Here is a 72089-nt window from a genome sequence, read left to right on the forward strand (position 1 = left end):
CAGTGTAAAGGAGTCAGTCCAGTGGGTTGGGGAAAGGGATGGGCAAGATGCCCAGTGGGAAATACTGGGAGAGGCCTAAGGGAAAGGCATGAGGACTGGGGTGAGGAGAGCCAGGCCCGGCCAGAGGGAAGCTGGCAGTCTTCCCAGGGGAGGCGGTATTTGGGGTTTGTCTAAAGGTGGATGGTCAGGAAACTGCAGATGGGAGCAGAGTGCTGCTAGGCAGTGAGAGAGTGCCACCTGCCTGCACTGCTCAGGTGACAGCATCTGTGTGGGTGTCACTCTGGTTTCCTTCCCACTGCATCCACCAAAGGGTGGTGGCCCAGTCAGCTGGTAGGAGGCTGGGCCCTGCAGGCAGGCAGACGTCCTCCAGCCCCTGAGCTGGCCGAGGAGATGGAGCCGTGGAGTTGGCTGCCTCTGCTCCTGCAGTTGGGCCTGATGTGGCCCCCGCAGGCTCAGCCTGAGCCCGAACTAAGGATATTTGTGGTTCCCCACAGCCACATGGATGTGGGCTGGCTGCACACTGTACAGGTAGGTGCCCCGAGTGACCCCTGCACACCTCTTGAAGCTGCGGTCCTTTTTCCATCTGGACTCCAGAGTGGGTTTGTGTCCTGGGTCTCTGCCATCAGGGAACTTGGCCTTGGGCCCACCTGTACTTGGCTATGGACTGGATGTCGGCTGCCCTGGTGGCTAAAATAGTAAAGAATCTGGCTTCAGTGCAGGAGACCCAGGTTAAATCCCTGGGTCAGGAAGATCCCCTGGAGAAGGAAATGGTAACCCACATCAGTATTCTTGCCTGGAGAATCCCAAGGACAGAGGAGTGTGGTGGGCTATAGTCCACGGGGTCACAAAGATTCGGACACGACAGAGCGACTAAGGTAGACTGGCTGTGGGCAGGGGTGAGAATGTGTCCCCAGCCGCAATGTGTGGAAGGTGTTCTTCGAAATTCCATTGAGTGAATGAATGAACCAGGGCAGAGAAAAACAGGGAAAGACTGATTTCCATAAGTTTCTGGTGCAGGTAACTGAAATGATTACCCAGGCCTGCACAAGCTCTTTCTGGAAGGAGGAAGGAAATAAATGAACAGGACCACTCTATGATCGTGGATACAATACTTTCCATGAGATGTTAATAAGTGAGTCGCTCATTTTAAAGGGAGTCGGGCAGCAAGAGGCCCTGAGGCTGAGTGTTGAGTCTGGTCCTAGCTCACTGGGCAGCCTCTGTGGGTGGTCACTCGCCTGCGTGTGGAACTGCTGACATGTGGGGAGGCATGCTCGTCACCCCAGTTTAGAGAAGGGACACTGAGGCCCAGGGTGGGGTGCTGCCCAAGTCAGCAGACATTGCCGTCTTGCCAGCTAACCCCCTCCCAGGGCTCCTTGCATTCCTTTATCAGTATCTCTGGGCACCATGGTGAGCCAGCCTGACCCAGATGGGAGCATGCTCAGCTCCATCCTGGGGGCTCCCAGCCCCTGGGGAGAAGATAGATCCAGAGAGATGACTCACGGGGTCAGCTTCTCTCAACCTCAGCCGTTGACACACACTTCCCCACCATTTCATCCCAAGAAGGCCCATCAGGGTCCCTGGATCTCACTCCTTGGGCCCAGTTGTCAATTGGTCTGTGATCTAAGGCAGGAGTGGTTAGCACACCCCACTGGGCTGGCCCGGGCCTTGGCTGGGCTGGCACATCCCTCTGTCACGTAGAGTGTCTGTCTCCTCACGACTCTCCTCAGGGACAGGCTCTCATCTAAGGGGGTCCTCCCGGGTCCTTCTCTCAGTGCAGGGCTCACTGTGTGTCCATCACAGAGTGGATGCTGGGATCCCTTGTTTGAGGATCAGGGAGAGCCGACTGCAGGGCCTGGACAGGCTTGGGGGGGAGCGCCAGTGGCCCCCGGACACGGTGTCTCCCTGGACGTTCCTCCTCAGTTCCTGGTCCACGCTCTCTGGTTTCCCCCACGGGTCTGGAGTGACGGTCTCTCCCCCTCCCCACCCCAGGAGAACATGCAGGCTTATGTCACCAACGTCTACAACTCCGTGGTGGAGGAGCTGACCCTTGAGAAGAAGCGCAGGTTCATTGCTGTGGAGCAGGAATATTTCCGGCTGTGGTGGGATGGCGTTGCCTCGGACGAGCAGAAAGGCCAGGTAATGGTGCCCTCAGGGTGTCCTTACCAGGCAGCTGAGAGCAGATGCCCTGGGGGTCCAGGGGACGACCCTTCAGGAAGCTCCTGGGTTATGCTCTGTGTGACCAGGTCAGGGCTGCATAGACCAGGAGGCCCCAACTGCACTGAGCTGTGCCCAGGGTCCATTTAGTACAGGTTTGTGGTCAGCCCCACACCCAGGGGACAGGTTTGTGTTTGATCCTGCCTTTCTGGTTCCTCCTGAAAAGTTGCAGCTCTGGCAGCCCAGCTGGGCACTCAGCTGGTGTGAATGGGGTCACCTTTGACCCTGGCCACATCAGGGTGAGCCTGGGTCCACACCCTCTGACTTCACTTATGAATCTGCCTGGCTCCCACGGACACTGGAGCCAGTGACCATCCAGGGGTGCAGGAGTCCCTGTGGATTTACTTTTGATTAACACTGTATCACAGGGGGTCAGAGGCCATGGTCCTTGGAGGGGCAGTCTGGGGCCAGGTCCTCTCCCCATCTCCATGTCATCACAGGATGGGGCTGGCCTCTTCAGCTGCATGTGAATTCATTGGTAGCATGATTAATGTTAAATTCCCCATTTAGTTAGTTATATAAGAGCTTCTTGCTCAACACTTAGTGAACTATGGGGAGGGACGTGGGAGGGGGGTTCAGGATTGGGAACACGTGTACACCCGTGGTGGATGCATGTTAATGTATGGCAAAACCAATACAGTATTGTAAAGTAAAAAAAAAAAAAAATACATGAAGCTGCTAATGTTTATTTTCAATTGGTTTAAGTAAACCATATCTTGGATTAAAATAAATAAATAGTGTTAAGGAAATGGGTAAATAATATTAACAGAGGGATAATTGGGGGAAGCTGAAACTCTAGTTCTTTGGCTACCTGATAAGAAGAGCCAACTCATTGGAAAAGACCTTCATGCGGGGTAAGATTGAAGGCAGGAGGAGAAGGGGATGACAGAGGATAAGGAGCTTAGATGGCATCACCAACTCAGCAGCATCCAATTGAGCCAACTCTGGGAGATAGTGAATGACAGGAAAGCCTGGAGTGCTTCAGTCCATGGGGTTACAAAGGGTCAGAGATGACTGATCAACTGAAAAACAACAATCGGTGGAAAGATTTATGGGAGGGGAGAATTTTTTACAATCCTTGCAATGCTTTCATAACTTTGAAATTATTTCAAAACAAAAGTTGTGAACATATGTACCTGTATATATGCCTGATGAAGCATTAGCCATGGCCAGGTGCTGTTCTGATAGCTGGACACAGGTAGCTGACCACGACAGACAGTGTCCTGATATTTGCAGAAGAAGTGAGGCTGAGGAGCCTGAAGGAAGGACCTTCATCCTTCAGGAGTCTGAAGGATGCAGTAGACATGAGACCAGCAAACAAAAACGGTTCAGCCTGGGAGGTGTAACCTGGCGTTTCTCTCTGCCCACCACGCCAAGGTCCGCCAGCTTGTGGCTGAAGGTCGCCTGGAGTTTGTCCTCGGAGGCCAGGTCATGCACGACGAGGCCGTGACCCACATTGATGACCAGATCCTCCAGCTCACAGGTTTGATTATTCTTCCCCAGACCAGAGTCCCTGTGACCTCCTGCAGGGCTGGGACTGGGTGTCTGAGCCCTCGTCCTGAGCTCTGTCTTCCCCTTTCAGGAGGAGACTGTGCCCAGTCAACACTGATCACTGGCACCGTGTCCATGCGTGTCTGAGTACAGGGGATAAGGATGTGGATTCTAGATGGGCCAGCCTGGCTGGTTCCTGACTCTGCTAACCCCCAGCCCTGTGACCCTGGGCAAGTGATGCAGCCTCAATAAGCCTCAGTTGCCTCCTGTATAAAAATATTTGATAATGATGTATGATGTATCTCAAAGGGGTGTTATAAACTTTAAATAGAAATAATTCAAATAGATCACATTGAGTACAGCACGTGGGTCTGTAGTCCATGATCAATAAGGGTCAGATGCCATCTCTGCCATCGCGTCACCCACCAACTGTTCAACCAATAGCAACACCTCCAGCACCACCACCACCACCACCGTTACCACTGCAGCTTCAACACCCGCACCTGTGCCTCCTCCAACAGCACCACCCGCAAGTCTGTTGTGAATGCCCAGCACCACCGTCACCCCTACTAACACCTCAGCCCATCACGGCATCACTTCTAACACCAGCGTCTCCAACACCAGCACCACCGTCACCCCACTAACGCCTCAGCCCATCACGGCATCACTTCTAACACCAGCGCCTCCAACCAACACCAAAATCACCACCATTGCCACAACCTGCCATCATGCACCTCTTCCAAGCCACCACACTCCCCACCACGATTCGCATTCCAACCACCATCAAAATTAACAGTGTACTGATTATTTTAAACACCGTTCTTGTAGAGAAGGGGACAAAAGGAAGCAAAGGTCGAAAACTATGGGAAACCTATTGAAAATGTATTCATTTCCCATTTCCCCATTTCTCATTTCACCTCCAACTTCAATACCCCTTCTAACAGCAGTGCATACAGCCACTCTCTCAACTGTTACATCCACACCATCACAACACCAACACCTCTACTACCATCCAAATCTCATCACCTTCGCCACCCCAAAAACCAACAGCACCTCGTCTACTGCTAACATTACCCCTCTGCCACCAGCAACGCTCTCTCCCCCACCAGCACCACCTGAATCACCGGCACTCTCACCTTCATGGTGACCTCCAACACTCCAGCTGCTTCCCGCACCACCACTTCCAGCACCAGCACCAAAACCTCCAGGGCTAACCCTACCACCTACTGCACAACCGCCATCATGCATGCCGACAGCCTAACAGGAAACTGGCAAACGCTGCCACCGCCCCTGCCGTCCTCACTACCACCATCGTCACCAGCACCTCCGTTCGCATCAGCATTATCCCTGTCCACACCACAACCACCGTCCTCACAGCCGCACTCCAGCACAGCCTTCTTCAACACCACCACTAGCACCGTCGCCGCCTCTTCCTGTGCATTACGAACACCACCACTGTCCCAGCATCACCTTCACAACCTCCGGCACCACACACACTGCCACGAAGGGCACATTCTCCTCTACTTAACAGCGGTTTTTCACAGGCATCACTTCACCCACCCTGGAAGGCAGGGTGTCCAGAGGGCATCAGGCCCGCAGTCTCTTTCACAGAAGAGACACTAAGACTGAAGCTACAGAAGGGCAGAGTGTCCGTGAGAGAGCCAGGTTGACTGCAGTGTGGGCTGGGCACTAGCCCATTGTCACTCCACTAAAGTCGGACCCTGTGCGGGACATCACGATGGCACTGGGCTCCCTCTTTGGATTTTCTTACCCCATCTCTCCTTTCAACTCTTTAATCGGTGCTTCCTTCCTTCTGAGTTTCTACTGCCTTATTTCTAGATGTAAGTGATAAGGTCATGGGCATCTTTATGTTTTACCATAGAAACTCCCCTGTCTGCAAAATGCAGCCTGAGGCCTCACCTCCTGCTTTCCTCCTGTTCCTTCTGCTTCCTGCTTCCCAGATCTGCCCCTAAGACAGGGCCTCCTGTGGTTCAGAACAAGGTTTCCTGTTGTTTCTAGTCAGACTCACCTAAGGAGTATCATGTCCAGGAACCTTCCACTGGGGCCACAGTGCTCGAGCACCTCCCCTTTTCCCCGTGAGCTACAGTTTGCTTCTGGCAGTGACCAGTGTCTGATTCTTATCTGGGTCCCCAGGGCTCAGTCCAGCATTTGAGCAGACCAGGGCTGGTGGGCATGGAGGGAGGGAAAAGGCACTGAGCTGTCTTCCTCCGGGTACCTCCAGAATCATCATTCCTCATCTCCAGTCTCAGACCACCACGCTCACCTTCTTAAACACTGCACAGCTGACCTTGAAAGGCAGACCAGAGGGGCCAGAATCTAAGCTAAGACGATCCTGTCACTGGGGCAGGAAGGGCTGTGGACCTCTTGATCCTCCCCAGAATATTCTCAGAAGCTCCATTTCCAACACTGTCAGGCTCCTGGGACCCTCAGAGGATGGGGCCCTGACTTCATCTCATGATGACCTCCTGATCTAAGAACAAGGCATACACTTCCTTCCTTCAGTCCTGGTCGTGGTCCTGGAGATGGGGAGACTTACAAAACCCCATTCCTGGAGGTTGAATATGAGGCAAAAATGCTGCTGAAACTTACATGAATCACGCTGCCAGCAGGTGATGATCGCGTTCTTTTTTAAAGTTACTCACTTTTTCCTATTATATGTATTATCGAGGCATGGTTGACTTGCAGTGCTTTACATGCAGAGCAATGTGATGCAGGTGTACACACACACATATTATTTTTGAAATGTTTTTCTATTATAGGCTATTATGAGGCATTAAATAAAGTTCCCTGTACTGTACAGTCCACCTTTCTTGTTTGTCACATACCTGTTTTTAATTAAAAATCCAGCATTCTATTCATCCTTAGTCAAACAACTGAAATCAAAATGTCATGCATTTTTTACTTAGGCAGAAATTCATAAATATTCTAAGATATATAAGTATATGTTATGCATATTATATATATATATGCTATGCTATGCTATGCTAAGTCACTTCAGTCGTGTCCGACTCTGTGCAACCCCATAGACAGCAGCCCACCAGGCTCCCTCGTCCCTGGGATTCTCCAGGCAAGAACACTGGAGTGGGTTGCCATTTCCTTCTCCAATGCATGAAAGTGAAAAGTGAAAGTGAAGTCGCTCAGTCGAGTCCGACTCTTAGCGACCCCATGGACTGCAGCCTACCAGGCTCCTCCATCCATGGGATTTTCCAAGCAAGAGTACTGGAGTGGGGTGCCATTGTATATATATATATATATATATATATATATATATATACATATATATATATATATATATATATATATATACACACACACACACACACACACACACACACACACAAAAGCATTGCTACTACAATTGAAGAAGGGGTGAAAAAGAAGAAAAAAAGAGATGCAGAAATTGGAAAACAAAAACTAAATGAAGTGAAAGCACTGAATATTAAATAGCAAAAGTGAAACAAACTAGATAAAACTAAAAGATCACCAGTCCAGGTTCGATGCAGGATACAGGATGCTTGGGGCTGGTGCACTGGGATGACCCAGAGGGATGGTACAGGGAAGCAGGTGGGAGGGGGGTTCAGGATGGGGAGCACATGTACACCTGTGGTGGATTCATGTTGATGTGTGGCAAAACCAATACAGTATTGTAAAGTAATTAGCCTCCAATTAAAATAAATAAATTTAAATTAAAAAAATAAAAAAGATTCTGCAAAAAAATAAAAAAGATCATCATATAGTCTAGTTGTTTTTTAACTATGGTGGTTCATTAGAAACGTATCTGGAGCTCTGGAGGAAAAAAAGCAATACCTGGTCGTTTGTATTTAAAAAAAAGATTCCAGGAAAATTCTGAACATATCTGCAGTTTAAAAAGTGATTACAGGTTTTTCTATTAAATGGTAGTTTTGGTGATATAGAGTTCTATAATTTTTCTGTTGAGTAATCATGACACAATGGTATTGAGTAATAGTTACATAATCACAAAGGTAAAAGATCTTATCAGTTTTCACAATCAATAGCCAGAGAGAAAATAAAAGATAATTACAATTACAAACGATTATGGGACATGTTTAACCTAACAATATAAAATAGGAACAAATTATTTGCATGGGTTAAGCAGATTGACCTTGTAAGTGGAGGTTTTCATGCATTTACATTTGAGGTGGTTATCTATATGTTTGATCCAATTACCAATCTTAATTGTTTTGGGATTATTTTCTGTAGATCTTTTTCTTCCCTTGTGTTTCCTGGTTAGAGAAGTTCCTTTGGCATTTGCTGTAAAGCTGGTTTGGTTGAGCTCTCCAACAAATGCTAAAGGATCTTCTCTAGACAGGAAACACAGAAAGGGTGTTTTATTCAAACCCCAAACAACAAGGTAAATGGCAACGGGATCATACTTATCAATAATTACCTTAAATGTAAATGGGTTGAATGACCCAACCAAAAGACAAAGACTGGCTGAATGGATACAAAAAGAAGACCCCTATATATGTTGTCCAGAAGAGACTCACCTCAAAACAAAGGACACATACAGATGGAAAGTGAAGGGCTGAAAAAAGATATTCCACGAAAATAGAGACTAAAAGAAAGGAGGAGTAGCAATACCCATATCAGATAAAATAGACTTTAAAATAAAGGCTGTGAAAAGAGACAAAGGACACTACATAATGATCAAAGGATCAATCCAAGAAGAATTTAAAACAATTATAAATATATATGCACCCAACATAGGAGCACTGCAATATGTAAGGCAAATGCTAACAAGTATGAAAGGGGAAATTAACAATAACACAACAGGAGTGGGAGACTTTAAAACCCCACTCACGCCTATGCATAGATCAACTAAACAGAAAATTAACAAGGAAACACAACTTTAAATGATACAATGGATCAGTTAGACTTAATTGATATCTATAGGACATTTCACCCCAAAACAACAAATTTTACCTTTTTCTCAAGTGCACATGGAACCTTCTCCAGGATAGATCACATCCTGGGCCATAAATCTAGTCTTGGTAAATTCAAAAAAATTGAAATCATTCCAAGCATCTTTTCTGACCACAATGCAGTAAGATTAGATGTCAATTACAGGATAAAAACTATTAAAATTCCAACATATGGAGGCTGAACAACACGCTGCTGACTAACCAACAAATCACAGAAGAAATAAAAAAGAAATCAAAATATGCATAGAAACAAAGGAAAATGAAAACACAACAACCCAAAACCTATGGGACACTGTAAAAGCAGTGCTATGGGGAAGGTTCATAGCAATACAGGCTTACCTCAGGAAACAAGAAAAAAATCAAATAAATAACCTAAGCAAAAGTTGCTTTAGGTGTAAATAACTCTACGCCTAAAGCAACTAGAAAAGGAAGAAATGAAAAACCCCAGGGTTAGTAGAAGCAAAGAAATCTTAAAAATTAGGGCAGAAATAAATGCAAAAGAAACAAAAGAGACCATAACAAAAATTGACAAAGCCAAAAGCTGGCTTTTGAGAGGATAAATAAAATTGACAAACCATTTGCCAGACTCATCATGAAACAAAGGGAGAAGAATCAAATCAACAAAATTAGAAATGAAAATGGAGAGATCACAACAGACAACACAGAAATACAAAGGATCCTAAGAAACTACTATCAGCAACCAAATGACAATAAAATGGACAACTTCGAAGAAATGGACAAATTCTTAGAAAAGTACAACTTTCCAAAACTGAACCAGGAAGAAAGAGAAAATCTTAACAGACCCATCACAAGCATAGAAATAGAAACTGTAATCAGAAATCGTCCAGCAAACAAAAGCTCAGGACCAGACGGCTCTACAGCTGAATTCTACCAAAAATTTAGAGAAGAGCTAACACCTATCCCACTGAAACTCTTCCATAAGATTGCAGAGGAAGGTAAACTTCCAAACTCATTCTTTGAGGCCACCATCATCCTAATACCAAAACCAGACAACGATGCCACAATAAAAGAAAACTACAGGCCAATATCATCGATGAACATAGATGAAAAAATCCTAGCAAACAGAATCCAACAACACATTAAAAAGATCATACATCATGACCAAGTGAGCTTTATCCCAGGGATGCAAGGATTCCTCAATATCCACAAATCAATCAACGTAATATACCACATTAACAAATTGAAAGATAAAACCCATATGATTATCTCAATAGATGCAGAGAAAGCCTTTGACAAAATTCAACATCCACTTAAGATTAAAAACCGTCCAGAAAGCAGGAATAGAAGGAACATACCTCAACATAATAAGAGCTATATATGACAATCCCACAGCAAACATTATCCTCAATGGTGAAAAATTGAAAGCATTTCCCTTAAAGTCAGGAACAAGACAAGGGTGCCCACTCTCACCACTACTATTCAACATCGTTTTGGAAGTTTTGGCCACAGCAATCAGAGCAGACAAAGGAATAAAAAGAATCCATATTGGAAAAGAAGAAGTAAACCTCTCACTGTTTGCAGATGACATGATCCTCTACATAGAAAAGCCGAAAGACTCCACCAGAAAATTACTAGAGCTAATCAATGAATATAGTAAAGTTGCAAGATATAAAATCAACAAACAGAAATCCCTTGCATTCCTATTCACTAACAATGAGAAAACATAAAGAGAAATTAAGGAAAGTACTCCATTCACCATTGCAATGAAAAGAATAAAATACTTAGGAATATATCTACCTGAACAAACAAAAGATCTATATATAGAAAACTATAAAACACTGATGAAAGAAATCAAAATGGCACAAATAGATGGTGAAATATACCATGTTCATGGGTTGGAAGAATCAATATAGTGAAAATGAGTATACTACCCAAAGCAATCTATAGATTAAATGCAATCTCTATCAAGCTACCAATGGTATTTTTCAGAGAACTAGAACAAAAAATTTCACAATTTGCATGGAAATACAAAAAAGCTCAAATAGCCGAAGCAATCTTGAAAAAGAAGAATAGAACTGGAGGAAACAACCTGCCTGACTTCAGGCTAAACTACAAAGCTACAGTCACCAAGACAGTATGGTACTGGAACAAAGACAGAAACGTAGATAAATGGAACAAAATGGAAAGCCCAGAGATAAATCCATGCACCTATGGACACCTTATTTTCGACAAAGGAAGCAAAAATATACAATGGAGAAAAGACAATCTCTTTAACAAGTGGTGCTGGGAAAACTGGTCAACCACTTGTACAAGAAAAAAACTGGAAATACAACTGCCATACAACCCAGCAATCCCACTGCTGGGCATACACACCGAGGAAACCAGAATTGAAAGAGACACGTGTACCCCAATGTTCATCGCAGCATTGTTTATAATAGCCAGGACATGGAAGCAACCTAGATGTCCATCGGCAGCGAATGGATAAGAAAGCTGTGGTACATATACACAATGGAATATTACTCAGCCATTAAAAAGAATACATTTGAATCAGTTCTAATGAGGTGGATGAAACTGGAGCCGATTATACAGAGTGAAGTAAGCCAGAAAGAAAAACCCCAATACAGTATACTAATGCATATATATGGAATTTAGAAATATGGTAACGATAACCCTGTATGCGAGACAGCAAAAGAGACACATGTTTAGAACAGTCTTTTGGACTCTGTGGGGGGTGGGGGGGATGATTTGGGAGAATGGCATTGAAACATGTATAATATCATATAAGAAACGAATCACCAGTCCAGGTTCGATGCAGGATACAGGATGCTTGTGGCTGGTGCACTGGGATGACCCAGAGGGATGGTATGGGGAGGGAGGTGGGAGGGGGGTTCAGGATTGGGAACACGTGTACACCCATGGCAGGTTCATGTTGATGTATGGCAAAAACCAATAAAATATTGTAAAGTAATTAGCCTCTAATTAAAATAATAAATTTAAGTTAAAAAAAAAGAGAATGAAACTAGAACACTTTCTAACACCATACACAAAAATAAACTGAAAATGGATTAAAGATCTAAACGTGAGACCAGAAACAAATTCCTAGAGGAAAACATAGGCAAAACACTCTCTGACATAAATCACAGCAGGATCCTCTATGACCCATCTCCCAGAGTAGTGGAAATAAAAGCAAAAATAAACAAATGGGACCTAATTAAACTTAAAAGCTTTTGCACAGCCCAGGAAACTATAAGCAAGGTGAAAAGACAGCCTTCAGAATGGGAGAAAATAATAGCAAATGAAGCAACTGACAAAGAACTAATTTCAAAAATATACAAGGAACTCCTGCAGCTTAATTCTAGGAAAATAAACGACCCAATCAAGAAATGGGCCAAAGAACTAAACAGACATTTCTCCAAAGAAGGCATACAGATGGCTAACAAACACAGGAAAAGATGCTCAACATTACTCATTATAAGAGAAATGCAAATCAAAACCACAATGAAGTACCATTTCACTCCAGTCAGAATGGCTGCTATCCACAAGTCTACAAATGATAAATGCCAGAGAGGGTATGGAGAAAAGGGAACCCTCATACACTGTTGGTGGGAATGCAAACTAGTACAGCCACTAGGGAGAACAGTGTGGAGATTCCTTAAAAAACTGGAAATAGAACTGCCATACTACCCAGCAATCCCACTGCTGGGCATATACACTGAGGAAACCAGAATGGAAAGAGACACGTGTACCCCAATGTTCATCGCAGCATTGTTTATAATAGCCAGGACATGGAAGCAACATAGATATCCATCAGCAGACAGATGGATAAGAAAGCTGTGGTACATATACACAATGGAGTAGTACTTAGCCATTATAAAGAATACATTTGAATCAGTTCTAATGAGGTGGATGAAACGAGCCTATTATACAGAGTGAAGTAAGTCAGAAAGAAAAACAATAATACCGTATACTAACACATATATATGGAATTTAAAAAGATGGTAACGACAACCCTATATGCGAGACAACAAAAGAGATGCAGGTGTATAGAACACTCTTTTGGACTCTGTGGGAGAAGGCAAGGCTGGGATGATTTGAGAGAATAGCACTGAATCATGTATATTATCATGTGTGAAACAGATCACCAGTCCAGGTTTGATGCATGAGACAGGGTGCTCAGGGCTGGTGCACCGGGATGACCCAGAGTAATGGGATGGGGAGGGAGGTAGTAGGGGGGCTCAGGATGGGGAACACATGTACACCCACGGCTGATTCATATGAATGTATGGCAAAACCACTGCAATATTGTAAAGTAATTAGCCTCCAATTAAAAAAAAAAAAAAAAACCCAGCTGGTTTGATGGTGCTGAATTCTCTTCACTTTTGCTTGTCTGGAAAGCTTTCGATTTCTCCATCAAATCTGAATGAAAGTCTTGCTGGTAGAGTATTCTTGGTTGTAGTTTCTTCCTGTTCAGCACTTTAAATGTATCTTTCCATTTCCTTCTGGCTTGCAGAGTTTCTGTTGAGAAATCAGCAGATAGCCTGATGGGAGTTCCCTGGTATGTTGTTTGTCATTTTTCCCTTGTTGCTTTTAATATTTTATCTTTGTCTTTAATTTTTGTCAGTTTGATTACTGTGTATCTTGGTGCTCCTCTTTGGGTTTATCCTTCCTGGGACTCCCTTTCGTCTCTTTCTGGGACCCCTATAATGCAAATTTTGGTGCATTTAATGATGTCCCAGAGGTGTCTTAGTTTGCCTTCATTTCTTTTCATTCATTTTTCTATATTCTGTTCTGTGGCAGTTATTTCCACCATCCCATCCTCCAGGTCATTTTTCCATTCTTCTTCCTCAGTTATTTCTGCGATTATTCTAGTGTATTATTCATTGCTGTTTGTTCTTTAGTTCTTCCAGTTCTTTGGAAAACATTTCTTGCCTCTTCTCCATTATTCCCCCAAGATCCTGCATCATCTTCACTATCATTATTCTGAATTCTTTTTCTGGAAGGATGCCTATCTCCACTTCATTTAGTTGTCTTTCTGGGGTTTTATCTTGTCCCTTATTCTGGGACATATCTTTCTGACTTTTCATCCTGATTAACTTTCTGTAATGTGGTTTTTGTTCTAGCCACTGTGGAACTGTGGCTCTTTTTGCTTTTTCTGTCTGTCCTCTGATTAAAGAGGCCAAGAGGCTTGGGTAAGGTGCCCGATGGCAGGGACTGACAATGGGGAAAACTAGATCTTGCTCCGGGGGGCAGATCCTTGCTCAGTAAAGCTTTAATACAATTATTTGCTGATGAGTGGGGTTGCACTCCCTTCCTGATAGTTGTTTGGCCTGAGGTGAACAAGCACTGTGGTCTACAGGGTCTATGGTAGGGTTAATGGCAACCTCCAAGAGCATTTACGGCAAGGGGGGCCTTCCAGGACTGTGGCTTTCAGTGCTTCTGTCTCCGAGGTGAACCCTGGCTGACCCAGGCCTCCTCAGGAGACCCTCCAACATTAGAAGGTAGTTTGGTTCAGCGTCCTGTAGGGTTACTGCTCCTTTCCTGGAGGTCTTGGTGTGTGCAAGATTTTGTTTGGGTCCTCCAAGACTGGAATATCTGTTCCCCCCATTTCTGTGGAAGTCTGATAATCAGATGCCGCTGGCCTTCATGGTCAGATTTCCTGGGGATTCCCAGGCCCTTTGTTGGTTCCCCAGGCTGAGAAGCATGACATGTGGTTGAGAACCTTCACAGAAGTGGGAGGACTACTTTGGTATTACTGTTCCCCAGTTTGTGGAGAACCTTACCCCACGGGGATGGCATTTCATTATATTGTGATTGTACCCATCCTACAGGCTCAATATATAGCATTGTACAGGTGGTAGTTACAAAAACCATCCTCAAGAAAAAGAGATGCACCACAGAAAATGGTTGCCCGAGGAGGTCTTACAAATAGATTAGGAAAGAAGAGAAGTGAAAGGCAAAGGAGAAATGGAAAAATATGCCCATCTGAATGCAGAGGTCATGGAAAGATATGTCCTTCTGAATGCAGAGTTCCAAAGTATAGCAAGGAGAGATGCAAGAAAGGTTTCTTAAGCAAAGAAATAGAGGAAAACTGCAGAATTGAAAAGACTAGAGGTCTTGTCAAGAAAATTGGAGATACCAAGGGAACATTTCATGCAAAAAGATGGGCACATAAAGGAAAGAAATGATAAGGAACTAACAGAAATATAGAGGAGATTAAAGAAGATGTGGCAAGAATACACAAAGGAACTGGAGAAAAAAAGTCTTGATGGCCTAGATAATCACGATGGTGTGGTCACTCACCTAGAGCCAGACATCCTGCATTGTGAAGTCAAATGGGCCTTAGGAAGCATAGTATAAACAAAGCTAGTAGAGGTTACGGAATTCTGGCTGATCTATTTAAAATCCTAGAAGATGATGCTGTTAAAGTGCTGACTCAATAGACCAGCACATTTGGAAAATTCAGCAATGGCCACAAAACTGGAAAGGGTCAGCTTTTATTCCAATCCCAAAGAAGGGTAATGCCAAAGAAAGTTGAAACTACCATCAGTTGCTCTAATTCCACATGCTAGCAATATAACGCTCAATATCCTTCAAGCTAGACTTCAATAGTACATGAACTGGTAACTTCCAGGTATTCAACCTGGATTTAGAAAAGGCAGAGGAACTGGAGATCAAATTGCCAACATCCATTGGATCATACAAATAGCAAGAGAATTCCAGAAAAACACCTACATCTGCCTCATGGATTATGCTAAGTCTTTTGACTGTATGGATCATAGGAAACAGAAAACTCTTCAAGAGATGGAAATACCAGACCACCTTACCTTCCTCCTGAGAAACCTGTATGTAGGTCAAGAAGCAACCGTTAGAACCAGACATGGAACAACAAACTGGTTCCAAACTGACAAAGGAGTACACCAAGGCTGTATATTGACACCCTGCTTATTTAATTCATATGCAGAATGCATCATGAAAAATACAAGACTGGATGAAGCACAGGCTGGAATCAAGATTGCAGGGAGAAATATCAGTAACCTTGATATACAGATGATACCACCCTTAGGGCAGAAAGTGAAGAGGAACTAAAGAGCCTCTTGATGAAAATGAAAGAGGAGAGTGAAAAAGCTGGCCTAAAACTCAACATACCAAAAATTAAGATCATGGCATTTAGTCCCAACACTTCATGGCAAATAGATGGGGAAACAATGGAAAAGAGTGACAGATTATTTTCTTTGGCTCCAAAATCACTGCCAAAGGTGACTGAAACCATGAAATTAAAAGACACTTGCTTCTTGGAATAAAAGCTATGACAAGTAGACAGAATATTAAGAATCAGAGACATCACATTGCCGACAAAATCCATATAGCCAAAGCTATGGTTTTCCAGTAGTCACGTATGGCTGAGGGAATTAGAGAAGGCTGAAGGCCGAAGAATTTGTGCTTTCGAACTGTGGCTTTGGAGAAGACTCTTGCGAGTCCCTTGGACAGCAAGATGAAACCAGTCAAGCCTAAAGGAAATCAACCCTGAATGTTCTTTGGGAGGACTGATGCTGAAGCTGAAACTCCAATGCTTTGGCCACCTGATGCGAAGAGCCAACTCATTGGAAAAGACCCTGGTGCTGGGAAAGATTGAGGGCAGGAGGAGAAGAGGGCAACAGAGGATGTGATGTTGGACAGCACCACCAGCTCAATGGACATGAGTTTGAGCAAACTCTGGGAGACAGCGAAAGACAGAGAAGCCCGATATGAGCAGTCCAAGGGAATGCAAAAAGTTGGATCCCCCTCAGCTTTCAGACAGTTAGAAACAAACCCCGTTTAACAGTTACAGATATAAGGCAAAATAGGCATTAAACCAAGTTAAAACATAATCAAAATGAAAAGTGACATTATGTCCACAGTTAAGGTACAATATGTTATATCAGTCCTTCTTAGAATTTTTTGATGTCATCAGATGAAGAAGAGTTGAAGAAAGTCTTTTCCTTGAAGCAGAGAAACCCACCATGGGAAGCCCTCAATTGATGAGGAGGTTGAAAAGTTGAAAGCTGAGTCACATAGTTAATTTTAAGGCTTCAGGATCTATGACAATATCTGTGTACAAAAACAATCTGTCATAGAGACAGGCCCTTCTTCTTAGGGGGAGTTCGAGCCATTGTTAAAGCTACAGGGAGAACATTAAACCAACTGTCTCATGTTTCCTGAGTTTCCTACACAGATGCCTCTTAATAATGTCACTAGCTTTTCCAACTTTTTCTGAAGACTGGGGTCTCCAGGAACAGTGTAAGTGATATTCTATTCCTGGAGCTTTTGCCACACCTTGAGTTACAGCAGCTTTAAAGACGGAGCCGTTGTCACTCTGAGTTTGAGAGTTTAAGATCCCACTTACATCATGAGACATCAGTACAGTAAGATTTTCTCTGCTAGTAAGCTTAGGAGCTTTAGGCATTTGCAAAACAATAGCGTCAATTATCCTTTAAGCAATGTAGCCATAGCCTTTTTTTCAGTAACAAACAAACTAAACTCTGATCCTGTGGGTAAGCTCAAAGCGGGAGCCTGCCAGAGAGCAGTTTAAAGAGTCCTAAAAGCCTTTTGAGTTTCTGGGGACCAAACCAGCTTGTCAGTTTGGACCTGCTGACTCTCAGTTATAAGTTAATATAAAGGCTAGTCAAGTTCTGCATAACCCAGAATCCAAATGGGGTAGTAACCTGTGATTCCTAAAAACCCTCTCTTGTCTTAAAGTCACAGATAGGGGATGATTAATATAGGTTTAACTCTAGAAAGTATCATTCAAATCAGTGACTGAAAAATATTTTCTCTTTCAGCAGTTTTAGACAATAAAGTATAAGGATTAGGCACTTATTATTTGTATATCTTGAAGAAGTCAAATAGGAAAAGGAGTACATCAAGGCTGTATATTGTCACCCTGCTTATTTAACTTCTACGCAGAGTACATCAGGAGAAATGCTGGGCTGGAGGAAGCACAAGCTGGAATCAAGATTGCCAGGAGAAATATCAATAACCTCAGATGTGCAGATGACACCACCTTTATGGCAGAAACTGAAGAAGAACTAAAGAGTCTCTTGATGAAAGTGAAAAAGGAGAGTGAAAAACTTGGCTTAAAGCTCAACATTCAGAAAACGAAGATCATGGCATTCGGTCCCATCACTTCATGGGAAATAGATGGGGAAACAGTGGAGACAGTGTCAGACTTCATTTTTGGGGGCTCCAAAATCACTGCAGATGGTGATTGCAGCCATGAAATTAAAATATGCTTACTCCTTGGAAGGAGAGTTATGACCAACCTAGACAGCATATTCAAAAGCAGAGACATTACTTTGCCAACAAAGGTCCGTCTAGTCAAGGCTATGGTTTTTCCAGTAGTCATGTATAAGGTGAGAGTTGGACTATAAAGAAAGCTGAGCATGGAAGAATTGATGCCTTTGAACTGTGGTGTTGGAGAAGAGTCTTGAGAGTCCCTTGGACTGCAAGGAGATCCAACCAGTCCATCCTAAAGGAGATCAGTCCTGGGTGTTCATTGGAAGGACTGATGCTAAAGCTGAAACTCCAATCCTTTGGCGGCCTGATGTGAAGAGCTGACTCATTTGAAAAGACCCTGATGCTGGGAAAGATTAAGGGCAGGAGGAGAAGGGGTCAACAGAGGATGAGATGGTTGGATGGCATCACCGACTTGATGGACATGGGTTTGGGTGGACTCTGCGAGTTGGTGATGGACAGGGAGGCCTGGCGTGCTGTGGTTCATGGTGTCGCAAAGAGTTGGACATGACTGAGCGACTGAATTGAACTGAAGAAGTCTCCATTTATCGTTTGAGTTTTTTACTCCTAAAATAGGAGTGTTGTATGGACTGTTACAGAGAATTAATAGTCCTTGTTCCTTTACATTTTTAATGATTGGCTTTAACCTTCCTTAAATTTGGGCTTTGGTGGGCAGTGTTTTTGATGTGGAAATGGGTGAGGGTCTTCGAGCTTGATAAAGACAGGAACAGCATTTTGTGCTCAACACAGAGTTTTTCCATCCGCCCACACTTTGAGATTTACATTTTGTTCAACCAATGGGAGAGAAAGAGAAAGCTCCATATGCATGAAAACAAAGGCCTATACATTGTTCAGTATTTCCCTCCCCAGAAGGGGTGAGGGAGACTTCAGCACGATCAGAAACTTATGAGAAAACAGCACAGAGTCCCAGTCACAGCTTAAAGGATGACTGAAATTATAGCATATGACTCGTCCTGACAGTCCCATTACAGTAGTGGACTGGGAGGAAAGCGGACCAAGGTCTTCAGTGAGCACAGAGAGATTTTTCTCAGTTTCCAAAAGAAATGGACGGATTGGCCCTTCACAGTTATTAATACCTGGAGTTCCTCAGGTGTAATTAGGAGGGGAGCTTGTGTGGGGACCCAAGGCACCTTCAGTCACGATTATCTTAAGAGTATGACCCCTGGGGCCTACAACTCAGAGGGAAGTCTCTTCTCCAGTATATTCCTTTGCAGACTAGACATGGAGCCAAAGGCAGTTTAGATGCCTGAGAACAATTCCACTTGAGATGCCTCTCCTTTCCACAGTAATAGCAAGCCTATCCCTTTTTACCTGGGTCCCTCTGGGCATTTTGCTCAGGCTGTTTCAGAGCAGGTCTAACAGCCATTGTTGGGGCATCAGTCTTCTGACTGGCTCTTTTTTCCTATTTTCCTCCTCATCTTCTCTGCCATAACATACTGCCTGAGCCAGCTGCAACAGTTTTTCTAAAGACTGATTTGGTCCAAACGCCTGTTTTAGTAACTTATGGCAGATATCTGGAGCTGATTGAGTGAAGAATCTTTTTTAAGATAATTTCTCCATCTGAACTTTCAGGGTCAACATCAATAAACGTGAAGAGAGCCTCCCTAATTACTAGGAATTTACCAGGAGTTTCCTTCTCTCCCTGTTCTATGTCAGCCAACTTACCATATTGAAAAGTCAGTGAGCACTCGCTTGAGTCCTGCAAGAATACATCCAGCAGAGGGAGTCTGTTATGGGAACTGCTTGGCTCCAAGTAGGGAGGAGGGCTATTTCATGTTCCCACTTTCTCCTTACTTAAGCCATTCTTTGCCCAAAGTACTAGCTTCCCCCAAAACTCAAGCTCTTGAGTCAGGAGTCAGTATCTGTCCCAAGACATGTACTACATCTCGCCAAATAAGGTCATAAGGTAAAGTTCGTCCCGTAAAGCCTTCCATGTACCTTTTGGATCCTCTAAATAGTCTACTGAGACTGAGGCAACCCCTCCTAGAACCCTGCCCTGATTCCCAGCCTGTTCATTTGGGAGCCTCAGATACAGAAGCAAAGTAAGAGAACAGGAGGGAGCTGTAGGTTTCACACCAAATCTGTACCCTTAGACACAAGGCTGCAATGTCTCGCAGAGAGATAAAAACGGGCACTTGTACCCGTTTCTCTTGTTTTCTTCAGAACCGGTCTACTTGTAAAACAGTATCATAGTTAAGAGACCCTTCAAATGGCCAGGATTTCCCATCTTTCACAGGATACCATGACCATTCAGTATCCCAGAAGAAGATCAGGCATGTCTTTTAACCTCTGAGGATCAAACTTCTCCCAGCATCAAAAAACAAAACAAAACATTTTAAAGGAGTCGTTCTGGAACTGCTGGCTCCCATCTGTTAGAGAGAAAAAAGCGACAACCACAACCATGGTTTTTCCACCAGATGCATCCTTCCCTGCTCTAGATGGGGCTGTACACAGACTCTCCACCAAAGCTTTCCTTCCCTGGTCAGACTTTGTCAGTCCCTTACCAACGCAGGCATCTTCCTCGTCCCTCTGGGTTCTACCACTGAGGTGGGGTGGAGATGCAGGAGGGGTAGACCTGATAGCATCCCAGGCTGATGTAGTTCCATACCACCAAAACCTGTGTTTGATGGGCCCTCTTCTCTGATGCCACCCGGGGTGGAGCAGAGTAGTTTTCCCAGAATGTTCCCCAAGCCAAGGTTCCAAGGGAGCATCCATCTTTCATGTGCCTGGGTGCATTCCAGAGCACAGTCCTGTCTGCAGTAGAAGCAGTGAGTCATAAAGGGTGAACGTCAGCCAAGATATCCCATCTGAGTGTAACCAGGCCAGTATATGTATACCCAAGAGGTGGAGGGGGGTTGGCCAGAGATTAGATTATATTGGGGGAAAACCCTTGGGGAACTGGAATCAATGGCATATCAAATATGGGACTTTCTGCAGTCACCCTGATTCCTGCTCCTATGGGGTGGCTTTTAATTATGCATTAAGATGTGAATAGACCAATGATTCTAGGAAGAAATCCTAATATTAGCATCTATTTCACAACCACTCCTTGCCTATTAGGTGGCATCCCAGCCCTGGAGAAGGGCACGGGGCCCTGAGGGAGTGCGGAAACTTATCTCTTTGCAGAAGGACATGGGTTTCTCTATGAAACATTTGGGGTCCGGCCGCAGATCTCCTGGCAGGTGGACCCATTTGGTGCATCCTCCACGACCCCCACCCTCTTTGCTCTGGCGGGCTTCAATGCCCACATCATCTCCAGGATAGACTACGACCTGAAGGAGCCCATGCAGAATAACCAGGTGAGTGGTGAGCCACATCTACTCATCTACTTTCTCACCATCAGAACTGAAAAAAGCAGCTGTACCTTTAGTGATGGTGATGAGCTCCCCGTGTCTGGGGACATTCAAGCAGAGTTACAGACAGCCTGGCTGGCAGGTCCTGGCAAAGTGTCCTGCCCTAAAGAGGGTCAGATGAAGGTGCAGACAGGCAGTGTCTGGAGGGTCGATTCCTCCACCTCTTGTGGCTTTGGGAGGTCAGGGCGAACCTTGAGGAGGGGGCAGCAGAGGGGGATCTTGACCTGAACCCCTGAGAGCTGCGGGTACAACAAGGAGATTCAGGTGGGGACTGCGGAGGGGAGCCGGCAGCCGTGTTGCCCCTGAGCCCTCACTCCGTTCCCTCCGGGTTTGCAGCAGCTGCAGTTCGTGTGGAGAGGGTCCAGATCCCTGTTGGCACAGCAGGAAATCTTCACACACGTCCTAGACCAGTTCGGCTACTGCTCGTGAGCACCTGCCTCGGGCCAGTCCCTGTCCGAGAACCCTCCCTGGACCACCTCCGCCACGCCCCTCATTGCCGGCCCTGAGGGCACGCACTGAGCACCCATCTTACAGAAAGAACAACTGAGGCCTGGACCCCCAGCCAAGGTCCGGCGGTAGCAGCTGTAGGGCAGCTGGAGTGGCTCAGGCGATTGAGTCAAGACTTCCAAGTTCTGGCACCAGCCCTCCTGTGGGTTGTCTGGAGGGGGGCCATGGGTCCAGTCCCCTCTGCCCTCTGTTCCTGGGAGGCCGTGGGTGGGGGCTGAGCCCCCATGAGTAGGGGAGGTGGGATGAAGCGGCAGCTGAGAGATGAGGGAAGGGGGACTCACTAGCAGATTCTGGGTGCTCTGTAGGATCAGGGTGAGGTGCCCAAGTGCCCACAGGGCTCACACGGGGGCATCTTTTGTCCACAAGGCTCTCATCTACCCACCACCGCACTGTGCACCCCCTGATGGGAGACAGAGGCCTCGATGCTCTGGCCTGCCTGAGCCCTGCCCACCTCCCCGACCTTGTGCTGCTGCCATTTTCAGGGCAGGGCCCCTAATGCTCCTCTCTCTCTTAGTGAGGGATTTAACTGGGATGGCGAAGCCATCTTCCCAGGTACATCCCTGGAAGACAAGTACCTCCAAATGCAAATCCCTGTCACTGAGGACAGCATCCTAAACTTTACCATTCTCCTGGTGAATAATGTGTTTACTCGAGCCACCTGGTTCCGGACACCACACGTCCTCTGGCCCTGGGTAAGTTAGGGTCCCTGGCCCTGGTTCCTCAACTCTGCACAGGTACTGCTCTCTTCGGTCTGACCCCAGCACTTGGCTCCAGCCAGGATTGTGTGTCCACCTCTAACCATTCCAGTGTCCATCCAGGCAATGGGTCACCCAGTCCTGGCTCAGTCCTCCTTCCCTGCACCCCGAGTCCTCATCCAGTCTACCAGCTTCTCCCCCTTCCCTGGATCATCCCCACAGTCTCTGCCTACAAGGCAGCCCCTCCTTTTCACAGGCTTCAGCTCCTCCCCAGCTCTCCCCTCCTTTCCCCTTCTCAATGCTGGGAGCAGAGGCCTCGGCCTGAATCCTGGCTCCCTACTCAGGGGCTGTGAGGCTTGGACCCTCTGAGCCTCACTTTCCTCTTCTGTGAAATGGGCATGATGACAGGACCTGCTCCATTGGCTGAACTTGTCTTATATGAAAGGCACCCTCATGGGACAGTGCCGGACACCAGTCAGCATTGGTGTCGCAGCTAAACTGGGCGGAGCACCTGCTGTGCTCCCAGAGGAGAGAGCTGGTGAGCCCCGCGGACGGCTTCAGTGTCCACCATGGGGAGAGCGGGGCGGTCGTGCAGATGAAGAGATGCTATCCCTGTGCAGGCTGGGCTCTGCACCCAGAAGGGCTGGCCATTGCTTCTGTCCCCTGGCTGCAGGGATGTGACAGGCAGTTCTTCAACGCCTCGCTGCAGTTCGCCAACATGGACATTTTAATGGATTACATCAATAGTCACACATTGGAGTTCAATTTATCAATGGAGTATGCCACGCTCAGCGACTACTTCTGGGCTGTGCACTCTGACCAAGTCACCTGGCAGGTCCGAGACCACCGCGACTTCCTGCCCTATTCGTCGGGTAGGAGCCTCTGGGGGTAGAGGGGGATTCGGTGCAAGAGAGATGTCACCAAAGCAGTGGCATGTGGTTTCCCAGTCTCCTCAGCTCCGCCGGTGGAGCGCACACGGCCACTGGTGCACAGAGAACCCTGCCTCCCCCACCTGCCTAGTGTGGACTGCCTAGGCTGGGGACAGAGGCGCGCTCAGCGCTGCCCACTGTTCCTTTGCTGGTTCCTTTCTTTCACAAGAGAGGCTTGAGTGATATCCAGAGGCATCCTTGATTTCTGGTGGGGCACTGGCGGGGGTTGGTCATGCCTCTTGGGGACTTCGTCATGCCATGACCTTTGTGTCCAGGGTGAGGAGAGTGGTTTCAGGGATCTCAGCTCCCAACGGCTCTGCCAGCCTGCCCCCATGGACAATCAGAGGGACCTGGTGGAAGGCATGCCTCTCCAGACCCTGAATTTCCTCAGAGGCACACAGGGGCAGCCAGCACTCCAGCCCTTCCATTCCATGTCCTGACTTCTGGGCCCTCATCCGTCTACATCCTCCTCTGAAGTCCTCCAGGGCCCCTCCACACAGGCCATCTCAGGGGCCCAGGTGCTCACTGGGATTCTTTCCTCGTCACAGTCCTTCAGCACTCGGGCCTCTCCAGTCCTGCCCCAGCTCAGCCTGCCCTGCCAGATGCCCAGGCCTTCCAGGGATCTCATACCATTGCTGATCTGGCTGGACCAGGAACCCTGAGATCACTCGCTGGCCTAGGCTGTGTCCCTGGGGACCCAGGCAGAGCCATCTCTGACCTCATCTTCCTCAGCATTTCCCAAGTGGAGTTCAGGGGCCTCTAAGGGCAGGACCTCCCACCGACTCCTGGCCTTTTTCTCCTAGACATGCATCACGCCTGGACTGGATTCTATGCCTCCCGAAGTGCGCTCAAGGCACTGGCGAGGCGAGCCAGCAGTCTGCTGTACGCCGGGGAGTCCATGTTCACACGCTACGTGCTGTTGGCTCCCCACCCATACCTGGACCCGGCCTGGGGCCTGCAGCAGCTCCAGCAGCTCCGCTGGGCCGTCTCCGAGGTAACACAATGCCTCCCAGAGACAGGACAGGATTGGCTATTCCGGGGCTGCGTGCTTCAGCCTCCCTAGGTCAGCACACCTCCCAGTCCCTAGTCACCACAGGACTCTTTTACAGATGAGAACACTGAGGTCGCCTTTGGTCACAAGACCATGCGTGATGAAGCTGCCCCAAGGCTAGGACCATGGCCTGCCAGGGTCCAGCTGTGGTTCAGTAAGATTTAAAGCCAGACTGCCCCAGAGCAGAAAGGGCAAAGTGGAGCAGCATTGGTATCCAACAATCCTGGCTGGATTCACATCTCAGCTCAGCTCTATGAGCTCAGGATTTCCCTCTCTGAGTTCGAATTTCCTCCTTGAAAAATGAGAACTGCATGCTCACTCAGGACACTAATGGGACAGTTGAATGTGATAATACACATATGCTGGTGGGCTCTGTGGCCGACACAAAGGAAGTTGTTCATAAATCTCCATCTTTCTTATTCCCCACTGTGCAGAAGGGAAACTGAGACCCAAGATCTCCTATAACTTGTCTCCTCTCCAGTCAGAAATGGGCCACACAGACCATGAGATTCATAGTCACTAAAGGGAATTGCTGGCAGGACCAGTCATTGTGTGGGGTGTGATGGGATTGACTTTAGCATCCATCAGGGTGGGCGGACACATGGCTGCACCCCACAAGGACTCAAGTTTCCCTTCTGGGAAGAGGAGACCATCCATCCTACATGGTGCAGATGAGTACCAGGCCATGTGTGGGGCTTGTCTGGAGCAGGTTATCAGCACTTATGGGATGACAGGGTAACAGAGGGTAGCTGGGCAGGGTCCTTTCCAGAAGTCTGTTTTCTGTCCAGCATCAGGGACACAGCTTGTGTTTTCCCAAGGTCAAGAACACTTGGGCAAGATCATCAGCCTCTCTGACCTCAGTTTCCTCTTCTGTAAAGAGGGAGGACAGAGAAGGCAATGGCACCCCACTCCAGTACTTTTGCCTAGATAATCCCATGGATGGAGGAGCCTGGTAGGCTGCAGCCCATGGGGTCGCTAGAGTCAGACACGACTGAGCGACTTCACTTTCACTTTTCACTTTCATGCACTGGAGAAGGAAATGGCAACCCACTCCAGTGTTCTTGCCTGGAGAATCCCAGGGATGGGGGAGTCTGGTGGGCTGCCGTTTATGGGGTCGCACAGAGTCAGACACGACTAAAGAGACGCAGCAGCAGCAAAGAGGGAGGAATCCCCAATTCTCCAGCAGCACCTGCTGAGAGGGAAGCAGAGTCAGGCCCCTGTGGGCATCAGGACAGCAGGTGCTGAGCAGAGGCTGGCCTGACCCCACTCTTGTCCTGCTCCTGTGGGGACCCAGGTCCAGCACCACGACGCCATCACTGGAACTCATGTCCCAAATGTGGGTGACATGTTTGTGGAGCACCTGAGCACCGGGATGCAAGGGGTGCACAAGCTGATGGCCTCCATCATCCAGGACATGTCTCCAGCCCACTCAGGTAAGCGAGGCCCCTGGGGGCACAGTGGGCCATGGCAGGTGTCCGCCCCAGTCTGGGAAGAGAGCCTGAGGGTCAGGGGATGGGCTAGGACACCTGAGCTTCAGACTCGAGTCCTGTTCAGGGGAGGCTCTCATTTTGGCATGAGCTGGGCAGTTGGCTTAAATCTCAACATTCAGAAAAAGAAGATCATGGCATCCAGTCCCATCACTTCATGGGAAATAGATGGGGAAACAGCGGAAACAGTATCAGATTTTATTTTTCTGGGCTCCAAAATCACGGCAGATGGTGACTGCAGCCATGAAATTAAAAGACGCTTACTCCTTGGAAGGAAAGTTATGACCAACCTAGATGGCATATTCAAAAGCAGAGACATTACTTTGCCAACAAAGGTTCGTCTAGTCAAGGCTATGGTTTTTCCTGTGGTCATGTATGGCTGTGAGAGTTGGACTGTGAAGAAGGCTGAGCGCCAAAGAATTGATGCTTTTGAACTGTGGTGTTGGAGAAGACTCTTGAGAGTCCCTTGGACTGCAAGGAGATCCAACCAGTCCATTCTGAAGGAGATCAGCCCTGAGATTTCTTTGGAAGGAATGATGCTAAGGCTGAAACTCCAGTACTTGGGCCACCTGATGCGAAGAGTTGATTCATTGGAAAAGACTCTGATGCTGGGAGGGATTGGGGGCAGGAGGAGAAGGGGACGACAGAGGATGAGATGGCTGGATGGCATCACTGACTCGATGGACGTGAGTCTGAGTGAACTCCAGGAGTTGGTGATGGACAGGGAGGCCTGGCGTGCTGCGATTCATGGGGCCGCAAAGAGTCGGACACGACTGAACGACGGATCTAATCTGATCTGAACTGGGCAGGTGACTTCACTTCACTGAGCCGTTTCCTCTCTGTGACTGAGGAAGGCCTAATTGCTGTCTCCAACTAGAGGCAGGAAAAAAATGGTAATGCAGTGTGGATGTTGCCAAGCACACTGCTTGCACAATTCAGTGTAAAACCTCACACATCCTGAAAGCTGGAAGTGTTACTGTCCTCCCTTTGTAGCTGAGGGCACACATGGAATGGAGATCGTGGAGCTGCCCAGGGTCACACAGGGAGGACGGTCCCCATACCCCTGAGCTGCCCAGGGTCACACAGGGAGGATGGTCCCCATACCCCTAAGCTGCCCTGGGTCACACAGGTAGGAATGGTCCCCATACCCCTGAGCTGCCCACGGTCACACAGGTAGGAATGGTCCCCACACCCCTGAGCTGCCCAGGGTCACACAGGTAGGAATGGTCCCCATACCCCTGAGCTGCCCAGGGTCACACAGGTAGGAATGGTCCCCATACCCCTGAGCTGCCCACGGTCACACAGGTAGGAATAGTCCCCACGCCCCTGGGCTGCCCAGGGTCACACAGGTAGGAATGGTACCCATACCCCTGTGCTGCCCAGTTCCACAGACAGGATGTATGCATTCTTTTGACATTGTGGGCTTCACAGGTAGAGGATGAGTGGTCACCCCGTTTGCCTGGAGCTGAGGGGATTCATCCCTGCAAATCCTGGGCAATCAGAGATAGGGGTCTTCCCTGCAGGAGCATGTGGCCCGCCCACCTTCCCAGGATCCACACTCACCCTGCTCTCTCTCACTGTGCTCTCCCCACTCTGCCTCACCCCTCACCTGCCCAGCTCTGCCCTCTTCTCCGTGTCTGTGTTCAGTCCCATCTTACCTTCAGACACTGGAAGGGGCCTGGGGTCAGGAGTGCAGCAGACTGGAATCCTGTTCACAGGGACTGGGGTCGGGAGGGGATGACGGACATAGAAAGGGAGGTAGAACGGGGTCCTTCCAGTGTCTGGTGAGTCCAGCCATTCCCATGAGCTCACGGGGGCAGCTCCCCAAGGAAGGGGCAGGTGGAGACTCCAGAAAGACATCCAGCCATGGGAACTGCCTGGGCAGAGGCCGGGGACTGGACAGCGTGTGCAGTGTTCACGGATCTGGGAGTCATTGGATGTGGCCATAGATGGTCACCTGGGGTTGGGGCTAGAGCAGAAAGAGAATCCAGGTTCATAGCAAAGAGGGCTCCACTGCTGACCTTGGTGATTGACCTTGACCCTCCAAGCTCCAGAGAATTGTCTGTACATTGCCAAGCTCTCCAGCTTTGGAGCCAGGCCGTAGGACGTGGGTCACCTTGGACACCTAACCCTTTGCTCTAGACCTCAGTCTTCTCACCAGTAATGCTGGCTGAACAGTAGAGATGAGTGAGGAGCTCAAGGGCCCTCATCTCTAGGGGCATGCTCCCCCATCCCGCCTAGGAATCAGGACCCAGCTTGAACAGATGAGGAGGGGGTTGGACATCAGAGCCCATGTGTCTGTCTGTCCTTCCCCTGGGCCTCTGCAGAGCTGGTCTCACCTGCCTCAGATTCTCTTGTTCCGAGGGGCACCAAGGGTGAAGGTTGGGTCAGGTACAGCAGTAGATCCTGTTCTCTGCAGGCCCAGAGCCTGGGGGTCACTTTGCAGTGGTCTACAACCCGCTGGCCTGGACGGTCACCACCATCATCACCCTGACTGTGGACTTCCCCAAAGTCAGCATCACAGATGAGTCAGGCCTCCCTGTGCCTGCACAGGTAAGGGGCACATCCCATCTATGGTGCATGCCCTGTTGCTGCCCCTGCTCTGCACAGGCCCCCAGATGTGGGCATCTAAGGGGAAGATGTGACACGCTGCCCTGACTGTGAGGAGTGTCCTATGAGTGAGTCACCAACAGGGTCAGTGGATCCACCCAGTGGACTGACCCTTCCCGTTGCGTATCTGAGTTGACCAGAATCCGCCTGTAATGCAAAGCCACAAGAAAGATGGGTTCGATACCTGGTCAGGAATATCCACTGCATGAACGCATGGCAACCCACTCCAGTACTCTTGACTGGAGAATCCCATGGGCAGAGAGCCTGGTGGGCTACAGTTGATGGGGTCACCAAGAGTCAGACAACACTGAGGTGACTTGGTGTATAAGTATACATGACCCTGTATAAATTTCTACTTCCCATGCGGAAGCCAGCAATGGTCTACATTGTGCATCTTTATGGAGGTGCTGTCGTAGGGGCAGGCCCCAGCTATGACACCCACATCCTGTGTGGTCCCTGCTCATCTCCTTCCCAGACCTGGAGCTAGACTTGATTATAGAGGTGACCCTCCTGTTACCAAGCCAGGCCTTCCTTGGGGAGATGGATCGAGTAATGCCATTAGTCAGCCATTCAGCAAACACTCCTGAAAGCCTGTGCTGGGCTTGGTCCCAGATGAGTGCTCATCCCTGGACTCGGGAGCCATCCTGGGATTCAAGGAGCAGAAACAGAAATGGACAGTTAAGGCCTGGGGTAATGACCAGGCAGCCAGGGCAGTGATCCTTAGCTGAGACAGATGAGGAAGATTCCTCTATGTCAGGGTCAGGGGAGGGAAGGGTGTTGGGTGCAGTAGACCCAACATGGAACATCTCCCTTCCCCACCCAAAGGCACCACCCACCAAGCCAAAATGCTCTTTCTTAAATACTACTGAACACCTAGTATGTGTCAGGCGTTACTCTAGGCACTGGAGGAACTTTCATAACCAAGTAGACAAAAGTTCCTGCACGCGGGGGGGCTCCTATTCCAGTGCGGGATCCAGGCAAGAAGAAAATCAGAAAGTATAGGAGTGACAGATGACAGTTGTGGTGGAGGAAAACATCGGGACAGGTTAGGGGTGTGGGGTGAGGATAGGTGTCTCCTTTAGTTCAGAGAAAGGCCAGGCTGGAGCCTGCGAGGAGCCACATGGGCTTGCTCATAGCCCCCCAAGCCCTCCCGCAAGACCCAGAAGTGCCACTTGCTCCCCAGAGACTGAAGAACCTCCTGCATGGACCCAGTGTCCTCATCCAGTCCCTTTCCCTGAGTCAGATGACGTGCAGCTAGAGAAAGGCTTGCAGGGTGACCTGGAAACCTCCCTCCTTGGAGAAATCAGAGGATTAAGAGACGAGGGAGCCCCTCTAAAGAGGTGGAACACTGTGAGCAGTCTCAGAGGCAGGAACAGGAGGGAGTGTGGGAGGAGGGCAGGTGGTTTGCAGCCCCAGTAGAGAAGGAGGAAGAAGGGAGAGGAGATTGGACCCAGTTGAGCAGGGAGGGTGCAGGAGGGGAGCCCAGCTCAGCCCAGTGTTGGATGACCCAGCTGTCTCTGTGTCAAGCGAGCACTCTGCCCACCAGGTGTGTAAGGCCAGGATTTCCAAGGAGACTGAGGCACCTTCCATCCCTGACATCCATCATTCATCCCGTGCTTCGGGTCTTGCAGGTCCAGCGCTCGAAGGAGATGCCCTCTGCCTATGACCTGCACGTGCTGACCACGATCCCAGGACTCAGTTACCGGCACTACAGCATCCGGCCCAGCAGGAGTTCCCAGGAGGAAACTGGGGAGCCTGAGCCCTTTGTGGCCAAAACCACGCAGTTTGGAGGCCGACTCAGGAGATACGGTGGGCAGGTGGGCAGGAGCCTGGTGCCTGTGAAAAATGACTGCTACATCGTCTTCCTGGACCTGGACACCAACCTGATGCACAGCATCTGGGAGAGGTGAGGTGCAGTCATCGCTGCCTCTGAGGCCAGGAGGACCCTGGGACCTGGGCATGTGATGCCCTACTTGGATCTCCATTTCCTCAGCCAAGGGCGAGGGTGTGATGGTGGTGAAGCTCCCTGTAGTGCATCGAGCTCTATTTCTAAGTGTGTGAGTCTAGGCCAGGACACAGAAGCAGCCAGGACCTACAGGATCCAGCAGAGGTGGTCAGGGGGAGAGTGCGGGGAGCAGCAGAAATGGGGTGCAGCCCCAGAACTTCTGAGTCTCCCTGGTCAGGCTGGGAAAGGTGCAGTCAGCACTGTGGAATTAGGCTCCATCATGGCTCAGGCCCCACACATCTGTCACCTTGATCAAGCCCTGGTGACTCGAACCTCCTTTCTGTCTCTCGGGACTGGCCTACACTGACGTATCATGCAATGAGATTATACCATATGGGGTTCTTGGCAGGCTGCCTTCTTTCAATTGTCCAAGTTTCCAACTTTCAGGCACATTGCAGGGTCAATGAGACCCCTCATTCTTCCTGCAGACACAATAATATTCTGTTGTACAGATAGACCACTTTCATCCTGTTGAAGGGTCTCTGTTCACCCCTGGTTCCTGGCTGGCATCTCCATGGAGCCTCTGTGAGCCTGGTTCCAGCATGAGGATGACATGTTTTCTGTCATGATGACACGGCTTTCTCTTTCCTCTGTTTGCAGGCGGAGTAACCGAAAGGTATACATGACCCAGCAGTTCATGGAGTATCACGCAAACAGTGATGTCTGGCAAGGCCCCGTTTCAGACAATTATGTGTTCACACCCAGTGGTAGAGCAGAGCCAGCGTGGGAGGCTGTGAGGATGGAGATCGTGGAGGGGCCGCTGGTGACTGAGATCCGGCAGTACTTCTACAGGTGAGGGCAGCCCCCTGGTTGTGCTCAGCACATGGAGGTGCTCACAGGCAGATGAATGGGGAAATGAGGGCCCGTCATGCTTCAGACACCCAGCTGCTGGACCTGGGCTTGGCACATGGTCCTTTCTCCACGGAAGTTCGATTAAGTCATGAGCTGCTCCACTCTGCAGTCCAGTCTCTGCAGTCCTGCTCTGCTTGCCTGCTCTGTGTCACCTTGGTGGTACCTAAGTCTAGAGGCGGGACAGGAGCCCACGGTGACAGTGACCAACGCAGGACAGCAGTTCTTGTGTTTTCATTAGCAGGACAGACAGAGCCCCCAGGCGTGGCTGGGTGCCCAGAACCTTCAGGGAACCGGGTCCCTCTTGTTCTATTGCCCAAGCAGTCTCCCCACCCCGCTGGCTGCAGGAAGGATGGAGGGAGGGAAGCAGAAGGAGAGGAAGGAAGAAACGAGAAGTGTGAGGCATCCAGAAGGCTCCCCAGGCTTGACCTACCTCTCCTGCTTCTCCTCCAGGGAGGTGAACGACGGTGAGCCCACTTTCACCATCTACTCCCGGCTGGCCCGTGGATCCCAGGGCTCTGACGGGGCGCTGCTCTGCCATCACATAGAGCAGGAGTACCGGGTGGGCCCCTTGGAGCTGAACCGCGAGGCCATCCTGAGGACAAGCACCAGCCTGAACACGGGGCGGGTCCTGTACTCGGACAACAATGGCTACCAGATGCAGCGCAGGCCGTACAGGAACTACAAGAACAACACCATTGCTCGGGTATGCCCTGAGCTGTCCTGGAGTGTGGTTGCTGTAGACCCAATCTTGATGGCCATTTTCCAGAAAGCAGGAGAGTTCCCTTAGGTCCAGAGAGTCTCCAGAGCCCCGCTGCCCTGAGTCTGCCCCTAGGGCCTGTGGCCAGGCTTGTTCAGACCAGGTGTCAGAGCTCTGGGGCCACCGTGGATGAGCTGTGTCCCTGAGGTCCCTTATGTGCCCCACAGGTCCTGCTCAGTCAGATGGATGACCGACTGGAGGTTGCTTGAGGATTAAGCATGTGGTGCTTGTCTAGGCCTCAATGGGGTGTGACCCTCCTTGGCTGCTCAGAGTAGTGCCTCAGCCTGTCTTCCAGGGAGAACGGATTAGGGGCTGAACTCCAAAATCAATCAGCTCCCAGGGTCTCACCCTCTGGAGGCATAACCTTGGGCAAGTCCCTGGGTGTCCCTCTGCCTCAGTGCTCTCCTGGGAAGAGAGCGACTTCCCCCTGAGCTGTGCTGAGGCCTGGGATGATCAGGGGCAGCACCGCGCTGGGCGCCTCCTGAGCCTTCCTCTAGTCAGTTGTCTCTCCTTCCAGAGGGACCCGGAGAAGGGGTGTGGTTCCTCCCTGCTCTGTCTTCCTTGAGCTTCTGTCAGTTCATCTCTACAGCTGGTCTTCACACACTGTGCCCTGGGCTCCAGAGGGTCCAGGGCTACCAGCCCCGGATCTCTTCCTCCAAAACAGGAAAGGGCAGGGCTGTGTGAGTGTTTTCCAACCCAGACACCAACCCCTCTCTATTTGGGAACCCCTGGCTGGGGGCCATCTCAGGCTGGACTGGCACAAGTGCCTCATTGTCTCCCTGCACCAGGGGGACCTTTTGGGCACATTTTATATATGGGGAAACTGAGGCTTGTGCAGGCTGGGTCCCCCAGAGCATAAGGTCAGGAAGCAGTGGAGCTGGATTGAATCCCAGTGTGTTCATCTCACAAGTCAGAGCCCCTCCCATCACTACTGTGCCACTTTGGGCTGCTGCTGTGCCTATGCAGGAGGCTGCCTGGGGCCAGAGGGAGACCCCAGATCTGCTGGCTGACCTGGCCCACTGCCCCCACCACCAGCCTGCCAATATTTCTGTCCGCAGAATTACTACCCCATGGTGCAATCAGCCTTCATCCAGGACAGACGAAGCAGGCTGGTGCTGCTGTCCGATCAGGCGCACGGCGTCTCCAGCCAAAGGAACGGTCAGGTGGAGGTAGGAGGAGGCCCCGCTGGTCACTCTTGGGGATCCCAGGGCCCAGGCAGGCCCGGTCAGACAGTTGTACCCTGCAGGTCATGCTCCACCGTCGGCTGGTGAACAACGATCCGGGAAACATCGCTGTTGATCTCACACTGAACGACGCCTCGGTCGTCTACCCAGTGTTCTGGCTCCTGTTGGGATCCAGGGCCCTCACCAGTGGCCTGCGCCAGAGGAGCGGGCTGGCGCTGCAGCACCAGCCCATCGTGATGCTCAGAAAGATGAACGGTAAGGTGGGGGTCCTTTCACTTCACCTGCCATCACTAACCCCAGGGGAGCCCACCTTCCCAGGGATGGGGCTGAGCTCGTATTGGTAGCTAATGGTGAATGATGTTGATTTGTGATCTCTGAAGAAGAAGATTTAGCTTTGGGATCAGGGCCCAGGCTTGATCACTCAGACCTTTTGTGTAGCTGAAGCTTCATTACACTGAAAAATGACAGAGAAAGCCTCTGACGTAGACATCAGAACGCGGAGGGGGAGAACCCCACCTGGTAGTCATATCAAGCCTTTATACATTTTTACCAGACCCACTCCCACAAGTGACATCTTAAATGAACAAGGTTAGAACCAACAAGAGAGAGGTCTTACCAGACTGACTGCCACAAGTAAGTCTTAAGATAAGATTAGTCAGAAGGAGAAACATGTTCTGGAGCACGATACTTTTTTATTGTATAATCATGAGTATAGAGTTTAAAGAAAAACATACTCTTGAGCAAGATGAGTTGTTTTGTTGTGTAATCATTAGCTCTGGGCTTAAAGAAAGTTAGTCTTAAAGATTGCTGTCATAACACCTCACAGTTTAAGTAAAAACATCTTTTGGGTCTAAGACAAAGAAATGTAGAAAAAAAATGTTTGTCCATTTCTTCTCCTCCAGGACCCTGGACCACTTATCTCTCAGTACCTGCCAGGATCTGGGCTACTTCGGGGTAGGAAGGGACCAGAGTCCTCACATCCAGGCCCCTCATTTTAAATGTGGGCAACCTGAGGTGCACAGAGGTTCAGTGACTCCTTCAAGGTCATACAGCTAGTAGGTTCACAGCCGGGACTTACTGCAATGCCCTCCTTACCTCTGTTCCCTCAATCTCCTCTATTTCCTTCTCTGAGCACACTTCCTACTTCTTCCTATGATATATGTCACATTCAGGTCTGGTTGCTCAGCATTTAAAAGACCGGCTTTGTCTGAATTAAGTGCATTGTCACCAAGTGAGGGTGATTCTATTCTATGTCCTGATCTGCAAGTTTTATGAGTTGCCTCTCCTGAGGCTTCTGTAAATTTCCTTCACTACAGTTGGGTAGCATAGCTAAATAGTTGAACATGAAATAGTTTAAACAATGAGTGCATTTGAAAGTATTTGAAGATGCTACTATAGAGAATCCTTCAAATTTTATAGACATAAACACAAAGTGTGTATTTGTCCATTCTCTCTACAGGCATACCTCAACATATATGCATTTCTTTTCTTTTTTTTTTTGAGCATTAAAGATAGTGCATTGTTTACAAATTGAAGGTTTGCTACATCTTGCATGCAGCATGGTCATCTGCACTGCTCGTTCAACAGCATTTGCTCAGTTCACATCAATGTATCACATTTTGCTATTTCCCACAGTATCCAAATATTTTTCATTATTACTATAATTGCTATAGGATTAGTGATCTTTGACATTGTTCCTGCAGAAAGATTGCTAATCACTGAAGTCTCACCTGAGGTAACCTTTTTTTAACAAGAAAGCTTTTAAAATCTAATGTATATATAAACTGTTTCTCTTAGACATAATGCTACTGCACACAATAGATTATAGTAAAGTGTAAACATAAATTTTATATGTATATGAAACCAAGATACTCCTGTCTGGCTTTATTACAGTATTTGACTTATTTCAGTGGATGGAGTCAAACCCACATTAATTCCAAATTTTTCCTGTAATCCTTAACCTGTTTTCTATTTCTCATCACTTGCAGAAGTTTTGATGAGGGCGTGATTTTAGGTTTTCCCTGTTTGAGATTTAGGCTAGACTTCCACAAGGCATTAGCAAGAAGGCGGGTGGTGGCTGACTCATTCACTGAGCATTTGCTGAGTGCCTGACATACGCTGCAGACTGTTACTGCACTTGACCCAGCTCTTGTCCTGAAGGATTTCTCAGGGGCTCTACTGGGGAACAAGCCATGGGGATCCAACTTCAGGGTGAAGAGGGATTAGAGGTCACGAGAGACCTGATGTCTGTATGTTTGGTGGAGTTTGCAACCCCAGACCAGGTGGCGTACAGTGATCAACTTCAAGAGATAACAGTTGATGTTCTCTTGTTTGGAAGTAAAGAGACTGAAGCGGTAGGTACTTGGGGCGGATGTGGGGAAGCAAGTGGAATGGAAGGATGAGCTGGACAAGAGGCTGGGGCAGGAGGGAGACAGGGTAGCTCTGGGCCTCTTGGGAGCAGGTGGTCATGTCCATCTCTTCCGGCACTGTCAGGAGCTGCCTGCCCAGCCACGCCTGTGTCCAGGGGCAGATTCCGAGGAGAGGGACGGGTTTGGCCAGCTGGGCTGGGACTGCTCCTGTGTCAGCCAGGGGTTCCTTCCTGGCAGCAGAGAGGATGTTGCCGTGGTGAGAAAGCTCCATGTGTGTGGCCAGCTCCATCCACGGTCCCGTCCGTGGCTGTGGCCAGCTCCATCCACGGTCCCGTCCGTGGCTGTGGCCAGCTCCATCCACGGTCCCGTCCGTGGCTGTGGCCAGCTCCATCCACGGTCCCGTCCGTGGCTGTGGCCAGCTCCATCCACGGTCCCGTCCATGGCTGTGGCTAGCTCCACCCCAGGTTCAGCCCTGGGCTCTTCCACCTGCACAGAGAGAAACCAAAGGTGCTGAGACGGGGCCAGAGGAGCCTTTATTCTGGGGCAGACGCACCTGAGGGAAGGGTAGCGTGTATTGCTTCCTCGCGTGCTGGGCCCTTCATGCGCTGTCCACCCTCTCTTTCCGTCACCTGAGCTTCTCTGTCTTCAGACCTTGTTTCTCCTCATGTCTGGGAGGTGGCTGTGAACAACTCTGGGACCAAAGGAACTGAGACGCCTGTGTCAAGGGCAGAAATCCCAGGAAAGGCTCTGATTGGCCCTGATCGAATCACGTGACCCAAGCCTGACCAATCACTGAGTCCTGGGAACTGTTAAGGGATGGCGGCTCCACCTGGAGCCCAGAGTTGAACAAAGCATCTCCTGGGAGAGGAGGGCTGAGTCCCTCTGGGCAGAGGCAGCGACAGATGACAGCACGGGAGTTGGCGTCTGAGACCTTGTTCACAGAGCAGGTCTCTGTGTGAACTCCCTGCAAGTTCTGGAAGAAATGGCGTCTTCTCCCTTGGCCCATCTCCCAGTCTGCAGTTTGAACGGGCTGGACCAGAGATTCAAGGCAGGCTGGGGCTTTTGCACCAACAGGTCCTTCAGGCTGCCTGCCGTGTGGGCCACAGGTGGGAGGGAGTGAGATCAGATGAAGTGGGGGACTTAGTGTGGCAAGCTGTGAGTGTCAGGAGGAGAGTTGGGCCCAAAGCCTCTCCTTGTTGTCCATCTGCCTTTCAGAGATTGCCCCGCGTGGCTCAGGCTCCAGGCAGCAAGAGGCTGTGACGCTGCCCCCAAGCGTCCACCTGCAGATCCTCAGCATCCCCGGCTGGAAGTACAGCTCAAACCACACAGAGCACCTGCGGACTCTGCAGAAAGGTGCGGCAGGTGTTCAGATGTCCAGACTCACTCCTGCCTCCACATGTCAGCCCGGTCCCCCAGCCCATCACTAGACAGAGGGGCTTTCCTCAGAGTCGTCCAGGCTCTGTGAGGTCCTGATTCTTCCAGGGTCTTCTCCTGGAGCCTCTTACACCAGTGTCCCGCCTGAATTTTGGGCTCAGGCATGACTTTGATGAGGTTCTGTTCCTACCTTGAAAAATGATTCTAATGTCAGGCATTGCGGATTGAGCCATGGATAATACAGGAAACATCCCTGGGCTCGGGGGGGTCCCTGTCTACAGAGGCAAGCAGGCAGTTCATCAGACAGCAATGACATTGATCCGAGGAAAGTCCCAGCTGGGCATCACTGAGGGCTTCCTGGTGGAGGCAACACCTTCTAGAAACGAATAGGTCCTGTGCCCCATCCCTGCGCATTTAGGCTCTGAGCAGTTCCAGGGCAGGGCTGACCATGCCCCTGCCACTGCTGTGTCCCCAAAGTCGCACTCAGGGCCTAGGACGTTCCCATATTAGTGTCAGCCCAGACAGACAGCCCAGAACAGAGAGAAGTCAAGGCCAGATGTTACCTTTATGCCTGATAAGCTGGATCTTTGAAAGACTGGCTCACGCCTGCAGCCACGTGGCTTCCTGACCCTGACCTCCAGCATCCCTGCACCACTGCCCACCTGACACATCTGATGGGGTGGACGGGGTTCCCAGAAGCAGCAGAGTCATTTGGCTCCAACGTGTGTGTGTGTGTGTGTGTGTGTGTGAGTGTATGGCCAAGCCGCTGAGAAAGCACCTCCTAGAGGCTGCTTGTACTGAATGAAGTAAAGGAGACACGGGCTGGGCCAAGCAAGACCCTCTTCCCAGGGAGTGAGTAAGAAGCTGAGCGAGCGGAGCACTGGGGATGGCAGGAGGGCCGCCTGCCTCCCCAGGAACAAACAACCCCCGTATCATCATCACCTGCATCACCATTGCCATCATCTCCAGCATCATTTTCCAGTGGCAGAAATCCTTCCCTGATTCTCGAGCTCCAGTCCCTAAACCCATCACCTGAACGGAGACAAGAGACTTTGCAGACCTCTTATGCTGCAGTAACAAGGAGCCCACACGCTCTCTGTCCTCACACAGCACAGTTCATTTCGACCCCTTGCTCTGTGGGATCAGCAGGGTGGCCCTTCTCATTTGTTCTCCAACGTCCAGAGATGGAGGCTCTATTATGACACGTTTCCTAGGTCTTGGCGGCATGACCTGACACATTACCTTTGCAATGTTGACTCATCTTCAGGGTTACAAGGCCACACTCCCCTTCACAGGGGAAGGGCAGGGAGAATCTTCCAGAGAACAGGAGGCTGGAGGGACAGGCCCAATGAGAACCTCACCAGTGAATAAGAATGAAGACTTTCCAGACTTCAGCAACGGCCCCAGTGTGGGCGGTGGGGGGCAGTAGCTTTGGCTGCACGTGGGGTGGATCCTCCCCCCTCCTTCTTTATGCACACCGGCTGTGTGTCTGGGAAAGTGCCCGCCCCTCTCTGAGCCTTGTTTGGCTCATCTGCGAAGTGGGGCAGTGTTAGCTGCCTCCGAGGGAGGGGGAAGATGTGAAAGGGAGGTGAGAGTGTAAAGAGCCAGGCCAAGACTGTCCTCATGCCACCTTCCTTCTGTCCCCAAGACGGAAAGCACGAGGCCAAGGCAGACCTCCACCGTGTCCTGCTGCGGCTCCAGCACCTGCATGAGGTGGACCAGGACCCCGTGCTGTCTCGGCCTGTGACGGTGAACCTGCAGGTCACCTGCCCCTCCCGTGTCCTGCTGTGACATCACTGAGTCAGGCCCCAGGAGGAGGCACCCTTGGGAGACAAACCCTGGTGACCGGGTGTTTGCTGGGGCGGCCCCACCTGCCCGCCACCTGCTGGGAGTGCTGATCCAGCTCGGCCCTGGGGGGTCAGCTCCTCCCAGCCTTAGTTCCTCATCTGTAAAATATGACTGTCCCGCCTCCCGCAGGGACTTCCACTACAATGAATGTGGGGGATCATGGGCCCTGGGCCCTGGTGTGGCCTCCCTTCTTTGTCGGGTTCTCTGCTCAGATCTTCGGTCTGGGTGCTCACCCCTCCCTGTGCTCTGTCCTGCAGTCTGTGCTGTGGGGACTGGGCTCCGTGGTGTCCGTGGAGGAGCGCTCACTCACAGGGACCTGGGACGTGAGTGAGATGCATCGCTGGACCTGGAGCACGCAGGACCCTCACGGCCACAGAGGTTCGGGCTCCCTGGTCCTGACCCTGCCCTGGGTAGCCAGCCAGACCCCAGATCTGCCCCTAAGGCCTGTGTGACCTGGAGCTGGCCATCCTTCTCTGGGTCTCACCCTTCCTGAATCAGCCACAGAAGGTTATAAACTCTAGGCTTCAGGTCAGTCTCCACATGCCAGAGCCCCAGATAGGTTGTGTGTATGTGTATGCATGCACTTGTGCATCCAAGACCACAACCCTCTGCGGCCTTGAGTGAGCCCCAAACTTTAGGTGCACCCCCAGGTGTTCTGACGGTTGCCCTGCTGTGCATTATGCTGCACACACACAGACTGCTTCTTGCCTGGAAATATTTGCCTCTGCTGTTCCTTCTGCCTGGAAATCCATTGCCCCTTTATCTGGGCCTCCCCTGACTCACGCACCAGGTCCAGGGCTGAGTCAGGAGCCTCCCTTGCTCTCCCCTCTCCCTCACTTTGCTCTGTCCCATTTATCTCCTTTTTTGTCTACTGCACACAGCATAGTCTGGTTGCATAGGTAGACACTTAGTCAATGTATGATAGACAGATGGATAAAGGGATGGTTTGATAGAAAAAAGGATGGAAGGAAGGAAAAAAAAAGTAGATGGATGATGGACAGATCAATAGTTGAGTGATGGATGGATGGAAAGAGGAAGGAAGGAAGGAAAGAGAATGCATGAAAGATGAATGAAAGGAGGGAAAATGGACAGAACATGGACTGTTCTAGGGATGTTGGTTGAACAGATAGATAGGAGGATGCAGGATGGAGGGCCGTATGAAAGGATGGAAGAGTGTGTGGTGGATGGTTGGATGTTTGTATGGATGGATGGATAGAGGGATGGATGCAGAAGCAAGTTTCATCCCAAGGAGGAAGCCTAAACCCCAGGGTGTGTCTAAGGACAGCCCATTGAGATCAAGGGCAGGGCCCCCTCATGGCCTCAGTGAGAAGGCTCTTATGCACATATATGGGGCCACAACCCATGGAGAAACAAGACCAAGCAGGCCCAGAGCCCCCAGTACATGCCTTGACTGTGCTGTGCCTTCAGGGGAGGCCAGAAATGAGAGGCCCCCCGGCAGTGCAGTCCTGTCAAGAGGGGTCAGCTGAGGGCTGTATCCACAGTGGGAGCCACAGACGCAGCAGGAGCCCTGTTGCCAGAGGGATGCTGGGAGGAGGGGACCTCGGGAAGCAGGTGGTCCAGGGGCTGTGCTGGACAGACCCTTTCTGCTCCCAGGCAACTCCAGTCAGCCCTCGCCACCACCAGGAGGCCCCGAGGTCACCATCTACCCGAAGGAGATCCGGACGTTCTTCATTCGCTTTCAAGAGCAGTGAGCTCTTGGCAGATTCTTGGTCCCAGGACACAGGAAAGCAGCCTACAGGGATGAGGGGAAAGCTGCCAATCTGGTGGGCTAACGGCAGAAAATGGATGGATGGGGGGTGTTCTGACTTCTTAAATAAAATTGCATTAAGGACCTGTGTCTTCCCCTGCCCACTGGAGCCAGCCCTCTCTCTCCTCTCCTATCATAGACAGTAGCTTCACACACGCTCACACTCAGGCTTCACTTGCAAGAGTCAAAGCCATGAAGTTCTCCCAAAGACAGAAGGAAATAATCCACAGTGATACCAAAATGCATCTGCCTGCATCCTGCCAGATCTCAGCAAGTCCACTAGTGTTAACACTGGCCCTGCTGTGTCCTGGGCACCTTCATGGGCTCATCGCGGGGTGGAGATGCCCCTGCTGTGGAGGGATATGCCTAAGATATACGGGAGGGAGCTTCAGCACTGGCCTACTGACCCGGATGTGTGATGCCAAGCTCTGTGTCCAGTCTCATACTCTTGCCCTGGCCCCTGGGCACACCTGCCCTACAGGAAGTTCCTACAGCTCAGGCCACTGAAAGATGGAAGGAAATCATGTGGCAAGTGAAACACGGAAAACCCAGTGTAAGGATTATTAATATTAAAGATCCCACTGGGCTCATAATTTCAGGACCACGAACAGCAGCCACCTCAGGACGCTGTGTTTCTGGTGACCATTATGAGACAGAGCAGGACACGGAGGGGGTCTGGAGCTGGTGGGTACCCTCAGAAGGGTTGGCACAAGAAGGGGAGAAGAAGAGATGGCAGGAGCAGATGAACATATGAAAGCGTGTCAGTGCCATGCAGCTGTGTCCTCTGTGCCCGGGTTCTGCACTGGGGTTGCCTGCCTTGGTATGAAGCCCATTTTATGCAAGACAAGCTGAACGGGAATGGGTAGAGAGGAAGGTTCTCAAAATGTGGATGTTTGACTCTGCTCTGAGAAACTTTTCCTTCTCCCCAGCCCCCAAATGCCCTCTGTTGGGGGCAGAGCTGTCTGAACTCCCCTGCTCCCCAGGGATGCCCTATAGAGCTAGACAAAGCCCTGGAAGCCAGCTCCAAGGAGGAAAATAGAGCTGCTCCCTGTGTGATCTTGACATGAATGGAGGACTGACTTTCTGATTCAAGCTGCCTCACCCAAAGCAGGAACAATAACCTCCCCTCTGGACACTAAAGACCTTAAACTGCAGGAGTGTGGATGGACTTGAAAACCCTGCCTACCCATCTCCCAGCCCCAGAGTGAGATTAGAGGCGAGATGGCCAGGGAGAGGGAACAGGTGGAGTTATAAAGAGATGAAGCCAGAGCAGAGAGAGAGAAAGAGCCTGCAGGACCCAGCCTTGCCCTGGCTCTCCTCCCACACCATGGCCCAGGACCAGCCATCTCCCCAGCACCCTGTGCCCTCCACCCCTCCTGGAGGAAGCCCTCCAGGGTCCTCTGAGCACCTCCAAACCACCAGAGCAGATTCTCCTGTGGGCAGAGCCACCACGGCCAAGTCCTGTCTCCCCACAAGGACGTCCTGGGGGCAGCATAACTCGTGCCCCTCGCCTCCAGCACAGAGCCTGGCACAGAGTCAGGGTTCAGTGGCTGTTAACTGATGGAAACTTGAGAATGGGGTGCAGGGTAGCCTTGCAGCCTGGGGTGGGGTGGACCTGCTGTGTATGAGGAGAGTTATCTCTGTGGTCAGGCACTGGGGGAGGGGGGGTGGGTACTTACATCTCAAACAGCTTAGTATCCAAACCACCCTATGGACAGACCTACGAGTGCCCACTGTACAGGTCAGGAGCCCGGGGCTCTGAGTCAGGCTGTCAGGAGGTGTGCACTGTCCTGCTCCAGGGGTGAGGGACTCGCTCACACAGCAGGTGGAGGTGAAGTTGGGAGGAGCTGCTGAGCTGAGCTTTATATGCTGTGCTGTGGGTATCACCCATGTCGTCCATGGTAGAAGGGGGACAGCCATGTCCATGACAGTTACATCCCTGAGTTCTTTCCCTCAAAAGATCAAGAGGTCCTGCTTTGTTCCTGGAGCTGATCCAGCAAAGGACATAATGGACCCATGAGCCTGTCTGGCGGGTGAGGAGGGTGTGGACCAAGCACACAGGTTAATACAGAATAATATTCTTCAGTAAACGCTATGGAGGCGGGAGGGGAGGCCCAGAGAAAGTCTCTCACAGATGAGGTGACATAAAGGAGGAACAGCGCCCTGCCAGACAGGAAGTAGGGGAAGATGCTTCCCAGCAGAGGGAGCAGCACCTCAGAGCCTGAGCTGGGAAAGGGCTCAAGCCCTGGCCCTGCAGCTGCGGTGCTGGGAGGATGGGCTCCTTCCCGGCCAGGAGCAGAGGCCAGGACTCAGCAGAGGAAAAGGGTCGTGAGGATGGGGGCAGTGGAGCGTCCAGCAGCTTCAGGGTGGACTGAGCAGAAGAGTGCGTGGGAGGTGAGGCCAGAAAGGCGGGGGGGACATGTGCTGGAGGGCCCAGGTGCAGGCTTCGGGTCAGGCTCCCAGAGGGCAGACACGGGAGCTATGGAAGGCTGGAAGCTAGAGGATGCCGGGCCCTGCTGCTGTAGGGTGGATCTTGGCACTGGGTGCAGCCCAGGCAGTCTGCCCATCAGGGCATCCTGAGCCCCAGGCTGGTCACACGCCCTAGAGGACAGACAGCGACATGTCCCCAAGAACACACGGAAGTGGTGCTGGTGGGTCCATCGTGCAGACTCCCACGCAGCACAGAGTAGGGTCAGGCTGCTCCTTCTCTGGAACACCCAGCACAAGTCATGCTTCACGCTGTCACGATTCACTATGGCCCAGATCAGGAAGAGGTCACAGGCCACACGCCCACGTGTGACACTGGGGACAAGCTGGCGCTGCTGTGGGGTCCTGCCAGGACCATGTGTTCCCATGGTGCCCGGGCTCAGCGTGCAGTTCATGGTGCATCTAGTTGGAGCTGAACACCTGTGCATGAGCCTTTTTACTTGACAACACTTAGCTGCCAGGAACCAAGGTCAAGTGTCCCAGAACCTCAAGTAACCTCTTCCACTGGACCACTGGCATGACAGAGCCTGACCCAGAAGGAACCATTCCTGTGCTGTAGCCTGTCCCTGGAAGGAAATGCTACCTTCTCTTGAAGTGTGTTAGTCACTCAGTCATGTCTGACTCTGTGATCCAAAGGATGGTAGCCCACCAGGCTCCCCTGTCCATGGAATTCTCAAGACAAGAATACTGGAGTGAGTAGCCATTCCTTTCTCGAGGGGATCTTCCCTATCCAGGGATTGAACCCCAGTCTCCTGCATTGCAGGCAGATTCTTTACCATCTGAGCCACCTACTGGTAAAGAACCTGCCTGCCGATGCCGGAGATATAAACGATTCAAGTTAGATCCCTGGGTTGGATAGATACCCTGGAAGAGGGCATGGCAACACATTGCAGTATTCTTGCCTGGAGAGTCCCATGGACAGAGCACTGGAGTCTATAGGGTCCCCAAGAATTGTACTTGACTAAAGCGGTTTAGCAAGCACCTGGTGAAGGACAGAGAGCCTTGAGGCTCTTACAGAAGCTGCCCTAACTCTCCAGGGGTCTTCTGGTCTCCAAATCTGTGAGATAATACATGTCTGCTGTTTAAGACCCTCAATGGGAGGAAAGTGCTGGTCGAGTCAAGTCAGGTGGGTACCAGGGAGGGGATGGGAGAGAGAGGATGGAGACCTGCTTGGAGACCATGTTCTCCAGATTTATATGCTGGAGGAGAAGAAAAGGTGGCCAGAAGGGAGAGTGAGTCTCAGGTCTGGCAGCAATATTAAGAGCCACTCAAGCATTTGGGTGCCAGACAGAAGAGCCCACTCCCTTGCTCCTGAGTGAGGGGTACAGAGACCCTCAGGAAAACTCTGGCCCCTGCAGGTGCATCACCTCTCCCACTGTCCTCCAGGAAGGAGGCCCTGTGGTTGTCATCTCACGTGCATTCCCTCAGGGCCCCAGCTCCTCTAAGGACGTCCCATTTTACATGTGGGCTGCCGAGACCCAGAGAGCTTAGTCTTCTTGCCAAGGTCACTATCCCTGATCCAGACTTAATTTTGAGTTTCAGGCCTTCTTGCTCCTCCACTAGTTGGGCAACCTGGGGTTCAGTTCAGTTCAGTCACTCAGTCGTGTCCAACTCTTTGCGACCCCATGAATTGCAGCACGCCAGGCCTCCCTGTCCATCACCAACTCCCGGAGTTCACCCAAACTCATGTCCATTGAGTCAGTGATGCCATCCAGCCATCTCATCCTCTGTCGTCCCCTTCTCCTGCTGCCCCCAATCCCTCCCAGCATCAGAGTTTTTTCCAATGAGTCAACTCTTCGCATGAGGTGGCCAAAGTACTGGAGTTTCAGCTTTAGCATCAGTCCTTCCAAAGAAATCCCAGGGCTGATCTCCTTCAGAATGGACTGGTTGGATCTCCTTGCAGTCCAAGGGACACTCAAGAGTCTTCTCCAACACCACGGTTCAAAAGCATCAATTCTTCGGCGCTCAGCGTTCTTCACAGTCCAACTCTCATATCCACACATGACCACTGGAAAAACCATAGCCTTGACTAGATGAACCGTTGTTGGCAAAGTAATGTCTCTGCTTTTGAATATGCTATCTAGGTTGGTCATAACTTTCCTTCCAAGAAGTAAGTGTCTTTCAATTGCATGGCTGCAGTCACCATCTGCATTGATTTAGGAGCCCAAAAAATAAAGTCTGGCACTGTTTTTACTGTTGCCCCATCTATTTCCCATGAAGTGATGGGACCAGATGCCATGATCTTAGTTTTCTGAATGTTGAGCTTTAAGCCAACTTTTTTATTCTCCTCTTTCACTTTCATCAAGAGGCTTTGGAGTTCCTCTCCACTTTCTGCCATAAGGGTGGTGTTATCTGCATATCTGAGGTTATTGATATTTCTCCTGGCAATCCTGATTCCAGCTTGTGCTTCTTCCAGCCCAGCATTTCTCATGATGTACTCTGCATAGAAGTTAAAGAAGCAGGGTGACAATATACAGCCTTGACGTACTCCTTCTCCTATTTGGAACCAGTCTGTTTTTCCATGTCCAGTTCTAAGTGTTGCTTCCTGACCTGCATATAGGTTTCTCAAGAGGCAGGTCAGGTGGTCTGGTATTCCCATCTCTTGAAGAGTTTTCCACAGTTTATTGTTATCCACACAGTCAAAGACTTTGACATAGTCAATAAAGCAGAAATAGATGTTTTTCTCTGCTTTATATGCAGACATCTGCAAATAGATGTCTCTCTTGCTTTTTCCATGATCCAGAGGATGTTGGCAATTTGAACTCTGGTTCCTTTGCTTTTTCTAAAACCAGCTTGAACATCTGGAAGTTCATGGTTCACATATTGCTGAAGCCTGGCTTGGAGAATTTTGAGCATTACTTTACTAGAGTGTGAGATGAGTGCAATTGTGCAGTAGTTTGAGTATTCTTTGGCATTGCAACCTCGAGTAGTCAGGTCTTATTTGTGAGAGCCCACTGTTCTCCTTAAAAGAGAGATTACAATTGCTATTGCAAGGCTCAGTCTGGGGGTTCATGTGAAGGAGAGTGTATCACAGTGGGCGTCCTGGTGGTGGCAGGCCCCACACTGAGTGTTACGTTTTGCAGGGCAGTGTCAAGGAGCCAGTCCAGTGGGTTGGGGGCAGGGAAAGGTAAGATGCCCAGTATGAAATACCAGGAGAGGCCTAAGGGAGGGGCATGAGGACTGGGGTGAGGAGATCCAGGACCGGCCAGAGGGAAGCTGGCAGTCTTCCCAGGGGAGGCGGTATTTGGGGTTTGTCTAAAGACGAATGGTCAGGAAACCGCAGATGGGAGCAGAGTGCTGCTAGGCAGTGAGAGAGTGCCACCTGCCTGCACTGCTCAGGTGACAGCATCTGTATGGGTGTCACTCCTGGTTTCCTTCCCACTGAATCCACCAAAGGGTGGTGGCCCAGTCATCTGGCTGGAGGCCGGGCCCTGCAGGCAGGCAGATGTCCTTCTGCCCCTGAGCTGGCCGAGGATATGGAGTCGCGGGGCTGGCTGCCTCTGCTCCTGCCGTTGGGCCTGATGTGGCCCCCGGGGGCTCTTTCTGAGCCCCGACTGAGGGTCTTCGTGGTTCCTCACAGCCACATGGACGTGGGCTGGCTGCACACCGTACAGGTAGGTGCCCCAAGTGACCCCACACACCTCTTGAAGCTGCGGGTCTTTTTCCATCTGGACTCCAGTGTGGGTTCGTGTCCTGGGTCTCTGCCATCAGGAGTCTCAGCCTGGGGTCCATCACTACTCAGCTATGGACTGGCTGAGGGCTTCCCTGGTGGCTCAGATGGTAAAGAATCTGCCTACAGTGACGGAGACCCAGCTTTGATCCCTGGGTCAGGAAGTTCCCCTGGAGAATGCAATGGCAACCCACACCAGTATTCTTGCCTGGAGAATTCCATGGACAGAGGAGCCTGGCAGAATACAGTCAATGGGGCCTCAAAGAGTCAGACACAATGAGCAACAAACATGGGCTGGCTCTGGGCAGGGGTGAGAATGTGTCCCCGGCTGCAGTGGGTGGAAGGTGTTCCTCAAATATTCCTTGAGTGAATGAATGAACCAGGGCAGAGGAAAAGAGGTCAGGACTGAATTCCATAAGTTTCTGGGGCAGGTAACTGGAATGATTACCTCGGCCAGCACAAGCTCTTTTCTGGAAGGAGGAAGGAAATAAATGAATAGGACCACTCTGTGATCATGGATACAATACTTTCCGTGAGACATTAATAAGCGAATCACTCATTTTAAAGAGAGTTGGGCAGCAAGAGGCCCTGAGGCTGAGGATTGAGTCTGGTCTCGGGTCACTGGGCGGCCTCTGTGGGTGGTCACCCGCCTGTGTGTGGAACTGCTGACATGTGGGGAAGCATGCTCATCACCCCTAGTTTAGAGAAGGGACACTGAGGCCCAGGGTGTGGTGCTGCCCAAGTCAGCACACATCGCCGCCTTGCCCGCTCATCCCCTGCCCAAGGCTCCTTGCATTCCTTTATCAGCATCTCTGGGAACCATGATGAGCCAGCCTGACCCGGATGGGAGCAGATAGAGCTCCATCCTGGGGACTCCCAGCCTCGGGGTATGGGGGGAGATAGATCCAGAGAGATGTTCAAGCTGTCAACTCATCTGAGCCTCAGCTCTTGACACACACTTCCCCATCATTTCATCCCAGGAAGGCCAGTCAGGGTCCCTAGACCTCACTCCCAGGGCTCTGTTGTCGACTGGCCTGTCCTCCAAGGCAGGAGTGGTCAGCATGCCCCTCTGGGCTGGCCCGGAGCCTTGGCTGGACTGGCATGACCCTCTGTCACATGGAGTATCTGCCTCCTCATGACTCTCCTCAGGGGAAGGCTTTCATCTAAGGTTGTCTGCCCGGGTCCTTCTCTCAGTGCAGGGCTCACCGTGTGTCCATCACAGAGTAGACACCAGGCTCCCTTGTTTGAGGAGCAGGGGGAGCCACCTGAAGGGCCTGGACAGGCTTAGTGGGAGCACCAGTGGCCCCTGGACACCGTGTCTCTCTGGACGTTCCTTCTCGATCCCTGGTCCACCCCCTCTGGTTTCCCCCACGGGTCTGGAGTGATGGTCTCTCCCCCTCTCCACCCCAGGAGAGCATGCAGGCTTATGTCACCAACGTCTACAACTCCATGGTGGAGGAAGTGACCCTTGAGAAGAAGCACAGGTTCATCGCTGTGAAGCAGAAGTATTTCTGGCTGTGGTGGGATGGTGTCTCCTCGGATGGACAGAAAGGCCAGGTAACACTGCCCTCAGGGAGTCCTCACCAGGCAGATGAGAGCAGATGCCCTCGGGGTCCTGGGGACGACCCTTCAGGAAGCTCCTGGGTTGTGCTCCATGAGGCCAGGGCAGTGCTGCATAAACCAGGAGGCCACAACCTGGCGGGGCTGTGCCCAGGGTTCGTTTAGTACAGGTTTGTGGTCAGCCCCACACCCAGGGGACAGGTTTGTGTTTGATCCTGCCTTTCTTGTTTCTCCTGAATAATTGAAGCTCTGGCAGCCCAGCCAGGCACTCAGCTGGTGTGAATGGGGTCACCTCTGACACTGGGCACTCCGGAGTGACCTGTGTCTACACCTTCTGACTTCATTTGTGGATCTGCATGGCCCCCATGAGCACCAGAGCCCAGGACCAGACAGGGGTGCAGGAATCCCTGTGGATTAACCTCCGGGGCTGATTAGCTCCATGTCACAGGGGGTCAGAGGCCCTGGTCCTTGGAGGGGCAGCCTGGGGCCAGGTCCTCCCCCCGATCCCCATATGGTCACAGGTGGGGCTGGCTCTTCAGCTGCAGGTCCCACATCTGGAAGCAGGAGTGACCTCCCTCTTCAGAGAGGCTGTGCCCAGAATGTGCCCAGGATGTAAGCACCTAGGGTGCTTGGGGCGTGGTCCCCTCCAGGCATCACCTGCCCTCAGAGCAGTCGCTGACGGTGAAAGTCAGAGGCTCAGCCACCTGCTCAAGGCAGAGAGCTCAGACGGTGAAGCCGGGTGTCCACCAGGTCCGCAGAGGGGATGTGACCCTGCAGCCTGTGGAGCCGAGAGAACGAGCCTCCCATCTGATGGGCTCTGCCACGGGCCAGGTGCTGGGCTCAGGTTTTACAGGTTACTCTACTGACTCCTCCCCACAGCCTGCACGGTGAGGACCAGGTTTGGAGAGGGCAGGCATCTGGCTCAAGGTCATACAGCTTATACCTGACAGATGGGTTCTGGGTCAGTATTGTGAATCAAAGCCTTTCTCTCTGGTGTCCACTGGGCAGTTCTTCCTTCTTTACACAGACATGCCCAGACCCAAATCACTGACTCTTACTCTCACAGTTAGGTGTGCTGGCTAAGACCTAGACAGGAAATTCAATAATATGTCCCTGGAAACTAGCAATTTTCTGTGAGTTGTGTGGGCCGAATCCCAGTTCCTGGATGGGGCCCAACATGAAGCAGGTGCACATTTGAAACAGTACACGGTAGTTGTCATTCCACATTTCTCAATGAATGATCTGCAAAGACAGTACTTTCAGATCAGATCCAAGCCACAGTCTACCAAGAGCATGTCTACCAAGAGCTCAGTGGCACGGTCTCTGACTGTATTCATGCTTCCATTCTGCCCTCTTTCATGGATATACTTTATTGTTTGCACCATGAGGTCTGTGGGTTGTTAGCTCCCTAGTCAAAGTAAAAAGGAAAGTAACTCAGTCATGTCCAACTGCTTCCAATCCCATGGACTGCATCCTGCCAGTCTTCTCTCTACATGGCGTATAATTTTTTTTTAATTTTATTTTTTAACTTTATAATATTATATTGGTTTTGCCATGTATCAACATGAATCCGCCAACTGGAGTGGACAGCCATTCCCTTCTCCAGTGGATCTTCCCAGCACTGGGATCAAACCTGAGTCTCCTGCATTGTAGGCAGATTCCCCACCATCTGAGACACCAGGGAAGCTCAAGAAGGGATCAGACTCACATCCTCAGCACTGAAAATGCATCCTACACACTGAAGCCCCAGGAAATTTCCTTCATTCCTGTATTCTAAAATATTTGTTAGAGAGGCTTGTGACAAATGCAATTTGAAGAGCATTCTACAAACGTATTAGCCTGAAACCATAAAAATTATGAAACAGAAATACTCAGGAAGTGTTGGAAATTAGAGCATAAACTCCAGTATTCTTGCCTGGAGAATCCCATGGACAGAGGAGCCCGTGGGGGCACAGTCCATAGAGTCGCAAAAAGTTGGACATTACTGAGAAACTGAACATGAATGCATGCACACGTTATTAATGTGAAATAATAGCCTGAGTTTTGATCATTATATAGCAGTTGTAATTATCTTTTTCTTTCCAAATTGACCTAAACTATTCAGATAAAGGCATACAGTTGATAACTTGTACTTTCAAATGGTTTAGAAACAACATACTGTGTGTAATGACATGGGAGAGTGTTAACAGAAAGAGGTAAAAAATATTAGCAATGAGATAATCTGGAGAAGGATTTATGGGAGTTTTTTGGTACAGTTCCTGCAAGTTTTCCATAATCTTAGCATCATTCAAAAGCAAAAGCTGTGAACATATGTATCTGTGTATATGCCTGACAAAGCAGCAGCCAGGGACAGGTGCTGTTCTCGGAGCTGGATGCAGTAATGACCAGGATAGACAGCGTTCTGCTTTTGCAGAATAAATGAGGCTGTGGAGTTTGAAGGAAGGACCATGAGATGCTATAGGCATGTGCCCAGAAAATACAACTGGCTCAGCCTGGGAAGTGTAACCTGGCCGTTTTTTTTTTTTCTGCCAAGGTCCGCCAGCTCATAGCCGAAATGCGGCTGGAGTTTGTCCTCAGAGGCCAGGTCATGCATGAGGCCGTGACGCACTTTGATGACCAGATCCTCCAGCTCACAGGTTTGATTACCCTTCCCCAGATCAGGGTCCCTGTGGCCTCCTGCGGGGCTGGGACTGGGCGTCTGAGCCCTCGTCCTGGGCTCCATCTTCCCCTCTCAGTGGGAGACTGTGACCCGTCAACGCTGTGACTGCTGGCACCGTGTCCATGTGTGTCCACTCTGTGCCTGAGTGCAGGGGATGAGGGTGTGGATTCTAGACGAGCCAGCCTGGCTGGTTCCTGACCCTGCTAACTCCCAACCCTGTGACCCTGGCACATGATGCAGCCTCATTAGGGCTCGGTTCCCTCCTCTGTGAAAGTGCCCAGTAGTGATGGAAGGTCTACCTCAAAGTGGTGTTATGAAGATTAAACTGGGATAATTCAAACAGAGCATACTGGGCAGAGTCTGTATGTTGCTGCTCAGCCTCTCAGTCATGTCTGACTCTGTGACCACATTGACCATAGTATACCAGGTTTCCCTGTCCTTGACTGCCGGGAGCCGGCGAGAGACATTCCACTCGTGACAAAGGTCATGAGGAAGGGGGCTCGGCATACGCAAAGGCGGGATCGAGCCTCGGGAGTGCCCCCGGATATTCTCGAGCATCTACCCCCCAAAAAACCAGAGTCTGCCTACTTTATTGCTTTGTGCTCTCACCTCTGACTTTACTGGGGGCTGTCCCCCACCACCATCTCACTCTCTCTGTCAAAGAGTTAACTTACAGCTCCAATTAATAAAGTTCCTGGGCAATTAGGAGTGTTTAAATCCAAACCCCTCGGATGGCTCTCTAACTCGCCTGACAAGTTTACCCGGACACCTACAGCTATGCATACGATTGTTTACAGTCTCCCAGCCTCCAGAGGCACGGGAAGCTTAAGATATTCAAATAGCTTAGAGCCTCTCAGAGAATTAGAAACTGTCAGAATAAAACTAGTAAAAGATTTCATTGATGAGCCAATGTTTGTTGCCAAGTTTTCACATCCCCTGAATTGTATCCTTGAATGTGCATTAATTAATATAGTTGGTATGTAGAAAAAATAAGTAGTGGCCTGGTGTTAGTAACTTTAGACCCTTAAGGTAGTAAATTCTTTACTTTGTAAACCCATTACACATCCACCCTATAGGAACGTAATCTTATCTTCGGAAGATGGCGCCAAACCTTAAAATAATTACTCTTAGAGAAAATAAGTCTTTGTTGATAAGTCCTTGTCAAGAGTCATAAAATGTTAATAGGCCTCTGGCCAGAAGATGATGTAAATCACCTAAACCATTTGTATACGATAAATCTGCAGGAAAGAAACCCTGGTTTTTGATAAGCATCAAAGACTGCTGATTTTGCATCCCCTATTATCCTCTATGTGTAACTTAGGGTATAAAAGCCCCTGTTGAAAATAAAGCTATGGGCCTTGCTCACCAACGCTTGGTCTCCCCATGTCATTCTTCCCTTTAACTTCCAGCTGAGTGTCCATCTGGAGCGTGGATATCCTCTGCGACCATTTATTTGCCTGGGCTTCTAAGACCCACTCGAGAAGGTGTCTAAGGTGGGGCACCTTCCGCTATTCGAGAGGGCGCCTGCGGCCTCCGTGGTCAGAGCTAACCTGGTGTCACGGGTTATATTGATTTTCCGCGTAAACCAAGCCACTCAGCTTCTTTTCTCCACTGAATTTTCCTACTGAGCTATCCTCATTTTATTACTCTTTATTATCTCTAATTAACATTTGAATAGGTCGCCTAGCCGTCTCTCCTTCGAATACCCTGGATCAGCTGGGGCTGGACCCCGGCACTTGACCATCTCCTGGAGTTGCCTCAACTCATTGAGTCCATTGAGTCATTGATGCCATCCAACCATCTCGTCTTCTGTTGTCCCCTTCTCCTGCCCTCAATCTTACCCAGTATCAGGATCTTTTCCAATGAGTCTGCTCTTCATATCAGGTGACCAAAGTATTGGAGCTTTAGCTTCAGCATCAGTCCTTCCAATGAATATTCGGGGTTAATTTCCTTTAGGATTGACTAATTTGATCTTGCTTTCCAAGATTTTCAAGAGTCTTCTCCAGCACCATGATTTGTAGTCATCAGTTCTTTGATGTTCAGCCTTCCTTATGCTCTAAGTCTCACATCTGTGTATGACTACTGGTAAAACCATAGCTTTGACTCTGTGGTACATTGATGACAAAGTGATGTTTCTGCTTTTTTATACAACGTCCAAGTTTGCCATAGCTTTTCTTCCAATAGAAGCTTTAAGTTTTATCATATAATCCCCCCAGCCTGCAAAATGCAGCCTTAGGCCTCACTTTCTGACCACCTGTTCTGTCTGCCTCCTGCTTCCCTTGACCTGTTCCCATAACAGAGTCTCCTGTGCTTTGAACAAGCTTTCCTCTTGCTTCCACTCAGACTCAGCTGATGAGTCTCATGGTCCAGGCACTCTCCCCTGGGGCTACAATACTCGAGCACCTCCCGTCTTCACCATGAACTACAGGTTGTTTCCACAGTGACCAGTGTCTGATTCTTCTCTGGGTCCCCAGGACTTAGTCCAGGGCTGACCAGGGATGGTGGGCACAGAGGGAGGGAGTAAGCACTGACTCATCTTCCTCCAGGTGCCCACACAGAGGCATCCCTCACCTCTGGTCTCAGCCCTCGATGCCAACCGTCCTGAACACCCCAGAGCTGACCCTGCTGGCCTAACCACAGCAGCCAGAATCCAGGCAAAGTCAGGTTCCCATGGCTGGGACAGGAAGGGATGTGGATCCCTGGATCGGTCCCAGGGGATTCTTTGGGGCTCCATTTCCAACATCAGCCAGGCTGCCGAGACCCTAGATGATGGGTCTGACTCCATCTCATGATGACCTCCTGTTCTAAGAACAAGGTATTCACTTAATTCCTTCAGTCCTTCAGTCCAAGAGGAAGTCCTAGAGAAGAGCAGTCTTACAAACTCCCGCTCATTGAGGTCGAATTTGAGGCTCAAAGTTGCTGAGTCTTACCCGAGTCCTGCTGCCAACAGGTGAGGGTCTCATTCTGACCAAGCCTGGCCCAGTCAGTAAGATGCTTGAGAGCTCCGCCCCTCTCCCAGGAGGCTGAAGCAAGTGCTTGGCCATCTGTTCTCTCCTGGGGGCCTCTGAACAGCCTGGTGGCAGGTGGTGTTGTTCAAGCCCCGTTTTCAAGATGAGGAAACTGAGGCACAGAGCTGCAAGGACGTCCATGCAGCCAGCAGTCAAACGACTCCAGCCGGGCCCATCTGGCCCTGCTCTGTCTGTAACTTGTGCCCCCAGGTGTGTGTGTGTGTGTGTGTGTGTGTGTGTGTGTGTGTGTGTAGGGGCAGGGGTGTACATCTTACTTTCAGTGGGCCCTTTCACACCATCATCCCTGGTTTCCTGGACCAGCACTTGCGGTTGTATCCAGTGTGCCATGTTTCTGTGGTGTGTTGGGTGGGTCATGCTGGAGCACCCCTCACTGGTCCTGGATCCATTCCCTCCTCTTCACCTTTGTTGAGCCCCTGCTGAGTGCCAGGCCCTGGACAGGAAGAATGAAGCAAGGAGGTCACCATGGGCTCAGTCTAAAGTCAAGATGATTTCTCAGGTAGGGGTCAGAATGGGCAGGATCTTATTGGGAGAGGACAGCCCTCTGACCTTCTGCTGCTGTAGCATGGCTTCTCAGGCATGTCTTTAAAAATTTTTTATTTAATTTTAATTAGAGGTTAATTGATTTATAATATTGTGTTGGTTTCTGCCTTATGTCAACATTAATCATTATACATGTTTGGTTCCTCTTGAAACTCCCTCCCACCCACCCACCCCTCTAGGTTGTCACAGAACACTGAATTTGAGCTCCCTGCATCATACAGCAAAGTTCCACTGGCTATCTAATTTTACATATGGTGATGTATATGTTTCAATGCTGTTCTCTCAATTCGTCCCCCCTTCTCCATCCCTTGCTGTGTTCACAGGTATGTTCTCTGTGTCTGCATCTCCATTGCTGCTCTGGAAATAGGCTCATCAGTACCATCTTTCTAGATGCCATATATATGTGTGTTAATATACAATGTTTGGTTTTCTCTTTCTGACTTACTTCACTCTGTATAATAGGCTCTAGGTTCATCGACCTAATCAGAACTGACTCAAATGCACTTTTTTATGACTGAGTAATAGTCCATCGTATATACCATCATATATATGTACCACAGCTTCTTTATCCTTTCATCTGTTGACAGACATCTAGGTTGCTTACATGTCCTACTTATTGTAAATAGTGCTGCAATGAAAACTGGGTACATGTGTCTCGGTATTTCTCACTTTTTCCCCTGATGAGTCTCTCTAATGGATGGTCAGTTTTGTTTATCTTCTTAAAGAATCAGCTTTTAGCTTTTTAAAAAATCTTTATTACCACCTGCATTTCTTTTTTAATTTGTTTCTGCTTTGATATTTATGATTTCTTCCCTTCTACTAAGTTTGAGTGTTTTTTTTTTATTCTTTTTCTATTTGCTTTATAAGTCAGGTTTGGTTGTTTATTGGATGGTTCTCTTGTTTCTTGTTTTGCTGTAAACTCCCCTCTTAGACTGCATTTACTGAAACCCATAGGCTTTCAGTTGTCATGATTTCATTGTCATTTGCTTCTAGGTATTTTTTTTATTTTTCCCTGATTTCTTCAGTGATCTCTTAGTTATTCGGAAGCATATTGTTTAGCCTCCATGTGTTTGTGTTTTTATAGTTTTTTTTTTTTTTCCTGTAGTTGATATCTATTCTTATAGTGTGTGGTCAGAAAAGATGCTTGAAATGATTCCAATTTTTAAACTTTACCATGGTTTGATTTATTACCTAGGATGTGGTCTATCTTTTGCATATTCCATGCGCACTTGAGAAAAATGTGAAATCTACTGCTTTTGGATGAAACGGTCCAACGGGTCCAATGTATCATTTAAAGCTTCTGTTTCCTTGTTAATTTTTTGTCTGGATGATCTGTCCATTGGTGTGAGTAGGGTATTAAAGTCACCCACTGTTATTGTGTTACTGTTGATTTCACCTTTAACAGTTTTTAACATTTGCCTTGTGTATTGATGAGTTCCTCTGTTGGGTGAATATATACATATAATTGCTGTAGCTTCTTCTTGGATTGGCCCCTTGATCATTATGTGGGATCCTTCACTGTCTGTTGTAAAGGGCTTTATTTTAAAGTCTATTTTATTGTATATGAGTATTGCTACTCCCACTTTCTTTTGATTTCCATTTGCGTGTCCCTAGGTCTGAGGTGGGTCTCTTGTAGACAGCATGCACAGGTATCTTGTTTTTGTATCAATTCAGCCAGTCCCTGTCTTTTTGTTGGAACATTTATGGCTCAGACGGTAAACCGTCTGTCTGCAACACAGGAGACCCGGGTTCGATCCCTGGATTGGGAAAATCTCCTGGAGAAGGAAATGGCAGCCCACTCCAATATTCTTGCCTGGAAAATCCCATGGATCGCGGAGCCTTAGTAGGCTCCTTGGGTTGCAAAGAGTCTGACATGACTGAGCGACTTCACTTTCACTTTAGACCATTTACATTTAAGGTAATGATTGATGTGTGATCCTATTACCATTTACTTTCTTGTTTTGGGTTTCTTTTAGGTCTATTCTTTCTCTTGTGTTTTCTCTCTAGATAAGCTCATTTAGCGTTTGTTGTAAAGCTCCTTTGGTGCTGCTGAATTCTGTTAACTTTTGCTTGTCTGGAAAGCTTTTGATTTTTCCGGAATGCAGTCCTTGTTGGGTAGAGTAATCTTGGTTGCAGGTTTTTTCCTTTAATCACTTTAGGTCTATCCTGCCACTTCCTTCAGGTCCGCAGGGTTTCTGTTGAAAGCTGTGCAGTTAGCCTTATGAGAAACACCTTGTGTGTTATTTGTTGCTTTTCCCTTTCTGCTTTTAATATTTGTTCTTTGTGTTTAAAGTCTGGCAGATGTGAATGATCTTGCCATGACCTATGAGACTAGTGATAAGTCATCCCTTTAGACTGGAACTGTGTCCCCTGAATGAAGTAAAGACTCTGAATGTGGAATTAGGGGCCACCAAATCAACACTCATTGGGCCTGCCCTCCTCAGACAGACCATCTGGGGTCAGGGTGAGCTCTGCACAGATTACTGACCTCCCATCTCAGACCCACCATCCCCAGGTCTTCCCCCTCCTCTCCAGCTGCTCCTTTTTGGTCTCCTCTGTTTCATACACTCCATCTGCTGCTCTCATTGGTCCCTGAGTTCTCGGAGCCCACCCCAAGTCCAGCCACCTGGTGGACTTCATCACCTCCTCTGCACCAGACCCCAAATCTACTCCAGGCTCCCCCCAGGCTCCCAGCAGTCACCCACCTCATGGTTGGGCCTTGTTTATGGATCTGATCCCACTTCTGCCCCAGAACTCTGGAATCTTCTGGGCCAGAGCCAGTGTCCCAGACTGGTGAGCTCATCAGTGAAGGGCAGTTTGACTTGGCATCAGGCACTTGAATTCTCTGAGTCTTTGTTCTCTCATCGTAAAATGCAGACTTTAGGCCCAACTCAGAGTATTCTGATATTATATTTCAGGAGCACCTTTGGAAGTTTAACTAATGACTTCTCAAATCTGGGGACTTCTGCAGTCACCTTGATCTCTGCACATAGGGATGGCATGAAAATCATGAATAAACAGAAGAATATTTATGTAATTCTGGAATGGGCCATATGATTCGTATCTGTTTCAGCAAGACCTTGCTTGGTCTGGAACAGAATTTGAGCCCTGGAGAAGGGCATGAGGCCTGAGAGAGTGAGGGGGTGAGGAGCCACCATTCAGTCACTGAGGAGCTGTATCTCTTTGCAGAAGGACACCGCTTTCTCTATGAAACATTTGGGATTCAACCACAATTCTCCTGGCAGGTCGACCCATTTGGTGCATCTGCCACGACCCCCACCCTCTTTGCCCTGGCGGGCTTCAATGGCCATGTCATCTCCAGGATTGACTACGACCTGAAGGAGGCCATGCAAGATAACTGGGTGAGTTGTGAGCTGCATCTACTCATCCACGTCCTAACCATCAGACCTAAAAACACTGCTGTACCTTTAGTGATGGTGATGAGCTCCCTGGGTCTGGGGACATTCAAACCGAGTTACAGACAGCCTGCCTGGCAGGCCCTGGCAGAGAGTCCTGCCCTGAGGAGGGTCAGATGAAGGTGCAGACAGGCACCATCTGGAGGGCCGATTCCTCTGCCCCCTGTGACTTTGGGAGGTCAGGGGAAACCGTGAGGAGGGGGCAGCAGAGGGGGGTCTTGACCTGAACCCCTGAAAGCAGCGGGGGCGGCGAGGAGACTCAGGCGGAGCCTAGGTGGGGGGATCCAGCAGCTGCGTCGCTCCTCCGCCCTCACTCCATCCCTTGCGGGTTTGCAGCTGCTGCAGTTCGTGTGGCGAGGGTCCAGATCCCTGTAGGCACAGTAGGAAATCTTCACACATGTCCCGGACCAGTTCGGCTACTGCTCGTGAGCACCTGCCTTGGGCCAGTCTCTATCCCAGCACCCTCCCTGGACCACCTCAGCCATGCCCCTCATGGCCAGCCCTGAGGGCACACACTGAGCACCCATCTTACAGAAAGAACAACTGAGGCCTGGACATGCAGCCAAGGTCCTGCGGTAGCAGCCATGGGGCAGCTGCACTGGGCTCTGGAGGCAGCACCAAGGCCTTCATGTCCCCAGCCTTGTTGTGGGCTGTCTTGTGGGCAGCCCTACCTCCAGTCCCCTCTGCCCTCTGTGCCTGCAAGGCTGTGGGTGGGGGCTGAGCCCTCATGAACAGGGGAGGTGGGATGAAGGGGCAGCTTGGAGAAGAACCTGGGGGGCTCACTAGCACGTTACTGACATTGGGCTCCACTCTGCACCTGGCACTGCTTCTCAGCTTTTCCACCAGTACTTTCGCTCAGTCCTCTTAGTGATCTTTGTACATTTTATGGTCAGGAGACTGAGGTTCACAGTGTTTCAAAGTGGTCATTCCTGTGGGCTGGTCCATGGGCCCTCCTATGTGACTCCTTGCTGCCCAGCATGAATGGCGAGACCCTCACCGGGGGCTGTCCAGAGCCCTGAGGTTCTTTCCTGGGGTCAGAGCCTCCCAAGCTGTATTGGAGTCTGAGGATTTTGTGCTACTGCTCTGTCTTTGTGTAGAATTTAGTGATTCTGTTCATCATGATGTTTTTTGCATTATATTTTATTTCAAAATGTGAAAATCTCATCATGGTGATACTGAGATTTTTGCAAGAGTGAAGTTTTGTGCAAAGGTGAATATCTCACTTGTGTCGTTTAGGTCCCAGCCCTGCTCGGGGTCCTTGGAATAAGATTTGATGGGCCCAGAGATCAGCTAAAAAATGAATGATCACATGAATCGCACCTGATCCATGGGGAGGAACTGGGGCCCAGAGGGTGTGTGCTCCACAGAACAGCTGAAAAATCACGGGCCTTTCAGGGTACCATGCCCAAGGTCCTGCAGGACTGAAATGTGACACCTTCTGTCCACATAGCTCTCATCTGCCCACCACCACCCTGTCTGCAACAGAAGCCCCGTTGCTCTGACCTTACTGAGCTCTGCCTGCCTCCCAGACCTTGGACTGCTGCCCTTCTCAGGGCTGGGTCCCCTAACACTCCTCTCCCTCTCTCAGTGAAGGATTTTACTGGGATGGTGAACCCATCTTCCCAGATCCACCTGTGGATGGCTGGTACCCCAACATTCAATTACCTGTCACTTGGAAAACACTCCAATCCTTTGTTGAGGCCATGTTGTACAGCATGGGGGAACGAGCCATCTGGTTCCGGATACCACACCTCCTCTGGCCCTGGGTAAGCTGGGGACTCAACCAGGCCCTGGTTCCTCAACTCTGCCCAGGGACTGCAGTCATAGGTCCGACCTCAGCACCTGGGTCCACCCGGGACTGGTGCTCAGCATTAGCCAGGCCAGTGTCCATCCAGGCAGTGGCCATGCCATCCCCGGCTCATCCTCCTTCCCAAGTCCTCACCCGGTCTACCAGCTCCCCCCCCTACCCTGGATCACCCCCACCACCTCCGCCTCCAATGCATCCCCTCCCCAATGCAGCCCCCAGCCTCTCCCCAGCTCTCCCCTCCTTTCCCCTTCTCAATGCTGGGAGCAGAGGCCTGGGCCTGAATCCTGGCTCCCTACTCAGGGGCTGCGAGACTTGGGACCCTCTGGGCCTCACTTTTGTAATCTGTGAAATGGGGATGATGACAGGACCTCCATGGGCTGGATTTGAGGTCAAGTGGGAAAGACGCCCCAGGGGGACAGTGCCCAACACCCAGTCACCATTGTTGTCACAGCTAAACTGTATGGAGCACCCACTGTGTGCCTGGTACTTTTCTATGGGATGCATGTGTCTCTCCCATTGTCTCTGCCCAACTGGGCATAGGGGCAGACCCCTATGGTGTCCTGTCTACTCATAAGGAACCGAGAGCCAGAGAGGTTAGGGAATCTTCCTGACGCCACACAGGTACTTAGCAGGGCAGCTAGGAAAGTGGAATTTGTGCTCAGAGCTGTCAGAAAAGCTATATAGCCTGCTTTCTTTGCATACAACTGTCTCTTTGCAGGGGGGTTAAATTATTTTTAATATATGAGTGTGTGTGTGTATGTGTTAGTCACTCAGTCATGCCCAATTCTTTGTGATCCTGTGTACTGTAACCCTCTAAGCTCCTCTGTCCATGGGATTCTGTAGGCAAGAATAGTGTAGTGGTTTGCCATTTCCTACTCCAGTATATATGAGCAAATATTAATAAAATTTTAACCAAATTTGTATACATTAGGTAAACAGGCAAACTGGTATGACAAGTTAAATCAAAATATACCAATTTATGGCAGCTTGACAGGCATATATGTAGGTAGTAAAAAAAAAAAGAACAATGAAATGTTTACTGTCTCAAGAATTATATTTATGTATGTATGCATCTGGGCTTCCCTAGTGGCTCAGACAGTAAAGCGTCTGTCTGCAATGCAGGAGACCCGGGTTTGATCCCTGGGTTGGGAAGATCCCCTGGAGAAGGAAATGGCAGCCCACTCCAGTATTCTTGCCTGGAAAATCCCATGGACCGCACAGCCTGGTAGGTTACCGTCTTTGGGGTTGCAAAGAGTCAGACACGACTGAGTGACTTAACTTTCACTTTCATGTATGCATATGAGGCTTCCCTCTTGGCTCAGATGGTAAAGCGTCTGCCTGCAATGCGGGAGATCCAGGCTCAATCCCTCGGCTGGGAAGATCCCCTGGAGAAGGCAATGGCAACCCACTTCAGTACTCTTGCCTGGAAAATTACATAGACTGAGGAGCCTGGTAGGCTACAGTCCATAGGATCGCAAAGAGTCGGACACGACTGAGCAACTTCACTTTCACTTTCATGTATGTGTGTGTGTGTATATATATATATATACACATATATATATATATGTATTTTAATATGATCACTACAAAAATCTCATTAATATTTGTCACCACGAATACACAATTTTTTCCTGTGATGCAAATTTTAAGATTTACCCTTTCAGTTCAGTTCAGTCACTCAGTCGTGTCCGACTCTTTGCAACCCCATGAATCGCAGCACGCCAGGCCTCCCTGTCCATCACTATCTCCCGGAGTCCACTCAAACTCACGTCCATTGAGTTGGTGATGCCATCCAGCCATCTCATCCTCTGTCGTCCCCTTTTCCTCCTGCCCCCAATCCCTCCCAGCATCAGAGTCTTTTCCAATGAGTCAACTCTTCACATGAGGTGGCCAAAGTATTGGAGTTTCAGCTTTAGCATCATTCCTTCCAAAGAACACCCAGGGCTGATCTCCTTTAGAATGGACTGGTTGGATCTCCTTGCAGTCCAAGGGACTCTCAAGAGTCTTCTCCAACACCACAGTTCAAAAGCATTGATTTTGTCAAAGGCTTATGATAAAAACTCTCCAGAAAGCAGGAATAGAAGGAACATACCTCAACATAATAAAAGCTATATGCCGGGGTCCAGCCCCGGCTGATCCAGGGTCTTCGAAGGAGAGACGGCTAGGCGGCCTATTCAAATGTTAATTAGATATAATAAAGAGGAATAGAATGAGGATAGCTCAGTAGGAAAATTCAGTGGAGAAAAGAAGCTGAGTGGCTTGGTTTACGCGGAAAATCAATATAACCCGTGACACCAGGTTAGCTCTGACCACGGAGGCCGCAGGCGCCCTCTCGAATAGCGGAAGGTGCCCCACCTTAGACACCTTCTCGAGTGGGTCTTAGAAGCCCAGGCAAATAAATGGTCGCAGAGGACATCCACGCTCCAGATGGACACTCAGCTAGAAGTTAAAGGGAAGAATGACATGGGGAGACCAAGCGTTGGTGAGCAAGGCCCATAGCTTTATTTTCAACAGGGGCTTTTATACCCTAAGTTACACATAGAGGACAATAGGGGATGCAAAATCAGCAGTCTTTGATGCTTATCAAAAACCAGGGTTTCTTTCCTGCAGATTTATCGTATACAAATGGTTTAGGTGATTTACATCATCTTCTGGCCAGAGGCCTATTAACATTTTATGACTCTTGACAAGGACTTATCAACAAAGACTTATTTTCTCTAAGAGTAATTATTTTAAGGTTTGGCGCCATCCTCCGAAGATAAGATTACGTTCCTATAGGGTGGATGTGTAATGGGTTTACAAAGGAAAGAATTTACTACCTTAAGGGTCTAAAGTTACTAACACCAAGGCCACTACTTATTTTTTCTACATACCAACTATATTAATTAATGCACATTCAAGGATACAATTCAGGGGATGTGAAAACTTGGCAACAAACATTGGCTCATCAATGAAATCTTTTACTAGTTTTATTCTGACAGTTTCTAATTCTCTGAGAGGCTCTAAGCTATTTGAATATCTTAAGCTTCCCGTGCCTCTGGAGGCTGGGAGACTGTAAACAATCGTATGCATAGCTGTAGGTGTCCGGGTAAACTTGTCAGGCGAGTTAGAGAGCCATCCGAGGGGTTTGGATTTAAACACTCCTAATTGCCCAGGAACTTTATTAATTGGAGCTGTAAGTTAACTCTTTGACAGAGAGAGTGAGATGGTGGTGGGGGACAGCCCCCAGTAAAGTCAGAGGCGAGAGCACAAAGCAATAAAGTAGGCAGACTCTGGTTTTTGGGGGGTAGATGCTCGAGAATATCCGGGGGCACTCCCGAGGCTCGATCCCGCCTTTGCGTATGCCGAGCCCCCTTCCTCATGACCTTTGTCACGAGTGGAATGTCTCTCGCCGGCTCCCGGCAGCTATATATGACAAACCCACAGCAAACATTATCCTCAATGGTGAAAAACTGAAAGCATTCCCCCTAAAGTCAGGAACAAGACAAGGGTGCCCACTCTCACCACTACTATTCAACTTAGTTTTGGAAGTTTTGGCCACAGCAATCAGAGCAGAAAAATAAATAAATAAAAGGAATCCAAATTGGAAAAGAAGAAGTAAAACTCTCACTGTTTGCAGATGACATGATCCTCTACATAGAAAACCCTAAAGACTCCACCAGAAAATTACTAGAGCTAATCAATGAATATAGTAAAGTTGCAGGATATAAAATCAACACACAGAAATCCCTTGCATTCCTATACACTAATAATGAGAAAATAGAAAGAGAAATTAAGGAAACAATCCCATTCACCATTGCAATGAAAAGAATAAAATACTTAGGAATATATCTACCTAAAGAAACTAAAGACCTATGTATAGAAAACTATAAAACACTGGTGAAAGAAATCAAAGAGGACACTATAGATGGAGAAATATACCTTGTTCATGGATCAGAAGAATCAATATAGTGAAAATGAGTATATTACCCAAAGCAATCTATAGATTCAATGCAATCCCTATCAAGCTACCAATGGTATTTTTCACAGAGCTAGAACAAATAATTTCACAATTTGTATGGAAATACAAAAAACCTCAAATAGCCAAAGAAATCTTGAGAGAGAAGAATGAAACTGGAGGAATCAACCTGCCTGACTTCAGGCTCTACTACAAAGCTACAGTCATCAATACAGTATGGTACTGGCACAAAGACAGAAATATAGATCAATGGAACAAAATAGAAAGCCCAGAGATAAATCCACGCACATATGGACACCTTATCTTTGACAAAGGAGGCAAGAATATACAATGGATTAAAGACAATCTCTTTAACAAGTGGTGCTGGGAAAACTGGTCAACCACTTGTAAAAGAATGAAACTAGAACACTTTCTAACACCATACACAGAAATAAACTCAAAATGGATTAAAGATCTAAACGTAAGACCAGAAACTATAAAACTCTTAGAGGAGAACATAGATAAAACACTCCGACATAAATCACAGCAGAATCCTCTATGACCCACCTCCCAGAATATTGGAAATAAAAGCAAAAATAAACAAATGGGATCTAATTAAAATTAAAAGCTTCTGCACAACAAAAGAAAACTATAAGCAAGGTGAAAAGACAGCCTTCAGAATGGGAGAAAATAATAGCAAATGAAGCAACTGACAAACAACTAACCTCCAAAATATACAAGCAACTCCTGCAGCTCAATTCCAGAAAAATAAACGACCCAATCAAAAAATGGGCCAAAGAACTAAATAGACATTTCTCCAAAGAAGACATACAGATGGCTAACAAACACATGAAAAGATACTCAACATCACTCATTATCAGAGAAATGCAAATCAAAACCACAATGAGGTACCATTTCACGCCAGTCAGAATGGCTGCGATCCAAAAGTCTACAAGCAATAAATGCTGGAGAGGATGTGGAGAAAAGGGAACCCTCTTACACTGTTGGTGGGAATGCAAACTAGTACAGCCACTATGGAGAACAGTGTGGAGATTCCTTAAAAAACTGGAAATAGAACTGCCATACAACCCAGCAATCCCACTGCTGGGCATACACACTGAGGAAACCAGAATCGAAAGAGACACGTGTACCCCAATGTTCATCACAGCACTGTTTATAACAGCCAGGACATGGAAGCAACCTAGATGTCCATTGGCAGATGAATGGATAAGAAAGCTGTGGTACATATACACAATGGAGTATTACTCAGCCATTAAAAAGAATAGATTTGAATCAGTTCTAATCAGGTGGATGGAACTGGAGCCTATTACACAGAGTGAAGTAAGCCAGAAAGAAAAACACCAATACCGTATACTAACACATATATATGGAATTTAGAAAGATGGTAATGATAACCCTGTATGTGAGACAGCAAAAGAGACACAGATGTATAGAACAGTCTTTTGGACTCTGTGGGAGGGGGTGGGGATAACTTGGGAGAATGGCATTGAAACATGTATAATATTATACAAGAAATGAATCACAAGTCCAGGTTCGATGCAGGATACAGGATGCTTGGGGCAGGTGCACTGGTATGACCCAGAGGGATGGTATGGGGAGGGAGGTGGGAGAGGGGATTGGGAGGTGGGGTTCAGGATTGGGAACACGTGTACACCCGTGGCGGATTCATGTTGATGTATGGCAAAACCAATACAATATTGTAAAGTAATTAGCCTCCAATTAAAAAAAAAACAACACATCAATTTTTTGGCACTCAGCTTTCTTTGTAGTCCAACTCTCACATCCATACATGACCACTGGAAAAACCATAGCCTTTAACAGCTTTCAAATCAACAATAGAGTATTGCTCACAACAGCTGCCATTCTGTACACTGCAACCTTACAACCTTCTAACTTTGTAGATGGCAATTTGTACCTTACAGCCTCCATCATGCATCCACCCTACTCTCCTGTTTTTGGCATGCACCAATCTGTTCTCTCTGTACATGAACCCATTTTTCACATTTTTTCTCTTTTCCGTTAATTCATGTATGCATGACACCATACTGTATTTCATCTTCCTCTGTCTGACTGTTTCCCTGAGCATAATGCCCTCAATTTCCACCCATGTTGCTGCAAATGGCGGGATTTCCTCTTTGGATGGGGAATAGCACTGTGTACGTATACCACGTTTTCTTGATCTGATCATCCATTGATGATTGGTTGATTCCACGCCTTGACTATTATAAATAATGCTGCAGTGAACATGAGGATACAAAAGTCTTTTCAAAATAGTATTTTTGTTGCCTTTGAATATGAAGAGAGGGGATGGCTGAATCAGCTCTATTATTAATTTTGGGGGGAATCTCCATACTGTTTTCATCATGGCTGGGCCAATTTACATTCAAGCCAACAGTGCATGAATGTCTCCTTTTCTCCTTATCCTGATGGACGTTAGTTGTTTCTTTTCACATAAACAATAGCTGTTCTAATAGTTGTGAGGGTGTACCTCTGTCTGGTTTGATTTGTTCAGCATCTTTGTCCATCTGTTGGCATCTCCATGTCTTCCTTGGACAAATGTCTTTTCAAGACCTCTGTCCATTTTTTACCTGACTTGTATGCATTATTACTACTGATTTGTATGTGTTCTTTATATATTTTGGATATTAACCCTTTTCAGATTTATGACTTGCAAATATTTTCTCTCCTTTCATAGGTTGTCTTTATTTATGATATTTCTTTGCTGTGCAGAAGCTTTTAGTTTGATGTAGTCTGCTTGTTGATTGTTCTTGTTTATCCCTTTCCACGTGGTGCCAATCCAAAAACTCATCATCAATACCAATGTTGAAGAATTTACTGCACACATTTTCTTCTGGAGGTTTTATTGTTTCACATGCCCTACTCTTTGTGAACACTTGGAATATACAGTCCATGAAATTCTCCAGACCAGAATACTGGAGTAGGTAGCTGTTCCCTTCTGCACGGGATCTTCCCAACACAGGGATTGAACCCAGGTCTTCCGCATTGTGGGCAGATTACCAGCTGAACCACCAGGGAAGACCAAGAATAGTGGAGTGGGTAGCCTATTCCTTCTCCAGTAGATCTTCCCAACCCAGGAATTGAACTGGAGTCTCCTGCATTTCAAGTGGATTCTTTACCAGCTGAGCAACCAGGGAAGCCCTTATAGTTCCAGGAGTTACAATCAAGTCTTTGCTTAACTTGAGTTACTCTTTGAATACAGTGTCAGGCAGTGGTCCAACCTCATTCTACACATGAGGATGTTCGATTCAAGGCAGGCTGGGGCTTTTGCACCAACAGGTGCTTCAGGCTGCCTGCCATGTGGGCCACAGGTGGGAGGGCGTGAGATCAGATGAAGTGGGGGACTTAGCGTGGCGAGCTGTGAGTGTCAGGAGGAGAGTTTGGCCCAAAGCCTCTCCTTATTGTCCATCTGCCTTGCAGAGACTGCCCAGCATGGCTCAGGTGCCTGGAAGCAAGAAGCTGTGACGCTGCCCCCAAGCGTCCACCTGCAGATCCTCAGCATCCCTGGCTGGAAGTACAGCTCAAGCCACACAGAGCACCTGCGGACTCTCCAGAAAGGTGCTGCAGGTGTTCAGGTGTCCAGACTCACTCCTGCCTCCACATGTCAGCCTGGTCCCCCAACCCTTCACCAGACAAAGGACCCTCCTCAGAGCCATCTAGGCTCTGTGAGGTCACCTGGTTTCCTTATCTGCCCAATAAGGGATCTGAGGCCCACAGGGAGGCAGGTCACTCAGCAAGCAGGAACAAGGTGGGCCTGGATAACATCAGATGCAGTGACTGTGTACAGAGGGAAGCCCCCAGCAGGTGATCAGGGACGGCTTCCTGGAAGAGGAAACAACTGCCAAGTATCCATTATTCATATCACCAAGGCGTTTGCTCCACCGTACCTGCTCTGTTACACTGCATGTATCTCCACGGCATGGCTCACTATGCCTCAGCCACCCTTCTGCTCTCAGAGACCCACCAAGGGCTGTCACCCTCCAGTGTAAGTGTCTGTGGAATGAGGAGGAGGAAAAAGAGGCAGAGGCCAAAGGTCATCTTTGTCCCTGATAGAGGGATGATGCTGAGTGTGGCTCAACTCTGTAGACGGAAGTGGCTGGGCTGGTCAAGTCCATCCTGTTAGAGAGAGATTGGTATAGACTGAGCCAGGGGAGCCACAGCCACAAGGGATGCCGTGAGGCCTGCTGCCTCTCCTGTTGCTTGAAGCCTCAAGGAACCACCACCAGCATGATCATTGCCATCATTATCGTCACCACCATCTTCATCACCATTATCCTCGTCAACTTCATGTTCTGCACCGAGAAGTCCTTCCCTGATTCTCGAGCTCCAGTCCCTAACCTCGGCTCTACGAATGGAGAGAAGAGAATTTGCAGGCCTCTTAGGCTGCAGGAACAAGGAGCCCACAGCATCACTGTCCTCCCACAGCACAGGTCATTTTGTCCCCGTGTTCTGTGGGATCAGCAGGATGGCCCTTCTCATCTGGTCTCAAAGGACCAGCAGACGGAGGCTGCATTATAACACGTTTCCTATGTCTTGGTGGCAGAAATAACACCGCAGTGACTGTACAGTTACTGTACTGCGTACAGTCACATTTGTGATGGTGCCTCATCTTCAGGGTTACAAGGCCACACCCCCCTTCACAGGGGCTGGGGCAGAGAGAATCTTCCAGAGAACAGGAGGCTGGAGGGACAGGCCCAATGAGGACCTCACCAGTGAATAAGAATGAAGGCTTTCCAGACTTCAGCGCCGGCCTCAGTGTGGGTGGTGGGAGGTGACCACTTTGGCTGCACGTGGGTTGGAATCCTCCCTGCTCCTTCTTTATGCACACCAGCTGTGTGTCTGGGCAAGTACCCGCCCCTCTCTGAACCTTGTTTTTCTCTTCTGCGAAGTGGGGCTGTGTTAGCTGCCTCCGAGGGAGGCTGAAGATGTGAAATGGAGGTGAGAGTGTAAAGTGCCAGGCCGAGACTGTCCTCATGCTACCTTCCTTCTGTCCCCAAGACAGAAAGCACGAGGCCAAGGCAGACCTCCACCGTGTCCTGCTGCGGCTCCAGCACCTGCATGAGGTGGACCAGGACCCCGTGCTGTCTCGGCCTGTGACGGTGAACCTGCAGGTCACCTGCCCCTCCCGTGTCCCGCTCCGACATCACTGACTCAGGCCCCAGGAGGAGGCACCCTCGGGAGACAAACCCTGGTGTGACTACCCAGACTCTGATGGCACCTGGCAAACACTGCATCAGGGTGGTCTCACAAAGGAACCTGGGGGTCCCTCACCCTCCCTCACGGTGGTCTTCTGAATTTACCATCATGTAGCACACATGTATTTGGTTTATCATTTTTTCTTGTAGTACATCTTCTTACACAATACAGAAGTTACATGCTTAATAAGAAAGTGAACAGATTCTTGCACAGATTCCATAGTGGGTGATCAGAGTCACACAGTCCAGGGACGAGTCTGGGTGCCTCCTCTGGGCTTCATGGGCCCCTGTGCTCTGGGCCTGTCTCCTCACCTGTAAATGGGGAGGAGAGAGTCTTTGCCCACAGGGATGCTGAGAGGCTGGGGTGGGACTGTGTGCACACAGGTGCCTGGCACCTAGCACACCTGATGGGTGTCAGTGTCCCAGACCCTGATTTCTGTCCTCCCAAGCTGGCACAGCCCTCAGGAGCAGATGTAAAGGCAGAGGGCAGATGGTAGCAGCACAGGGAGCCTGCCCTCCTCACCTTCCCCTCCCCCAGCTCAGGAAAGCTCCTGCAGAACAACTCCCGCCCTCAGGGCAGCTGCCTGTCCTTCCTTCCCAGGAAGAGGGTTCACCCACCTCCCCTCTCAGCATGGAGGCTGGTTTAATGCTCATTCGGGAAAAGGGGATGCAGAACATAACTGACATCATCCCAGGACCATGCAGGGCTCCTGAGAGCATTGCGGAGAGATAGGCACTCAATGTTGGAGTGGCTCAACGTGCCTGTCACCTGCTGGGAGTGCTGATCCAGCTTGGCCCTGGGCGGTCAGCTCCCCCCAGCCTCAGTTCCTCATCTGTAAAATGGGACTGCCCCTCCTCCCGCACGGACTTGCACTACAATGAATGTGGGGGATCCTGGGCCCTGGTGTGGCCGCCCTTCTTCGTCGGATTCTCTGCTCAGATCTGCGGTCCGGGTGCTCACCCCTCCCTGTGCTCTGTCCTGCAGTCTGTGCTGTGGGGACTGGGCTCCGTGGTGTCCGTGGAGGAGCGCTCACTCACAGGGACCTGGGACGTGAGTGAGATGCGTCGTTGGACCTGGAGCACGCAGGACCCTCACCACCACAGAGGTTTGGATGCCGTGGTCCTGACCGTGCTCCAGGTCCCCAGCCTGACCCCCAGCCAGACCCCAGCTCTTCCCGTAAGGCCTGTGTGACCTGGAGCTGACCGTCCTCCTTCTCTGAGTCTCAGTCTTCCTGAATCAACCAAAGAAGATTGTAGACTCTAAGTTCCAGTTCAGTTTCCATCTGCCAGGGCTCCACACAGAGTGTGTGTGTCTATGTGTTCATGGCTGTGTGAATGTTTGTGCACATGTGCGTTCAAGACCGCACACGTCACCCAGGTCTAGATGAACCCAAGGTTTACACGTGTACCCCGAGGGGCTGTGATACCCTCCATGGTGTGCATTACACTGCACACCCATTTACTCCTGTGAACCCCAGGCTACTTCTTGCCTCCCAGCATTTACCAGTGCTCCCGCCTCCACCTGCTTTGCTTTTGATCTTCATCTAGACCAGCTCCTAGTCAGGCTCCCTCAGGTTCATGTCTGGGTCATGTGCCTCCTTTGCTCCTCCTTCCTTGTCAATTGGCTCTGACCTGTTTATCTCTTCTTTATCTACTGCACACAGCATAGTCTGGGTATGTAGGTAGACACTGCAGCTCAGTTCAGTCACTCAGTCATGTCTGACTCTTTGTAAACCTATGGACTGCAGCACGCCAGGCTTCCCTGTCCATCACCAACTCCCAGAGCTTACTCAAACTCATGTCCATCAAGTCAGTCATCCTCTGTCGTCCCCTTCTCCTCCTGCCTTCAATCTTTCCCAGCATCAGGGTCTTTTCCAAGGAGTCAGTTCTTCACATCAGGTGGCCAAAGTATTGGAGTTTCAGCTTCATCATCAGTCCTTCCAATGAATATTTAGGACTGATTTCTTTAGGATGAACTGGTTTGATCTCCTTGTGGTCCAAGGGACACTCAAGAGTCTTCTCCAACACCACAGTTAAAAAGCATCAATTCTTTGGCATTCAGCTTTCTTTATAGTCCAACTCTCACATCCATACATGACTACTGGAAAAACCGAAGTTTTGACTAGACGGACTTTTGTTGGTAAAGTAATGTCTCTGCTATTTAATGTGCTGTCTAGGTTGGTCCTAACTTTTCTTCTAAGGAGCAAGTGTTTTTTTAATTTCATGGCTTCAGTCACCATCTGCAGTGATTTTGGTAGACACCTAGCCAGTGTATTATAGACTGATGGAATGAAGGGTATTTAGTTGGAAAAAAAGGATGTAAGGAAGGAAGGAAAGTATGGATGCAGGAATATATATGGTTGGATAATGGATGGATGAAAGATGAATGGAAGGAAGGAAGGAACATGGATGGATGATGTATGCATGGGTGGATGGATGAGAGGATGGATGGAAAGAAGTTGGATGGTTGATGGAAGACTGGAGGTTGGATGGAGTGACAACAGTGAATGGGTGGAGGAATTGGATTCAGGGATGGATGGAGGGACAGATGGATGGCAGCATGTGTGGATGAATGGATGAAATACTTCCATCCCAAGCATGAAGCCTAAACCTCAGGGTGTGTCTAAGGAGAGCCCATTGAGATCAAGGGCAGGGCCCCCTCAGGGCCTCAGTGAGAATGCTCATATATAGGCACATATATGATGCCACAACCCATGGAGATACGAGGCCAAGTGGGGCCAAGACCCCTGTACATGCCTTCAAAGTGCTGTGCCCTCAGAGGAGGCCAGAAATGAAAGAGGCCCCCCCAGGAGTGGAGTCTTGTCAAGAGAGGGCAGCTGAAGGCTGTGACCACAGTGGGAGCCACAGACACAGCAGGAGCTGTGTTGCCAGGGGGATTCTGGGAGGAGGGGACCTGGGGAAGCAGGTGGTCCAGGGGCCGTGCTGGACAGACCCTCTCTGCTCCCAGGCAAATCCAGTCGGCCTTCACCACCCCTGGGAGGCCCCAACATCACCATCTACCCGAAGGAGATCTGGACGT

The 72089-nt window shown here is 49.3% G+C and overlaps 1 pseudogene; it reads left to right on the plus strand.

Moving 5' to 3' along the window:
* Positions 1-390: 390 nt before the first annotated feature.
* Positions 391-40860, plus strand: LOC102408883 (annotated as a pseudogene).
* The last annotated feature ends 31229 nt before the right edge of the window (positions 40861-72089 follow it).

Source organism: Bubalus bubalis, chromosome 7, assembly GCF_019923935.1.
Source record: "Bubalus bubalis isolate 160015118507 breed Murrah chromosome 7, NDDB_SH_1, whole genome shotgun sequence".
Lineage (NCBI taxonomy): Eukaryota > Metazoa > Chordata > Mammalia > Artiodactyla > Bovidae > Bubalus > Bubalus bubalis.